This window comes from Cryptomeria japonica, chromosome 5 (genome assembly GCF_030272615.1).
Source record: "Cryptomeria japonica chromosome 5, Sugi_1.0, whole genome shotgun sequence".
Lineage (NCBI taxonomy): Eukaryota > Viridiplantae > Streptophyta > Pinopsida > Cupressales > Cupressaceae > Cryptomeria > Cryptomeria japonica.
In genome coordinates this window covers 88,599,111-88,671,199 of record NC_081409.1, presented here as the reverse complement: position 1 = coordinate 88,671,199, position 72,089 = coordinate 88,599,111, and the positions used below count along the sequence as shown (strand labels likewise).

At 36.2% G+C, this 72,089-nt stretch overlaps 1 protein-coding gene across 1 annotated transcript; it reads left to right on the top strand.

Moving 5' to 3' along the window:
* The first annotated feature begins 41,555 nt into the window (after positions 1 to 41,555).
* LOC131054690 (uncharacterized) lies at positions 41,556 to 44,947 on the top strand. Its single transcript, XM_059220175.1, has 7 exons — positions 41,556 to 42,067; positions 42,208 to 42,255; positions 42,503 to 42,565; positions 42,764 to 42,829; positions 42,929 to 43,493; positions 44,253 to 44,299; positions 44,406 to 44,947. The coding sequence occupies exons 1-5, from the start codon at positions 41,807 to 41,809 to the stop codon at positions 43,226 to 43,228; spliced, it is 738 nt and encodes a 245-aa protein (XP_059076158.1). The 5' UTR covers positions 41,556 to 41,806; the 3' UTR covers positions 43,229 to 43,493; positions 44,253 to 44,299; positions 44,406 to 44,947.
* The last annotated feature ends 27,142 nt before the right edge of the window (positions 44,948 to 72,089 follow it).

Below are 72,089 nucleotides of genomic sequence, written 5' to 3'. Positions count from 1 at the left end.
ATTTGAGCAGCTACCCCATTCATATTTGTTGGAATCAGTCTCAGAGTTATTATCCCAAATCTTTTCAGTGCTGTAAACAAGTATGTTGTATGGTGAAAATAGATCTTTGATAATTGATACCAGTTTGATACTTTTCGCTGATTCCGTGTCAAATCCTTCTTCTACCTTTTGTTTTTGCTCATATACTGTTCCTCCTTGGGGAGAAATAATGATATCAGGAGGTAGTTCTTCTTTTTTAGATATTGGTGCTTGAATATGAGCTACTACTGTAGATATGGCCTTCTTGTGATTGAGGAGTTTCTCTTGATGTTGCTTCTGTTCTTCACATTCACGGTCCTTGCAGATTGTTTCGGCTAACTCAAATAGTGCTTCCTACCAGGATTCTTCTTTGTACTTCTTCTTTTCTTTCCATTGAGGTTTTGGAGTTAAGCGTGGTATCTTTCTTAGTAGGAAAATGAGTTTACAGCCCAATCCTGTTTTGTCTCTACTGAGCTGTGAAGGAAGGTCTATTGGTTCAGTGACTCCTTCTTTGCATTTTCCAATAGGTCCTTTACCATTATATCCCATTTGTTGCATGATTAAGTAGCCCTTTCCATATAGGTACATTGGTAGAACTATGTCCAGAGTAGCTTCTCTATTATCTTCTTCCTCATCTTTGTATAACCAACTAAGGATGTCCTTTTCCTTTGATTCATGTGCTAGAGTGCCGATTTGGATGAAGGTACCATCAAATTTGGTGATGGGTTGAGTTACTTGATGTGTTGATGTTGTAGGTAATCCATGAGATCTAAGTTATGTTGGTAAGTTGGCCAAACACATGGGTTCCAAAGAGTATTCCCCCATTCCTTGTTCTCTGATATGCATTTTCTGCTTGAAATCTCCAGGTCTTGATTCAGACTTTGCCTTCTGTAGATCTAATGTTGAGGATTTCTTTTTTTCCTTATTATGGGGAACCAAACTGTCCTTGGCTGCCCCCATTGCGTTGCAATGTTGAAATGGATTATGATCAGCTGATATAGAAATTTCTTGTCCGTTGTAAGGAAATTTTACACACTGGTGATACGTAGAAGGCACTACTTGCATTTCATGTATCCAGGGTCAACCTAATAAAATATTGTACATGAGGTCTATGTCTAAGACCTGACACATAGTATCCTTTTGTACTAGTCCAACTTGAATGGGTAACATCACGGTTCCTTTAGATGACCTTTCTTCATCATCATATGCTTTTATGGTAATCTTTTTACATGGATCAATAGACTCCTCAAAGAAGCCTAATGCATGGATAAGTTTTAAGGTACATATATTAAGTCCAGCTCCTCCATCTATCAAGACTCATTTTACTCGGTGTTTATAGACTATGACTTCAATATGGAGAGGAGTGTTATGTGGATGACTTAAAGAAGTATTATCATGCTTTGAGAAGGTGAGATTATGAGGCCCTGTCATATGAGTGACCATGGCTTGGAATTTGTCAGCATCCAGATCTTGAGGTACATTGGTTTCCAACAGCGCTTGTTCCAATATGTCTTTGTGTTTTGGCAAAAGTTTTAGCAACTCCATAATAGATATTTGAGTAGGAGTTTTGTGTAGTTGGCTAACTAGATCATATTGAACCTTGGGTACTATGTTTGTTGTTGACATATGTCCTTTCAAGACATATTTTGAGCTCTGGTGGTTACGTTGACGGATTTGTGTTCATGTTGGTCCTGGATAGTGATAACATTTACTTGATTGTCTGTAGCTGATATGTGATTGATAGTGTTATTGTAGATGTGGTTAATACGAGCCCCACGTGTATCGTTTGAGGTTGAAGCTCCATCTTTGTTGTAGTTTAGAAGAGGATTTTTAAAGGCTCCATGGTCACTGTTTGTCTTGAGACCATCTACTGTTAAATCACCTCTATCAATCATGTCTTGAACAATGTTCTTCAATCTCATGCAATCATTTGTTTGATGGCCCTTGTTGTGATGAAAATCACAAAAGTGTGAGTCATTCCACCAAGGTGGTTTGATTTGTGGTTCATAGTTGCCGATTGCTGGTAATGAGATAACTTTGTTCACCAGGAGTTCTCTAAATGCTGACTCTATGATTGCCCCAATGGTGTGTAGACACGCTTTTGAAATTTGTTGGTGTTACCTCATGAATTGTTATTAGGTCCTTGATTTGTGTTAGTGTTTTGAGCATTGATGGTGTTATTGGTGTTGTTGGTATTAGGTTGACCTTGATTGGTACTTGGTGCATAAGTATTAGTGTCTGGGTTAGCACCTTTAGGATTCCTGGTAGCTTGAGGATTCCCTGATAATGCAAGCACTGGCTGTTTAGATTTTGGATCATTTGGTTCGTTGCCTCCTTCGTTTCCATTGTTTTTGTTTCTTGTCCAGAATCGAGATTTGTCTAAGTTGTTGTCATTTTGGTTATTGTAGTTTGATGAACTTGTTCCTTCTTTGAAGAATTTGAGCGTTCCTTTCTTGACACATGCTTCTTCTACTTGAATGTCCTTTTCAATCAGTTTAGCGAAAGACGATATGCATTGGAGTTTGAGCCTATAACTCATCTCACTATTCAAGTTATCAATGAAAATTTCCATTTTCTCCTTTTCAGGAATATCTCGAGGATATCGTGAAACCATACGTCACCAACGTTGAAGGAATACCATGAATGTTTCATTGTTTTTCTATTTGGTGTTACAGACGTCTAGCATGGTGATAGCATGTTGAATATTATAGGAATATTATGTTATGAATTTGTTGACCAATTTGTCAAATGATCTGACAAGAGGTGTGATCTTGGATAACCATTCCATTGTTTGTCCTCCCAAGCTTCTTGGGAACAACCTCATTGGATAGGTGTCATCATTAGCAAATTCAATACTCATGGTACAGAATTCTCTGACATGATCACAGGGATTGCTTTTTCCATCGTACTTGTCAAATTTAAGAACATCTAAGTTTGGAGGAAAAGGGATCATGTGCAATCTTCTGTCAAAAAGATAAGGACAAATTTCATTTAATGAGTACCGTACTGTTGTCCCTTGTTGCATGTCTTGCATTTGTCTTTGTAACATTTGCATTTGTTGAGTAAGGGCAACCAAAGGTGCATTGTTTTGCTAAGGGAAGAGTTCTTCCCTTGCATTAATTCTGGGTTGAAATGGTGTATGGAATGGTATGTTTTGCTCGGGGATGTGTTGCTTAGGGATGTTTTGCCCTAGTGTATGTTGTTCTGGTATGTTTTATTCAAGAATATCTTGTTCAGGGTCATGTGCTTCCCCTTCTCATTATCGTTCTTGATATTCGTAATGTTGATATCTCGTTCTAAACATGTTTGTGTCAAAGTCTTCAGGGAGTTTAACCCCTTTGCTTGTGAGCATGAGCAAGTATTTTTCCTTGTCATTTTCCATGAGTCTTTCCACAAGTTTTTGGAATGAAGAACTTTCTTGGCATTCTTGAAGAAGTTCTTCAAAAATTTTAGTATCCTCTAGATGTGGACCTTCAAAAGGATTTGATAACCTCTGATTCATACTGGATTCTACTTGTACCTCACTTCATTTGTTTTGTTGAGAGTGGGTAACAGGCATTTTAATAGAAACTTTATGTGACAAAGGGGACAAAATCCTCTTTGATATGTTGCTCCGGGGTTGGTGGTTCAAATCGGGGTGTGTTGTAAGTGATGCACTCGTCAGGAAAGAAGGCTGGATTGATCTTTCCTCCACGATTAATTTGTTGATTAAATGCAGATTTTTGGCAGAATGCTCTAGTCTTCAAAGGCTCCTTGTCAAATTCATTGGATTTGTTCTGGATATAAAGTTTGACGTGATGAAGGAATGTTCGATGAGATTTGAAGAGTTGACGATTGATGTATAAAAATTTATTTCTTTTGACAAATTTGGAAAAACTTGGTTGTTGTTTCTTCAACATGGTGTTACGATAAATATTCTTTCTTCTCAGAATATGGGGATTAGTCATGCATAAGTGATTCAATGGTTTCCTTTGAATTGTTTTGGATTTATTTGATCTTGTTTTGAAAACTCAAGTTTTACTTTATCAAAGTGAAGGTTTAGATGCCCCCTCATGACAAAGCATGTCAAAAGATATGGATAAAGTCTCCCGATATGGAAACTTGATTTGACAACTTGAGATTTTGAACAAGTGTTTTTGAGATATAATCCGTGAGATAATAAAGGACCTATTCGTCACTTGCGATGATGTTTCTCAATTTTGATAGGATAGATATGTTTATCGTGCGATCAGTTTTAGATTCTAGACAACTTTTGTTTTGACACGAAATTTTCTCAAGGAATAGTTTTTAAAGCTTTGTTTTTGATACTCTTGTTTGACGAAAAATGAAGCTGACGAAAGGATGCTCTCAAAAATGCTTTCTAAATTTTTAAAATTTTCCACTGTTTTGCCCCCTGTTTTTCTGGGTTTGATCATGCAGTAAAACAAAGACCGAATGCGCTACAGAAATTTCTTGATGCGCTAGGGAAAAGACCCCACACGCTAGGCTACCCCCGGTTACGCGCTAATTGGTTGAGACTGTTAAAATTTGTTTTCTATTTTTGCTTAAAAGATCATGCGCTAGTATGGGCCTTCCATGCGCTAACTGATAAACCTGATGCGCTAGAGATTGACTCCCACACGCTAAGCTAATGCTTTGATGCGCTAGACTATTTTTCGGATGCGCTAACTGTTTCTGACTGTTTCTAAATTTTGATGAAGCGCTACTGTGAATACTTTACGCGCTAAAGATAGGATTTGATGCACTAAAGGATGGTTCCGAAGCGCTAAGAAGTTTCTCTTACGCGCTAAACTACCCTATTTTGCCTTAAGTTTTCAATGTTGATGGATGATTTTCTGAAGTAACAAATGCAAACACAGCACAAAAACATAACCATTTTTGCCTAATCTAAACAATAAGTGTATATTATGTGAGGATGTGTTCAAATCCCCAATGTTTTAACAAGTTTAGTTAGAATGAATACACTTCCAAAAAGACTCTTTATTCAAAGTTCATAAGTAATACCATAGCCCACTAGTCTTGATACTCCGTCAGCTCAAACAGTCGTGTCACCCCCTAGAGGGCACCCATTTTTTTGCCTTTTGCCAGAAATTAACTCCAAGTGAATTGCTTCACAATTGAGTAGTTATCTTGGGAGATATATGGTGAGCGATTTTGGGGGCGGATTCTTCCCCACCCTTGCACTATGATATTACAAATGTCTAGTTACTGACTCAGCTCAAGGTTTCTATTTCTAAGGTTTGTAATCAGGCTTCCTGTTCGATCGTCAATGATAAACTCTCTCAGGAGGCTTCCCAACCTTTAGAACAAAGGCTTTACGTATCTCGAGGATACTTGGGGAAGGCTAATCGTTGTGCGCAACCATGGAAAAGGACTTTTGTCACTTTCCACTTTTGATTACAGTGGGTTGGAACACTTGGCATCAAAGTCGTTTCCCACTTAGGTCGTTCCCTTCACACCAGCCATAAATGGCTTTAAGAGTTGTTTTCAACCCCTCGGGAAGGCAGGCCTACTAAAGGATGTAAATGTTTTAAATGACTGAAAGCGTAAGAGTAGTCTGACTTTTTGATCACCCAGTTAAGGGGAGAGCATATACCTGCTACTTTCGAGACAAGGCAATCAAGTTGTTCTTTTTATCCTATCAATTCAGTGATTTTCTAAGATCTATATGGAGATGTTGCTCCACAAAAACATGGCGTTTATTTTATTTCCTCAAATCAGTGATTATCTAATCTAGGAAAAGAACCTGGTCAACAAAGCAAAACTTTGATTTGGTCAACAAAAGAAAATCGGCAAAAGGGGAATAACTTCCCTCTTTGATTGTAACTGACTTTTGTGACTTGGTGTGATTCTTTACTTTGCCCAAATTTAAAGATGGATCATTTTATGCACCAAAGGATGGTGAAATTCTTTTTAAGCCCTTTGCAAAAATGAAAATTTGTATTGTTCTTTTTAGAGCCCAAATTGAGAAATTTTCTCCTAGAAAAGCAAGAAATTTTTTTATTGTTGTTCGTTTTACTTGCCCAAAATAAAAGTGAGTTCAGTTTTATTTAAACAAGAAAAGAAAGAAATTTGAATTTTGCCTAACTTAGAAAAGTTAGTAAAAATTTAAACTACTTTAATTCTAGCCTAAATAAATTCAAAACCTACAATCAAATGTTAGTAACCTGCAGAAAACCAGTCAATTAGTTAGCAAAAAGGTGAATTTCGTGGACTTCTACAAGTCTAAATTTGAATTTCTATTACAAATTAGCTCTCTATTTTCTATCTATGATGTGCTACAGAATAAATTGTATGCGCTACAAGATGACTGTGATGTGCTACTCTGTTTCTCTAATGCGTTGCTCTATATTTTTGATGCGCTACTCTGTTTTCCTCCCGCGTCGAGACCTACAGGAAAATGTTAATGAGGACAATGCACTAAGCTAAGGATGTCATGCACTAGATGATGAACCCCACGCACTAAACAGAAATCGGGATGTGCTAGACTGTTAACCGGATGTGCTAGGGAATGTTTCCCACGCGCTGATTCTTGTTTCCCGCAGACCTGCAAAAGTGGTTAAATTCAAAAATCGATTTGATATATGGGGTCGGGCCCCACAGTGGGTGCCAAAAATGTATGCGAGAAAAGCAGGTCGATAGAATTTAAAATGTGAAAAATGAAGCCTAAGGAGCCTTACTCACACACCCACAGGACTTCTTAGTGAAAGCTATGGAGTCATGAAGTATGACTCAGCTTCCCAAGGTTGGTTCCATGGTTCTCTATCTCACAAGGTCCCTCAAACCAATGTCTTTCCTCTCAGATCACTGAGCAAACTGGTTTAGGGATGACAAATGCAAGAACGAGGGATGTTTTGGTTGATTTTAAGATTAAATGCATCCTAAGTTATACATGATCCTATAAATGCAATAAACTAGTTTATAAGATGACAAGATTAGTAACGAGACTATCCTAGCATGCTATATTAGTCTACGATTAAGCTAAATGATAAGGAAAATACTCTAAACATGCATATTTAGATTAATTCCTATTTAAAAAAGAGGCTAAATGATGAGCATAAAATGAGATATTTAAGCTTGCATAGATTTGAGTATAAGTGTGATGCTAAAGACTTGGATGATGAAAATGGAGGAATGAGAGCTCTATTTAGAGCAAAAATAGGGCAATGGATGGCCAGGATTAAAAGATTTAATCAAGGGTTGAGTTTGAAAGTTGGGAATCCATGTTTGCAATTGGCACCAATGAAATGGTGACAAATGTTAACATAAGACTGGTTGAGAAAAGGGGTTGGAGACATTAAATTCCTGAGAAGACCTCATGGTTACCTTAGGCCGTAAGGGTTAAGGTTAGGTTAAGGTTAGGTTAGGGTTATCCAATGGATAAAGGCTTTATCTAAAGGATAAACTCTTGTGCAAAAGATTAAGGATAACCATGGTCAAAGCAATAAATGCTTGATGAGACCCTTGGGTTACATGGAGGTTGAGTTTAGGGAAATTATTTAATCATGCTAGAGGGTTGAGTTAACCATTAATGGTTTGGGAGACTTTCAAAGTTAAGTGGTTGAAGCCTTTAAGGGTTTTCAAAGACTTTGAGGGTTTGAGAAGTGACTTCCCCTTGCTTAGGGATGTGACAAAGTTTAGGAGATGGGTTAGCCTAATTGGAAGCGATTAGAAGAGTCTAGAAGGGGGGTTAGGAATAGGGTTTAGGAAGCAAGTGGGAGATGTAGGATTTTGCAAGTGGATGGAGGGATAATAGGATTTAATTGAATAAAATGAATTTAATTCAATTTGGTTGTAATTTGGGGAAATCAAATAAATTAGATTTATTCAATTTAGGATAAACTATTTAATTAAATTTGAATTTAATTAAAAGTGGATAGAAGGGATTTAATTGAATAAAATGATTTACTCATTAAATGTCAAAAGAGGCCTAATGAATTTAATTTAAATAAATTGAGTAATTTACTTAATTTAAATAGAGGAATGTGGGTGATTTAATTAAATTGAGAAATGAACATAAAATATTCATTTAGGAATATGGTCATTTTTATACGTCTACATTTTGCCCCTCTTTGAAGTGACATGTGTGCACATGTTAATTCAAAGAAAATGACGTGTCGTCGTGATTTATGATCAAATAAATTTTTTATGTTGTTTTGAAATGTGTCATACCCCAGTTTTGATAATCGATGTTGATAATGCCCCCTTGGGAGATGAATCAAAATTTTGGAAAATTTGATTTGATTTGATTTGATAATTGTGTTTGCTTTGCAAAATTTTGGCTATGTGGAATGCTTAAATTGATTCATCTCCCGATAATTGATGTGTGTGAAGGTACGAGGAAGACCATGAGCGAATTACATGCTCAATCCCCCAACCCTAATTTTATTTTACCCTATAAAAGGGGAAAAGTGCATGATTTTGTCTCATTTGTGCTTGTTGACTTTAGAGAGAGAGACTTTTGGAGAGAAAACAAAATGCCTATTCCATATTCTACGCATCGATTCGAGCGTGTTCGGAGGTATCGGAGGTATCGGAGGCTTGTCGCGTATGGACTACCGCTAAGTCAACCTTTTTGACCCCTTTTTTATTTTTGATTTTGTTGTTTTTGGTACTGTTTTGGAATTTTTCATGCGGGTTTCACGTTTTAACGCATCTAGGTCGTCGGTCAGCACATACAAAAAATTCAATAGCGCATAAGGTTTTAGATTTTAGGTTGCGTCCGAAAACTTAGGGTAGCGCATAGGTGTGCTAGGTTAGCGCTTAGGTTTGTTAGGTTAGCGCATAGCTATAGATTAGCGCATCAGGGGCAGAGGGTAGCGCATCGGGTAAACCTAGCGCATAGGGTGTACAGGGGGTCGCATGGGCAGGGGTAAGTAGCACATAGGTTTGACCTAGCACATAGGGTTAGATAGGTAGCGTAGACACAGGATAGGTTAGTGCATGGGGTGGGTTTAGCGCATAGAGTAGATTAGTTGGCGCATGGAGAAAAAAGGGGAGCGCGTAGAGTTAGTCTAGCGCATAGGGTAGATAGGATAGTGCGTGGGAAAAATAGGCTAGTGTGTGGGTAAGATTTCGGTGCGTAGACAAGTCTAATTAGCGCATCGGGGAAAATTTGTGAGATAGGATGATTCGTGAATGAGGAAAATTTATAGGATAAGGTCAGTCTTGCTAGGATAGGTGTAATTTGTTCATTTTTGTGTCTGCTGTCATTGTGTTGCTAGTTTGTCCAATATGATTTCTGAGATAACTTGGTTTGATTTGCGATTTTTCAAGTTATGTATAGATATTGATGTGGAATTGATATAAACTTTATTTGATTTGCATTATTTCAAGTTAATATATGTGGAGCTTGATTTGTGTTACAAGCTGATATGATTGTGGAACTTAAGTTGTTTTACAAGGTGATATGGGTTGGAAACTTGAGTTATTTTACAAGAAGGGGTTAGGAATGGGGTTTAGGAAGCAAGTGGGAGATGTAGGATTTTGCAAGTGGATGAAGGGATAATAGGATTTAATTGAATAAAATGAATTTAATTCAATTTGGTTGTAATTTGGGGAAATCAAATAAATTAGATTTATTCAATTTAGGATAAACTATTTAATTAAATTTGAATTTAATTAAAAGTGGATAGAAGGGATTTAATTGAATAAAATGATTTATTCAGTAAATGTCAAAAGAGACCTAGTGAATTTAATTTAAATAAATTGAGTAATTTACTTAATTTAAATAGAGGGATGTGGGTGATTTAATTAAATTGGATTTAATTAAATAGAGAAATGAACATAAAATATTCATTTAGGAATATGGTCATTTTTATACATCTACACTTCCAATTTAGCCTAATCCATCTCTTAAATATTGTCACATCCCTAAGCAAAGGGAAGTCACTTCTCAAACCCTCAAAGTCTTCAATAACCATTAAAGGCTTTATGTCCTCAACAAGTTAACCCTCAAAGTCTTCATAACCATTAATGGTTAACTCAACCTTCTTGCATGATTAGAGACTTTCTCGCTAACTCAACCCTCATCTAACCCAAGGGTCTTATCAAGCATTCATGACTTTAACCTTGATTATCCATGTAACCCTTGCACAAGAGTTTATCATTTAGGTAAAAGATTTATCCAATATATTAACCCTAACCTAACCTTAACCCTTACCTCCTAAGGTAACCTTCATGTCTTCTCAAGCATTTAATGCTTCTTTCATCTCCTCTCAAGCAACCTCTTGTTGACAATTATCACCATTTCATTGGTGAGAATTGTGAACATGGATTGATAACTTTCAATCCCAACCCTTGTTAAGATTATCCAATCTTGACCATCCATTGCCCTATTTTTCCTATAAATAGAGCTCTCATTCTCTCATTTTTATATATCCAAGTTTCATGCATCTAATCTATAGTCATTTTACTAGCATCTCTTTGATAAAAATCATCTTAATAGCGTTTTAGAAGTAATTTTAAATATCATAGCATATCCATGTTAGACTAGTATATCATGCTAGGATAGGATTACTAATCTTTATCATAACATCATATTCATACTAGTTTAAATCATCATAGATTCAATATCATACATATCTAGGAATGCATTCATGCTAAATTAATCAGACATCACTCATTCTTGGAGTTGTCATTCCTAAGTCACTTTGTTCAGTGATCTAAGAGCAAAGGCATTGACTTGAGGGATCCTGTGAGATACAAAAAAATGAAACACCCCTTGGGAAATTGAGCTATTAAATATAGCTCCCATAACTTGCACCAAGAGTCCCATTGGTGTGTGGACACTTTAGAATTGGACTTTTATGTTTCTGTACCCCACATTTCCCACACACAAAAGCTTTAATAGAAACATATATAATTCTTAATATATCACATTTGAATTAAATAAAATTATTAAATATTTATTTTGATTAAAATAAATTCTATAATTATTAAAATTACAAGGCATGCAATCAACTTTCATAATTAGTATGGCATTTGAAAAAAATAGCTATGACTTAATTTTGAATTAATAGTTTATTACCCATATGAAATTAATTAATGTGTGTTAATACTAAAGAATTTTTAATCTCTTGATATTTTCTACATGAATTTTATTTATAAAATATAGGTATGCTAGTTCTTAAATAATTCTTAGATTTTAATTAGCTTATTTTTCTCTTAATTCTATATTAAAAAAAATATGATATTCCTTTTAAAGTATCAAACTATGAAAGTCTTGAAATTTCAGTTTTTAATTTACTTTAATTTTAGTTATATAATTGAATTTATGTTATTTACATTACTTTAATATAAGCTATTTAATTTAATTTTTTAATTCTTAAATAATTCTTAAATTTTAATTAGTTTATCTTTTTCCTTTATTCTATATTAAAAATTTAATTATGATATCCCTTTTAATGTATCAAATCATAAAATCAACAAATTTAGAGTCTCGATATTTCAACTCAAGTTTAAATAAACAATATTTTAATTATTTACTTTAGTTCATTTAAATTATTTAATTTAAATTAAGTTGTTTAATTTAATTTAATTTAGGTTATTTAATTTAATTTAATTTAAGTTAATTTATTATATTTATTTTTTTAATTCTTAAATTTTATTAATAATTAAATGGTGAGATCGGCTCTACAAATACTATTGATTGTTAGTGGTGGAATAGGAGGAAACGCAGGAAAACCGAAAGGGAGGCAATTCGAGGATGAAGATGAGACGGTGGTGGACCTTAGGGATGAGTTAGAAGAAGACAACCAACTCTGGGAGAAACACTTAGTGATCGCAAGGATCATTGACCTTAACTAGTTAAGGAAAAACATCAAACATTGGGTTGAAGAGAGATGGGGAGATCGCATTGTAATTAAATTCATCCTGAAAGGGTTTTTCATGGTGCTCTTCGAAAATCACTCAAACAGAGACCGCATCCTTAACCAAGAGAACTGGTTCGTAGAGAAGCACGCGGTGTACCTTCAACCCTAGACACCTAATTTTAACCCCATCCCTTTGGTAGTTTATTCAAGTCTGAAATGGGTCAGCCTGTATAATCTGCCTATTGAATATTGGGGCGAGGCCTATCTGGAGAAGATCGGCAGGATGCTTGGGACGGTACTAGAGATCGACTTCGATGATTAGAATGACTTGTGTAAACTTGTTAGAATTAGAATAGTGATGGTCAAGAGAATCCCAAAGTACATCACACTTCAATCTGCTAATGGTTGGTGGAGACAGCAGTTAGAAATTGATAAAGAATTTTGTCTTTGTTCCAGATGCGGTAGCAAGTCACATGGAGCAGGGGACTATAAATTGTTTGTTAGAAAAGCTAGGAATCCCTTCAGAAAACTTGCGCAACTCTGGAGGACGAAGTTGGATAAAATGGTTATGGATTTAGTTGTTGAGAACCATGAAGTTCATTCTCCTATGGCGAGTGTGGGAGCAGTTCCACAATCGGAGAATAGGATGCCAGATGCTTCTCCTGGATTGGTAGAGGGAGAGGAGTCCTCCAGATAGGTAGCGGTGGGAGCCAAGGTAGGAGAAGAAGATCTGTCATCCCCTAGAACAATTAATTTCAACAAAGGTTTATCAGATATAGAGTTTGAACTGGACAAGGATTTAGAGGAGGAATTTTATCAAGAGGATGCTTTGGAAAGTGTTGACCTGAGGTGTATTAGTCAATCGACGAACATCCTATTGGGCAAGGCAAAAGGTCTCAGAGGTAGGAGAAGCAACTGCCAAAAGAGGGAAGAAAGCACCAAGGAGAAGGGCATTGTCAGCGTTTTAGATTTCATGAGGAAAGCTAAGGGAGAAGGGCTCTCCCTTGGCAAAAGATGAAGATTACTACATGGAATGTTAGGGGTCTATCGGCCCCTGACAACAGATGCTTGGTTAAACGAGTGTTGGTTAGAAGCAACAATGATATAATAGCCTTCCAGGAAACAAAGATTGAAAAAGAGAAGGCGATTAGTTTTATCAAGTCTTGTAAGGTCTGGGAAGGTATCTTTCAAGAAGCCATAGGGGCTGCTGGAGGGCTGGGTGTTATTTGGAATCCTTCTCTTGTCAAAGTAACGCTCTTAGAGAAAGTTGAACATTGGATGCTATGCACAGTTTACAATTTCAAGGAAAATTTGAACTTCCCTTTAATAAACGTCTACGGACCAACAAAAAATTTAGAAAAGACACAGGTTTGGTAGGTCCTTACGAATAAAATTTCAGTCCTGGGCAATGACAAGATAGTGGTGGTAGGTGATTTTAATGCCTTGCTAGATTTGGATGAGAAAAAGGGCGGCCTGAGAATGTCAAATAAGGTTATGGAAGATTTTAGAGAATTTGTTGAAATGTGGTGACTGATCAGCAAAGTATTGTACACTGAGCACGTATCCTCGTCGGGGTCCGGGGCCGGGCTAGGGTTCAGGGGCGGCAGCCCCCGAGAAAAAAAAAAAATTGCCATTTTTCGTTGATGAAAACCGACATTGTAATAAAACCCTAAAAAGGCCAACTTTGTTTGTTGCCCTAAAAACGCATGTTATAAGCGGCTGAGATGCTTAAGGCATTGTAAGGTTGATGTACTGTTTTTGTTGGATAATAAGAAAGATTGGACGGTTGTGTATGGTGGACGTAACCCATTCTGGGTGAATCACATTAAATCTCTGTGTTATCTGTGTCCTGTTTTATTTCTTTATCTTTTGGATTTAAACCTCTGTGTTATCTGTGTCCTATTTTATTTCTTTATCTTTTGTATTTAAATCTGCATATAATTGTTAGTTCATATTTGCTTCGGATATGCTTGAAACCCTAACAATTGGTATCAGAGTGAGGTTTTCTGTAAATTGGCAGGACTTTCATATTTGAGTGGGAGCAATGGAGGATTCCAAATTCAAGGTCAAAAAATTTAACAGCCAGAATTATCAGTTATGGAAAATGCAGATGGAGGATTACCTGTATCAAAAGGATTTGTGGCGGCCATTGGAAGGAAAGGCAAAGAAACCGACCACAATATCAGATGAAGAGTTGGACATTTTAGATAGAAAGGCACTAGGATCCATTCGATTGTGCCTTGCATTGTCTGTAGCATTCAATATAACAGAAGCAAAAACGACTATAGATTTGATGACAACATTGGCTAAGTTGTATGAGAAACCCTCAGCTTTGAATAAGGTATTTCTTATGAAGCGTTTGTTTAATTTGAAAATGAGTGAGGGAGGATCTATAGCAAAGCACTTAAATGAATTTAATACAATTACCAGTCAATTGTCTTCGGTAAAAATTACCTTTGCAGAAGAGGTTAGCGCTCTCTTGATTTTATGTTCTTTGCCAGAAAGTTGGAATAGCTTGGTTATGGCTATAAGTAACTCTGTCTCTGGTAAAAATACTTTGGTATTTGATGATATTGTTGGTGTTATCCTAAGCGAGGAAATGTGAAGGAAAAGCACAGGTGAGACTTCAACATCATCAGGTAGTGTTTTGAATGTGGAGAACAAAGGAAGATCAAAGGAAAGAGGAAAAGGCCCTGGGAATGAGAAGTCACGAGGGAAGTCAAAAAAAGAACGCTCTCAATCTAGAGGAAAGAAAGATTGCTGGTACTGCAGAAAGCCTAGTCATCTAAAGAAAGACTGTTGGTCTCGAAAAAACAAAGAAGGAGACAAAAATGAAAATGACAGTAAGGAAGCTAATATTGCAAGTAATACTTTACAAGATGCTTTAATCTTATGTTTGGATAATGTTAATGATTCCTGGGTAATAGATTATGGGGCTTCATTTCATGCTACACCCCATAGAAAATATTTTCTACATTATGTTCAAGGTGATTTTGGACAGGTATATTTGGGTGATGATGAGCCCTGTCAAATTGTTGGAAAATGAAAGATAAAGATCAAGTTGCAGAATGGTAATGACTGGTTTCTACAGGAGGTAAGACATGTTCCTAATTTAAGAAGAAATTTAATTTCTGCAGGGCAACTAGGTAGTGAAGGTTGCATAGTTACCTTCTCAGACAATATGTGGAAGGTCACTAAAGGATCATTAGTAGTAGCTAAAGGTGCGAAGGTAGGCACATTATATCTGTGTACTGGTAACACTTACTCTACCTTAGTTGCTACAGATAAAGTTACTGTAGGGACAACAACAATAAATGTTGCAAGAACAGATTCGATAATGTGGCACCATAGGCTTGGGCACATGAGTGAGAAAGGGATGAAAATCCTTCACTCCAAAAATCTATTGCCAGGACTAAAGAAGATTGATTTAGAGTTCTGTGAAAACTGTGTTTATGGTAAACAAAAAAGAGTCAGATTTCTCAAGGTTGGGAAAGAGAAGAAGAGTGAGAAGTTAGAGCTTGTACATTCAGATGTATGGGGACCGGCTCAGGTATCATCTCTTGGTGGCTCTTGTTATTATGTTATTTTTATTGATGACTCAACCAGAAAAACATGGGTATATTTCCTAAAATAAAAAATCAAATGTTTTTGAAACTTTTAAGAAATGGAAAGCTTCGGTTGAGAATGAGACAGGAAAAAAGTTGAAGTGTCTCAGATCGGATAATGGAGGTGAGTATTGCAAAAAAGAATTTGAAGATTATTGTTCCTTAAATGGGATTCGAAAGTAGAAGACAATTCCGGGAACTCCACAGGAAAATGGTGTGTTAGAGAGAATGAATAGGACTATCATGGAATGCGCGAGGAGCATGAGATTGCATGCTGGATTGCCCTTACATTTTTGGATAGATGTTGTACATACTGTTGTCTATTTGATAAATAGAGGACCTTCAACCCCTTTGGATGGTGGTATTCCAGAGGAGGCATGGACTGGTAAAAAGGTAAATTATTCTTTTCTAAAAACTTTTGGTTGCGAAGCTTTTGTCCATGTTGATAAAGAAAACAGAACCAAGCTTGATGTTAAATCTCAGAAATGTACCTTCATTGGATATGGGATAGATGAATATGGCTATCAGTTATGGAATTTTGAAAATAAGAAAATAATTAGAAGTAGAGATGTTATATTCAATGAGAAGGTTATGTATAAAGAACAGATGCAGGAAAAGAAGCATGAACAGGACAAACAAGAATATGTGCTGTTGGATGAGATTCCTGAAAATGAAATGCCACATGTACCTGATGCTCAGCAACAACAGATTGTCTCACAAACTCCTGCAAGTGTTAGACATTCTACGAGGACAAGTAGACCCCCTAAAAGATTTTCTCCTTCTTTGTATTCTATTTTATTAACGGATTCTGGTGAACCAGAAGAATATGAAGAAGCAATGTAGGTAGATGTCAAACAATAGTGGGAGCTAGGCATGAAAGAGGAGATGGACTCCTTGATGAAAAATAAGACTTGGGACTTAGTCCCTTTACCTGCAGAAAAATGAGCCGTGCCTAACAAATGGGTTTATTGGCTAAAGGAGGAGGAAGGAGGTTAGAAAAGATATAAGGCTAGACTTGTGGTAAAAGGTTTTGCACAGAAAAAGGGTATAGATTATGATGAAATATTTTCTCCAGTTGTAAAAATGACTTCAATTAGAACTGTACTTAGTCTTGCGGCTGCAAATGATTTACATCTTGAACAATTAGATGTCAAAACAGCTTTTCTCCATGGAGATTTGGAGGAGGAAATTTATATGTTGCAACCACAGGGATATGAGGTCAAAGGTAAGGAGAACTTGGTGTGCAGGTTGAAGAAAAGTCTGTATGGCCTAAAGCAAGCACCCCGACAATGGTATTTAAAATTTGATAGTTTCATGGTTGAACATGGTTATCATAGATGTCATTCTGATCATTGTGTATATTTTAAGAGATTTGATAATGGCAGTTATATTATCCTGTTGCTTTATGTTGATGACATGCTTGTTGCTGGGTCTAACATGAAACATATAAATGATCTTAAATAGAAATTAGCCAGGTCATTTGCTATGAAGGATTTGGGTGCAGCTAAGAAAATTCTCAGTATGAGGATTACACGGGACAGGAAAAATAGAACCTTGAATTTGTCCCAAAGTGAGTATATAAAGAAGGTGTTGAAAAGATTTAACATGCAGGATGCAAAAACAGTTAGGACACCTTTGGCTAGTCATTTCAAATTGACTAAGGAGATGTGCCCAAAGGCACGGGAAGAGGTTAATAAAATGTCTAACATCCTGTATTCATCAGTTGTTGGCAGTCTGATGTATGCAATGGTATGCACAAGGCCAGATATTGCACATGCAGTGGGAGTTGTGAGCAGGTTTATGAGTAATCCAGGTATGAAACATTGGAATGCTGTGAAATGGATTCTTCGGTATTTGAAAGGATCTACTACGAAGGCACTATGTTTCAAAGGATCTAATGCTGCTCTAAGTGGATTTGTTGACTTTGATCTGGCGGGTGATATTGATTCACGGAGGAGTACTACAGGGTATGTTTTTACTATAGGGGGAACTGCAGTCAGTTGGATTTCTAGGCTGCAAAAGGTTGTTGCACTTTCAACCACTGAAGCTAAGTATGTTGTTGCTATAGAAGCCAACAAGGAGATGATTTGGTTGCAATGTTTTCTAGAGGAATTGGGTCAGACACAAGAGGATATCCCATTGTATACTGATAGCCAAAGTGCCATTCATCTTGTGAAGAACTCTTCTTTTCATTAAAGGACAAAGCACATTCAGCTCAGGTACCACTTCATTCGGACTGTTTTGGAGGAGGGTCAGTTGCGGCTTGAGAAGATTCACACAAGTGAGAATCTTGTTGATATGTTCACAAAGGCAGTTCCACAGGAGATGCTGATTTCTTCATCAATTTCTATTGATCTTCTTGATTGATAATTGTGGAATTTATACCAGTCAAGTCCTAGTTTTTTATCCAGCGGATGTTGCATGTACACTGGTGTCGTGTAGTATCAGTCTCCAAGTGGGAGATTGTTCGGTGTGGAGCTTGATCAGTCTCCAAGTGGGAGATTGTTGAAATGTGGTGACTGATCAACAAAGTACTGTACACTCGGCACGTATCCTCGTCAGGTTCCGGGGTCGGGCTGGGCTGGGCCCCAAGCAGGAGTTCAGGGACGGCAGCCCCCGAGAAAAGTGAGGGTTCGAAGGTGGCAGCCCCCAAGAAAAAAAAAATTGCCATTTTTTGTTGATGAAAACCAACATTGTAATAAAACCCTAAAAAGGCCGACTTTGTTTATTGCCCTAAAAATGCATGTTATAAGCGGCTGGGATGCTTAAGGCGTTGTAAGGTTGATGTACTGTTTTTGCTGGATAATAAGAAAGATTGGACGGCTATGTATGGTGGACGTAACCCATTCTGGGTGAACCACGTTAAATCTCTGTGTAATCCGTGTCCTGTTTTATTTCTTTATCTTTTGGATTTAAATCTCTGTTTTATCTGTGTCTTGTTTTATTTGTTTATCTTTTGTATTTAAATCTGCATATAATTGTTAGTTCATATTTGCTTCGGATCTGCTTGAAACCCTAATAAATTTGAACTTCCCTTTAATAAACGTCTACAGACCAACAAAAAATTTAGAAAAGACACAAGTTTGGTAGGTCCTTACGAATAAAATTTCAATCCTAGGGAATGACAAGATGGTGGTGGTAGGTGATTTTATTGCCTTGCTAGATTTGGATGAGAAAAAGGGTGGCCTGAGAATGTCAAATAAGGTTATGGAAGATTTTAGAGAATTTGTCATGCAGAATCAATTGGTGGATGTTGTTCCAAAGAAAGGGATCTTCACATGGACCAACCTTAGAGAAAATTTTGCTCACATCTCAAAAAAATTGGATAGATGCCTCATAGGAGAAGCTTGGATGGAGTCACCCTATCAGGCAGAAGCATTTATTCTTCCAATCTCTCTCTCAGATCACTTCCTTGTAGAACTCAAATTGAGCGAGGTTCCAAATAAAGGGAGTAGCAGCTTCAAACTCTTGTGTATGTGGTGGAGAGATTCAGAATTCATCTCGCACCTTCAGCATTGGTGGATAGAAAGCAACATATTTAGGGGAACACCGAGTTATACTTTCGTGAAAAGGCTAAAATTTCTAAAAGAGAAAATTAAGAAATGGAATATAGATTCATTCAAAAATATATTTGCAGAAAGAAATAGAATAGAGGAGGAACTAAATCAAATAAATTTGATCACTATTATTTCCGAGATGTCTAATGAAGCATATCATAAAGAGGCTGCCCTCATGCAGGAATTGGCAAAAATTCTTTTGAGAGAAGAAATATTTTGGCATGATAAATCCAGGGAGATTTGGATCAAAGAAGGAGATGTGAACATAAAATTCTTTCATGCCTCAGTAAAATCTAATAGGAACAAGAACAAAATTGTAGAGATCACTAATTAGGTCGGCAATAGGCACCCATCCCCTGAAGCCATCAAGGAAGTATAGTGGAGAATTTCTTCAAAAGTCTACTTGGTGAAGTGGTGGAGCACAACTCTCAGTCCTTTTTAACAGCGAACATTATCCCAAATGAGATCTCAGAGGAAGATAACAAAATGTTATGCAGTCCATTCACACTCGAAGAAGTTAAGAAGGCAGTCTTTGATCAACCTATGAACAAAGCCCCGGGCCCAGATGGTTTTTCAATGGAATTTTACCAGAAATGTTGGGGTTTTATGGGGACTGACATTCTTCGAATTGTGGAAGATTTCAGAAAATAGAGGAAGTTTGTAAAGGAGATTAATCACACCAATATAGCTTTGATCCCTAAAAAGCAAGACTGCTCTTCTATCTCGGACTTTAGGCTGATATCTTTATGCAACTCTCTGTACAAAATCATTTCCAAGGCATTGGTAAATAGGCTCAAACCGATTTTGCAGAAAATAATCTCGTCAGAGCAGCACAGATTTACCCCGAGGCGAGAAATTATGGACAACATTATTATGGCAGCAGAGACCATCCATTCAATGCATTCATCCAAATTCCAAGGTATGATCATAAAAATAGATGTGTCAAAGGCTTAAGATTGAGTTACGTGGAGTTTTTTAATGAAGGTTCTTAGCAAGTTCGGATTTGATAAAAAATGGCTGAGATGTATAGTTCATTGTATTTCATCTATAAATTTCTCAATAATTGTCAATGGTTCTGCGTGTGGATTCTTCCAAGCTACTAATGGGCTTCGACAAGGAGATCCTTTGTTGCCCTTCCTCTTTGTTCTTATGGTAGAAGTTCTTGGTAGACAGATTAAAAGCAAGGTCAGGCTAGGTCTTTGGAAAGGTTTCTCCATTCATGAAAGATTGAATCTGATCTCCCATTCGCAATTTGCGAACGACATTATTCTCTTCGGTGCAGCATCAGAAAGAGAAGATCTTGTCATCAGGAGTGTGCTAGAAGACTATGAAAAAGATTCAGGACAGAGTATGAATAAGCAAAAGTTGAGGATATACTTCCTTAACACAAACAAGAGAACTCAGAAAAAGATAGAAAGATCGATGCAATTCGGCCAAGGTAGCTTTCCAATTCAATACCTTGGGGTCCCTCTATTTGTAGGTAAATTGGACAACAGATTGTGGGAGGAAGTTGTCAACAAATGCAAATTCAAAACAGCCTTATGGAAGAACAAATGGCTTTAGTAGGTGGGGCGAATTCAAATGATTAAATCGGTCTTATCTGTTGTTCCTATCTACTACATGTCATGTTATAGGGCTCCAAATAAGGCTTTGTCGACACTGGATGGTCTGCTAAAAATATTCATTTGGGAAGGATCGAAGGAGGAAAGGAAGATCACATTGATCAACTGGGATACTGCTTGCATGCTTAAGGCAGAAGGCGGGGCTAGCCTAAGGAAGATGAATTTGCAAAACTTGGCATTAGGTGCGAAACTCACGTGGAAGATATACAATAATCCACAAAAAGGCTGGTGCAAGTTAATGTCATATAAATACTTAGATTCAAATGAGCCGAAAAGAATCTTCACCATGGCTAATTCGATTGGAGGATCACCAATCTGGAAATTCATCTGGGAGAGAAGATGGATCATAATAGATCATCTGACTTGGAATATAGGAGATAGTCGTAAGGCTAAGTTCTGGAGGGACTCATGGAACAGAGATAAAGCATTGGTTGATGAGACTATAGATCAATATTAGATAAATGAAATGGAAGAAACTATGGGCTCTTTGGTGGCAGATTATGTTCAAGAGGATTGTTTCCCAAACGCTCCAATTAGGTGGAAAAGGATTGGTGATATGCAAAATGCAAACAACGCGAAGGTGGCCGAAATCCTCAAAAGCAAAATTATACACATGTCAGCTGAAAAAGACACCCTTGTATGGAATGCTGCTAAATCAGGTACTTACAAGGTTAGTTTGGGAGATGAATTACAAAGAAAGAGACAAAAATAAGGATATTGGCATGCTGCCTTATGTTGGGACAAATGGGTGTTACCTAAAGCGGGGGCATTTCTTTGGATCGCTTTGCATGGAAGAATCTTGATGAGTGACAAACTAAAATTAATAGGTATAGCAGGGCCCAATAGATGTTGTCTCTGCAAAAAAGAGGAAGAAGCAACAGATCACTTATTGTACAATTGTTCTTTTTCTAGGAAGTTTTGGGATTGGCTGCAGCTGCAACTCCAGAACTATATGGCTTATAACTGTTTGTTTATGGTGAAAATGGATAACAATAATAATGATATTGAAAGGCTAAATGAATTCAACCACAAAACCCTAGCCTAACAACAACAAAGATCCACCATAACATATGAAGATTACCTAAGACAATGCAAATCAAACGAAATCACAAAGATTATACCATCACATGTCCAATAGGGTTTGAATCTCCATTCTTCCTATCTCCATTGATCTTGCTTGATATATTTGCTCTCAGATTTTATGTGCACAAGAGCTCAACAAAGAACGGAATGTGGTTGCAAGTAGGATCGTAGTGTAGTCAAGTCCTTAAGATGATTCATTAGGGTGAATGATTAGAATAATTGATTAGCCAGGGTTTGATAATGAAGGAAGCATCTCCTTATATAGAAGACACTATATGAAATGGAGGGATAAGATTGAGAGGTGTAAAAGGAGGTCGGCTATGATTAGAGGGTAGGTAAATGAAATAATAAAATAATGAAAGGGGTAGGTAGTGTATGAATTAAGAGATGAATGACATGTGTCATGGGTAGAAAAGGTTAATGAATTAATTAAATAAATAAAGATGTATTTAATTAATAGAAGAAGTGGGATCAATTAAATAAATAAGATATTTATTTAATTTAGGAAAAAGATAACTTAAATAAATAAATGTATTTATTTAAATGAGAAATAAGGCTAGAAGAGGATAAATGAATTAATTAAATAAATAAAGATTTATTTAATTAATAGAAGAATTAAGCTTAGATAATTAAATAAATAAAATATTTATTTAATTAGACTGGACAATTTTGGGTGTCTACACTGTTCATTCAAATATTTCATCTTTCCTTGGCCGATGGAGGGAAAGTATTCAAAATGGGCAAGCTTGTGGATCACTAGCCCATCATTGGTGGTCTGGCACATGTGGAAGGAGAGAAATAGAAGGATTTTCAAGGAGGAAGAGTTGGAGGCATATATTCTAATCAATAAAATTCAGGTGGCTATAAAAGAAATAATTAATAGCAAGATCTTTGGTAGCAAATTTAAATTCTATTCTAAGTGGGATATGGAGATGGAGCAAGTATGGGAGCTTAAACAAAGTGGTAGGCATATCCAAGGAGTCAAATCATTAGAGTGAAGAAAGGTTAAGTGGAAGCCCCCCCTATCAGATGGAAAAAAATGAATTTTGATGGAGCTAGCAAGGGGAACCCAGGAATATATGGCTTTGGAGCAGTTGTTAGAGATGAGGAGGGCAACTTAGTGGGGGTTGTATGTGGTCAAGCATGGCTTGTTTCAAATAATATTGTAGAAATCACAGCTTTAGAGGAAGGGCTTAAATGGGCATCAACAAATGATATTTCGAAGGTAGTGATAGAAGGGGACTCAAAAGTCATCCTTGGCGGGGTTATAAAAAAATGTTTCACGAATTGGCATTGAAATGCTTGGATTCCAATAGTATATGGCCACTTACAAAAATTCATGGATTACCAAATTCAACATACCTTCCGTGAGGGTAATCAAGTGGTGGACCTCCTTGCTAATCATGGGATAGATGGATCCTTGCCAGTAGTCTTATCGCTTGCAAATGCAAGGAACAAAGATCTCCAACATAGATTGCTTGAGGACAGAGCTCATATTCCAAGGTCGGGAGTTGGACGATATCCATGGCTTTTCTTTGTTCTTGGGATAAGAGGGGTACGCTTTTATCTGCTTTCTCACACGGGTTGTCAGAAGAATCTATGGAAATATAGGAAGGCTATGGAAAGGGATCAGAGGGTTCTAGAAGCACAAGGTCTTTTAATAGCAAAGAGAAGCTAAAGCGGAGAGTATTTCCTAGCAAAGAGAAGCTAAAGCGGAGAGTATTTCCTAGCAAAGAGAAGCTAAAGAGAAGCAAAGCGGAGTGTGTATAACCAATATGGTGCACAGATTTGGTCTTAGTTGCCCCTGCCGCAATGAGACCCTGGAGGCCCAATGTAAACGTCTATTTGCTATAGACATCGAAGCATAAAATGCTATCCAGGGCTTGCTCGATGATGCATTCAGTGAGGAGAGGCACTGGTGTGACGGCTCTATTTACGAGATTATCTTGTGCCTTTTGGTGGATGTTCTGTCGTCGAAGGAAGCTTATGTGGAGAAACTGGAAGGTTTTGTTAGGGAAGAAGATGTGGAAGCTATGGGGGGAGTAGTGTTGGAGGTAGAGGAGGAATGGGTCGGCGTTCTTGGTCCCTATTTCAACCCCATGGTCATTCTCTCTGATGCAGAGTGTTCGGACCCAGAAAATGAAGCTCAACTGGCAGCCGAAGCTCTCAGACTGAGGAAAGTCGAATTTTTGGCGGAAGCGTGGGAGGTCTTCTAGGTTGGAGTTAAGAACACAGATATGGGGCCGTTTAGAAGGATGATGATGAAAGAAGATGGGTGGTTGTCAAAAGGGAGTATTGACAAGGTGGCGGTCACAGGCATTCGAGTGGCCACTATTTTAAGGCTCATGTAATCTGTTACTTATAGTTTGTTTTGGATTGTTTAGTACACGAATATATGTAAGCTTTCATTTTTGATAAATATTGGGCGAGATCCCCACCTTGATAGCACTTTATGAAAAAAGAAAATCTTAAATTTTAATTAGTTTATTTTTTCTCTTAATTCTATATTAAAAATAAAACTATGATATTTGTTTTAATGTATCAAACCATGAAATCAACAAACTTAGACTCTTAATATTTTAACTTGAATTTAAATGACCAATATTTTAGTTATTTAATCTAATTTCATTTTACTTATTTAATATAATTCATTTAAGTTATTTAATTTAATTTAAGCTATTTAATTTAATTTTTTAATTCTTAAATTTTAATTAGCTTATTTTTTTCTTAATTCTATATTAAAAATAAAATTACGATTTTCCTTTTAATTATAGAACCATGACAACAAACATAAAGCCTTTATATTTTAACTCAAGTTTAAATGACATGACTGCACTTAATTTACGTTATTTAATTTAATTTAATTTTAGTTATTTGTTTTAAATTCTTTTAATTTTCATTATATACTTTAATTTCATTAACACTCACAAGGGTGTCAAACCAAATGCCTTTAATTTTTATTAACACACATTTTAACATCTGTATGTGAGTTTAATTTCATTGACACACACAAGGATGTCAAATTAAATGCCTTTTGGTTTTTATTAACAAATATTTTAAGCAACGTATAAAGCACATACAACATAAATTTTTTGAGTATTATTATTGCTAGTTTGTGAGTAGACTTGTGCCTTACATTGGGATACATCATATAGCCTTTTAGTAGCAAAAGCAAGTCAAAAAGGAGGGTTTTAATAATCTGTAAAAATCATCCCAATAGTTACAAGAAGACCTCTACATTTTTTTTAGCACTTGGGAGGCACTTTGGAGGCGTATCAAGGTTGTGTACAAGGGTGGACTATCTACAACAAAGCTTATCACCCTTCAGTCACTGTCCCAAGAAAGTATTTCATACATATGTTTCATTTTAGGCTTGTGTGAATTGATAGATGTATATTTCTATGGATGCAAGTTTAGATATATGTATATGTTTCATATATTCTCTATTTTTCATAACCAAATGGTCTTATTCATGCACATATATGGATGTGTATGTAAATATATGCAAATGTGTGTATGTGTGGGTGGGTGCACATATATATGCATATAATCCATAATTTTGAGAGATCTTTTAATCTGGGAAATTATTTGTATTCATGCTTAATGTTGATTTTGTATTGTATAATTTTAAATTTATGATTTGAATATAGTTAGAGCTATCAAATCATTTATCATCCTGACAATCTTAATCGGGATGAGGGGTTGGACCTTAGCCTCTCTTGGCATCCTTTACTTTCCACCCTCAAGAGCCTTCATCATCCCCCTTCTTGACCCCTCCTCTTTGTGTTTCCTTGCCTTTATTCACTCTTCTCCCTCCTCTCAGTCTCCTTGTTTTCCCCTTTATTCTCCTTTATTCTCCTATGTGATTGATGGTTTCTAGAGGTCAAGGTCATAGTCTTTGGAAGAAATGGTTAAAGATGCTCCATTTTCGAGCATTTTTAACCCATAATCATAACCTTTGAGAAGAAAATGGTTAGGAATGCTCCGTTTTCAAGCATTCTTAACCCATATTTATAACCTCTCATAAAAAGGTTAGGAATGCTTCAAAATGGAGCAACTCTAACCTTATTTCCTAACCTTGCAGGCCTGCCTTGTTAAGAAGGTTAGAAATGCTTCGTTTTGGAGCATCCTTAACCTTTCCAAAAGAGTTTTTGTGTGTACAAATAAAATGCAATCTTATGTCTTTTTGTAAGCAAAGACAATATGCTTAATAATGCAAATCTAATCCTGCAAGTTCTTTTGTCATCCTTCCCACCCATGCAAAAGTCGAGAACTTTGAACAGGTTATGGACATTCATCAATGTGTAAAAGATAAAGTGATTTCGCCAGATGTTATCGTTGCAATTGCTCTGGAAGACATGGTGCAAGCTATACACATATGTTTAAGTTGTTGATTGCTTTATGATGATGGAAACCATGGTATCCTAGCCCAAGCCGTGTCATATGCCTAAGTAGCTGCTGATCATGGAGGCTAGATGTTGTAGTTGTAGCTACTCTGGAGAATTTTGGTTTCATAGCCAATGTTGTAAATGGCTTAACAGATTAACATGTTTGCAGTAATACAAATTGTGGGAACAAAGATAATACTGTTGCAATTGCTCTGATCAACACGAATGCACGTCATGGAAGTAGAGACACTACACATGAAGTGTTCGAAGAGAACACAACAGATGCAGAATGTGGTAAGTATAAATAATGCAAGTCCAGACAATATTGTAGAATATGGAAGCATAGATAAAACACGTTGAATTGCTTGACAGAATGCCATGTCAAAATGCATGTAAAAGTGGAAAGCTTAGACACAGCATGTGAATTATGTGACTGAATGCCTTAAAGAAATGTGGTCTCATTTAATGCAATGATTGCAGGATATGCACCAAATTTTCGTAGGCATTCATCAAACCGCAGAGAATAGAGGAATTTAGTCAGATGTTGTAGTTGCAACTGCTCTGGTAGATATGACTGCAAAATCGTGGGATCATAGCCAATATCGTGAGATATTTGATAGAATAACATGATGCAGATCGTGGGAAGCATAGAAAAGCATGCTAATAGTTTGACATAATGCATCCAAGAGATGTCATCTCAACGAATCAAATACAATGATTATGGGAGCACAAAATGAATTTTTGAAGTGGTTTTAGATGCTTTCAAATCAATGCAAGGAGAAGTTTAAACTACCATCTCCCTAGGAAGCCAAAATAAACGCTTTGTAATGGTGTATGAATATTCAACAAAGCACAAAGAATAGAAGAAATTTGTTGACTTTCATAGTTGCAATAGCCATAAGAGACATGTACGCGAAATATGAGAGCATAACTAAGGCACGTGACCTACTTACATGCTAGGTCAAAGAGATGTCATCTCAGCCAATGCAATATTTGTAGAGAATATGCACAAAATAGATTTAATGTCATCACTGCCATTGTCACTGCACACGCAAAACATGGAAGTACTAATAAGGCTTCAGAAAAATTGACAAAAATGTCTCAAAGAAGTGTCCTCTCAAAAAATGAAACGAAAGGATTGAAGTATGTGCGCAAAATGGATCGCACAAGGAAACTCTCAAAATTTATTGGTGAATGAATATCTCTTTGTCAAGATGGTGGGAATGCATAAGAGATAGTTAAGCATGTAAATCTTCTGAGTAATTAAAGTTTGGCTTCATCTAGTTGAATTGAAAACAATATGTATGTGTATATGTATATATATGTATGTGTATGTATATACATATATATATATAAATATATATATATATATGCATATACATATACATATACATCTACATATGTATATGTATGGAAGTACTAATAAGGCTTCAGAAAAATTGACAAAAATGTCTCAAAGAAGTGTCCTCTCAAAAAATGAAACGAAAGGATTGAAGAATGTGCGCAGAATGGATCACACAAGGAAACTCTCAAAATTTATTGGTGAATGAATATCTCTTTGTCAAGATGGTGGGAATGCATAAGAGATAGTTAAGCATGTAAATCTTCCGAGTAATTAAAGTTTGACTTCATCTAGTTGAATTGAAAACAATATGTATGTGTATATGTATATATATGTATGTGTATGTATATACATACATACATACATACATATATATATATATATATATATATATATGTATATGTATATGTATATGTATATGTATATTTATATGTATACATATATGTATATATATACATATACATATGTATATGTATATGTATATGTATATGCATATGTATATGTATATGTATATGTACATGTATAAGTATATGCATATGCATATGAATATGTATATCTATGTGTGTGTGTGTATAAGATTTTGTTTTTGTTTTGCTTTATGTTTGCAGTTTCAGCTTTTCTTTCTATGTGTCATGGTTTTGGCTCATCGGATCCTGTGGAGTTGGATTCTACTTGAAGACTTGATCATCTTTCTTGTTTCCAGACCGCATCACATTTGGATCATTTTCTGATGAGATATCGCTATCGATTTCCTTGATAGTTACTGGTTGGCAATTCTTGTTACCGGTTGCCTAGACCTATTTTGGTGATCTACTGGAACCCCTTCCGAAGCTTGCGGAGCCTTGGGCATTGATTCTGATGTTCCTTGGTGTGTGGCCGACCTTTTCCCACGATCTTCGTTTCATCCTTTGGATTTTTCGGAGGAATCTCTTGGTGGAGGCTGACCTAGTTTATTTTGTACGTTAGGTCTTGTTCTTCGGGTTTTGATCCCTTTTGAGTCGACTGGATCCTTTGGATCGATATATATAATTGTAATTACACATTAGAATCAATCGATCAGAGAATCAAGTAGCTAGACTATGCGTAGAAGATAGATCTCATGATTCAAGGTCCTGATTGTGACCTATCATGTATGTTCTACCAAGTCTGTGAGCCCGTATGTTGTAACCCAGTTTTACCGGTTGGTTGTAATCAATTTTGATGAAATAAAACAATTTGTTATGCATTGCCTCCATCATATCTTTGTGTTTATGTTGTGCTTACTCTTCTTGACTAGTCCAGATTGATCTCTTTGAGGTCCCTCCTCACCGGTGACTGCTTCAAGTGGTATCGAAGTGAAGTTTCGTTCTGGAGGTTGCGTGTCCTAAAATTTTATTGTAGGGTGGCTAATTGCAGATCCGACCTGCAGCTGCAGAGGACTAGCATGAGCGATGATACATAGAGGAGCTAGGAATGGTGGAGTGCATGGGAATGCAGACCCTGCTGTGATGGACATGTTGTGAGGTATAGCAAGGCAGTTGGAAGTCGTGGAGACAGCCCAAAGAAGAGGCTGACATATCAAAGATGTGAGTGAAGATGAAGGAGAAGAAGCCCCGACAAAACAAGCAAACCCATCGATGGTTGATCCAGATGAGGAAAGGTTTTTGAGAGTTTTGAGTAGGGCGAATACTAAACCTCATTTTACCCCATAGGAATATGATGAAAAGTTAGATTCACATGAATTGATGGATTGGATCTTGGAGATGGAGAAGTACATTGATTTTGAAGACACTACATAAGAGAGGAAGGTGAAATATGCCTGCACCCAGTTGAAATGTCATGCATCTCTTTGGTAGGAGCATTTACAAGTTGATAGACAGAGAAGAGGTAAAGAGAAGATCAAGACATGAGATCGGATGATTGCTAGGTTGAAGTCAAAGTTTATGCCAGCTGATTATCCAGTGAATCTATTCTGAAAGTTGTAGAATTTGAGACAGAAGGAATCTAGTGTGAAAGATTACACTGAAGCATTTTACAAGTTGAATATCAAATCCAGACATGTTGATGATGAAGTTGAACAAGTTACAAGATATTTGAATGGATTGCGAATTTCTATTCAAGATGAACTCATTTTGATTAAATTGGAGAGTGTTGAAGAGGCTTACCAGTATGCCCTAAAGGCATAAGAGAAGTTAAACAAAAGACATGAGCAGAGGTAGAGAGGCAGAGGTGGAAGGTTTACTAGAGAAAGATTTCAAGGAGGAAGAGGATATACCAAAGGTAGAGGAACCAATACAGATCAGAACAAGGACAAGAAAGTGAACAAAGAAGGTAATTCATACCGGAAGGATGATATAAATTTCTACCAGAGGAGAGAACCGGATGGTTACCAAAATGAGAATTTTGGAAGACAAGACAAGAGAACATTTAGAGGAACCTTATTTAAGTGTGGAGGAGAAGTACATCATGCATTCAAGTGTAAGAAGACATAAAAAACCTGAAGAGAAGTAGTGGTCAAAGAAAAACCCTCTAGATCAAACAATAAATGAGAAGATGAAGAACTGTTGGTGATGAGGAGAGCTTTGTGTCATACCGGAGGAGATGAAGAGCCCTTGCAGAGGAATAATTTGTTCAAGACCAGGTGTAAGGTATCTGGTAAGTGTTGTAAAGTTGTTATTCATAGTGGTAGTTCAGATAAACTTGTTTCAAAAGAAATGGTGAATACGTTCAAATTGGAGAGACTGAAACACCCTAAGCCTTATCAGATAGCATGGATTCAGGATGAACATAAGTTGTTAGGAAATGAGCACTGTTTGATGAAAATGAAAATTGGGAATTATCATGATGAAGTCTTGTGTGATATTATGCCTATGGATATTTGTCACCTTTTGTTGGGTAGACCTTAGCAATTTGATAGACAGGTAGTACATGATGGGAGGAAGAATACATAAACTATTGTGGCCAATGGGATGAAGCAAACCTTGTTACCCTTGGAGGAGCCTCTGAAGAATGAAGTCTATATGAATGCTAGAATCTGTTTGGTAGATGGAAGGAAATTACTGGATGGATTGAGACATGAGAATGTGTGTTTTTCCTTAATTCCTAAGAAGACTAAGAAACCTAAACCAAAAGGAAAACAACCTGAAGAGATAAAAGATTTGCTGACAGAATATGAAGACATCATTTCAGATAATGTACCTAATGGATTGCCACCTATGAGAAGTATTAGTAATTGCATGGACTTGGTTCCTGGAGTTAGTTTGCCTAACAAATCTACACACTAGTTGACACCAGTAGAGAATGAGGAACTGAATAGACAAGTGCAGGAGTTGTTGAAGAAATGTTTGATCAGGGAAAGCTTGAGCCCTTGTGCAATACCAACAGTGTTAGCACCTAAGAAGAATGGAGAGTGGAGAATGTGTACTGATTCTAGAGCAATAAACAAGATCACAATGAAATACCGGGTTCCTTTGCGTAAGATGCATGACATAATGGACTGTTTGAGTGGAGCAAAATACTTTAGAAAGATAGATTTGAAGAGTGGATATCATCAGATCAAGATCAAAGAAGGTGATGAGTGGAAGACAATATTTAAGATAAATGGAGGACTGTGTGAATGGTTGGTGATGCCTTTTGGATTGACTAATTCACCAAGTACTTTCATGAGGCTGGTGAATGAGGTATTGAAGAAATTCTTGGGTAAGTTTGTTATTGTGTATTTGGATGACATTCTGATTTTAAGTAAGACAAAAGAGGAGCATTTGTTGCAGTTAAGACAAGTTTTGCAGAAGTTGAGAGAAGAGAAGTTGTTGATCAATATTAAGAAGTGCACTTTCATGAAGGATGAGTTAGTCTATTTAGGATTTGTGATATTTGAGGAAGGTTTGAAGATGGACCTTGAGAAAGTGAAAGCAATTATTGAATGGCCTACACCGAAAAGCATTGGAGAGGTAAGATAATTTCATGGATTGGCTAGTTTTTATCGGAAGTTTATCAGAAATTTTAGTTCAGTTTGTAACCCTGTGACTGAGACCATGAGAGGAGATCGAAAGGAATTCAAGTGGACCACTGGAGCAAACAAAAGTTTTGAATTGTTGAAGTAGAAAGTGACTGAGCAACCTGTGTTAGCTTTATCAGCTTTCGATAAAGTATTTCAAGTGGATTGTGATGCAAGCAGAACAACAATAGGAGCAGTCTTGAGTCAAGAAGGGAGAGCAGTAGCTTATTTCAGTGAGAAATTGAATGATGCTCAGAGGAGATGTTCAGTGTATGATCAGGAGTTTTATGCCATAGTTCAAGCCTTGAAGAAGTGCAAACATTACTTCTTGCCTAAGGAGTTTGTGTTGTACAAAGATCATCAAGCTTTGCAGTATTTGAACAGTCAGAGTAAGTTGAATAAGAGACATATGAGATGGGTAGAATTCATGTAGAGTTACACCTTTGTGTTGAAGCATAGAAGTGGGAAATCTAACAAAGTTGTTGATGCATTGAGTAGGAGAAGGAATTTGCTGACAGAGATGAGAGTGACAGTATTAGGATTTGAAGACTTTGTATGATTATGACCCTGATTTTGCAAAACCTTGGAAAGCAAGTAGAGAACTGGTTATGGTAGATAGAAGAAAGTGGTTGGATTACATCATTCAGGATGGGATGTTATTTAGAGGAGTTCATTTGTGCATACCTAAGAGTTCTATGAGAGAGGATCTGATAAAGAAGAAACACAATGGAGGACTAGCTGGACATTTTGGTATTGACAAAACAATCGCATTGGTGAGTGAGAAGTACTTTTGGCCCCAGATTCATAAGGATGTTAAGAGATATGTGCAGAGTTGTAGAGTTTGTCAAGTTGCAAATGGTAGTAGTCAGAATGTGGGATTGTATAAACCTTTGATGATACCAGTAAGACCTTGGGAGGACATAATCATGGATTTTGTACTTGGATTGCCTAAGATACTAAGAGGGATTGATTCTATATTTGTGGTAGTGGGTAGATTCTTGAAGATGGCTCATTTCATACCTTGTAATAAGACATTAGATACATTGCATGTAGCAGACCTATTTTTCAGGGAAGTGAGATTGCATGGATTGCCTAAGAGCATAGTTTCAGACAGAGATACTAAGTTTGTTGGCTATTTTTGGAGAACACTTTGGAAGAAGATGAAGATAGATTTGAAGTTCAGTTCTACTTTTCATCCACAGACTGATGGACAGATAGAAGTTGTTAACTGGAGATTGGGAAATTTGTCAAGATGTTTAGTGGGAGATAAAACCAAAAGTTGGGATTTGATCCTTGCATAAGAAGAGTTTGCCTATAACAATTCAGTGAGTAGAAGTTTTAGAAGAACACCTTTTAAGATTGTTACCAGAGTGCATCCTAGAGGTATATCAGAATTGAGAGACATTAGCAATGAAGACTAGAGAAGTTTAGAAGAAAAAGATTTCGCAGATCACATGGAACTCTTGCATATTCAAGTTAAGCAACATTTGGATGACATGAACAACAAGTATAAGGAGCATACATATGAGAAGAGGAGACATAAGGAATTTGAAATTGGTGATTAAGTGATGGTATATCTGAGAAAAGAGAGATTCCTAGTTGGAACTTATAACAAGTTACAGATGAAGAAGTTTGGACCTTGTGGGATTTTGAGGAAGTCCATTTCTGGAAATGCATATGAAGTAGAGTTACCAGATAATCTGAGTATTTCACCCATGTTTAACATTGCATATCTTCATGAGTATCATGAACCAAAATTCAATGAGGACAATATTGCAAATTTGGAGAAATAGTTGCCTTGGAAGGAACTGGATCAGATTGAAGAGATTTTGGACAGTAGGATTGGGCATAGTACCTGGAGCAGCCAGTATAAGGAATATCTTGTGAAGTGGAAGGACAGACCAATTGAAGATTCATCTTGGATTTCTCAAGCAGAGGTAGACCATCTTGGTTTTCCTCTGACCCCAACAAAGTGAGAGGTTCACTTTTTCAATAACCTCAGATGTCTGATGCAGGAGCATCCCTAGTTCATAGCAATCTTGCATCAACCAAAAAAAAATTCTTTTTTATTTTGCTTTCTATTTGCAGATTCAAATTTTATTTCTCTGTGTCTCAGTTTTGGCTCATCGGATCCTATGGAGTTGGATTCTACTTGAAGACTTGATCAAATTTCTTGTTTCCAAACTACATTGCATTTGGAAAAAATTTCGGCAAGATATCGCTATCGGTTTCCTTGACAGTTACTGGTTGGCAATTCTTGTTACCAGTTGCCTAGACCTATTTTGGTGATCCACTGAAACCCCTTTTGAAGCTTGTGGAGCCTTGGGCATTGATTCCGATGTTCCTTGGCATGTGGCTGACCTTTTCCCATGATCTACATTTCATCCTTTGGATTTTCTGGAGGAATCTCTTAGCAGAGGCCGACCTGGTTTATTTTACACGTTAGGTCTTGATCTTCAGGTTTTGATCCCTTTTGGGTCGATTAGATCCTTTAGATCGATATATATATATATAATTATAATTGCATGTTAGAATCAATCAATCAGAGAATCAAGTAGCTAGACTGTGCGTAGAAGATAGATCTCACGATTTAAGGTCCCAGTTGTGACCTATTATGTATGTTCTACCAGGCCTATGAGACGGTATGTTGTAACCTAGTTGTTACCGGTTGGTTGTAATCAATTTTCATGAAATAAAACAATCTGTTCTACATTGCCTCTATCATATATTTGTGTTTCTGTTGTGTTTACTCTTGCTGACTGATATGGATTGATCTCTTTGAAGTCCCTCCTCACCGGTGACTACTTCAATATATATACACACACACACACGTATGTATGTATACATATACATATGTATGTACACACACACACACATGTATGTATGTATGTATGTATGTATGTATGTATGTATATGTATGTACACACACACACACACACACACATATATATATATATGCATATACATATATATACATATACATATACATATATGTGTATACACACACACACATGTGTGTGTGTGTATACACATATATGTATATGTATATGTATATATATGTATATGCATATATATATATATGTGTGTGTGTGTGTGTGTGTATACATACATACATATACATATACATATACACACACATACATACATACATACATAGATATATATATATATATATATATATATATATGCATATAGATATGTATATATATATGTATATATGTATATGTATATGTATATATATACAGATATATATGTATGTATGTATGTATGTATGTATGTATATGTATACACACACACACACATATATATAAAGTATATATATGTATATAAAAGTGTATGTATATGTATATGTATATGTATATGTATATATACATATGTACACACACACACACACATGCTCTCTCTCTCTCTCTCTCTCTCTCTCTCTCTCTCTCTCTCTCTATATATATATATATATATATATATAATTTATTTTGTTGTTTTTCTTTTATCTTATTCTTATTGTTTTTTTATCTTTTCTTCCTTTTTTACTCTTGTTAGCCTTTTTTTGCATTTAGGTGTTGTTTTCATTTTTGACTTCTTGCTTTGGGTTTTATTTTCATTTTTATTTTTTTTCCTTGTTCTTTGTGCCTTTTCATTCCCCACCTCTTTTTATTCTCTGTCAAGTTTGCATCGTACTATCTTTCATCTCCTTGGTATTCTTGTTCATCCTGATGATGAATCACAGAGTGTGATTCCAAACATTAATGATAAAAATTGGCTTACACAATCGAATCCAGAAACAATTATCGAATGTTAATTATAGTTGTTTATTCAAAATGGCACATTCATGTGCTTATACGTATGCTGGTACCTATTCATATCTATGTACTTATACATATATGTATGTACATATAAACATGTACATGTATGAAGTATGCTAATCCACCATGAGTATTGATTATTTTTGTTGAATTACATGCAAACACATTCAAATAAATGATTAGAAAGGTACTTTACACAAAAAATATTTCATTCACATGATATATTGCATGGGAGTTCATATTAGGAAATGAAATGCATTGAAGTCATTTATTGCATAAAAGAAAGTAGAATATGCATGCTAAGTATTTATACATTGAAAAGTAGATATATTTATATGCACGTGTTTGGAAAAGTTAAACTTTATGATTTCCTAACTCTTGTTGAATTGTATGTGTTGCATTCAAGAATCGTTAAATGGTCCAATGTCGTTGTTTTATGAAAGACATGCTAAATTATCTAAATTTAGATTGCATACTTGAATTCTAGTATTGATGGGTGATTTGGCTTACTTATTCATGCTAGTTATGAGTGATTGTTTGGATTTAAAAAGAGTATATTTTTTAGTGTTGTAGAAAGTTTACTTTTCAGGACAGTGTCCAATATGGGTTTACAGGAGCGTAAAATTTTCTTTTTGCAGTTCTACTTTATTTAACCATACACAATATATGTTTGGCCAAGCAAATTAGACCATTGAATTAGATGGATTATTTATTTATATGTTCACTACCATATCTTGATATTCAATCATAGCATGTTCTTGTATGATAGGGTTATCAATGTAGATAATATTAGGCACATACCAAATTCCCTCATGTTCACGAATTCATTTTTGCTAAGTATCTCGTGTAGGGTTGGTGGTTCTTCATGTTAGGAAGAACTCTTCAGGGAAGTGCAAGCTTTGTAGTTGGGTAGAAAAAACACCTTCACCATGTTTTCATCTTTGATTGTGAAATATTATTAGATTGGAATATTGGAGATTCTAGTGTTTGCACACATAACTTGTACTCTTAATTGCATTATTTGACTTATTGGCGATGGACTGCCTAACTCTTGTACCCTGTTTAAATCACGTACTTTTGATTCTTTAGTTGGATATTGCTTGTTAATTGATGCAGCTAAAACTAATCTTTGTCAATATGGTATTTATAATGTTTATTTGGAATTATACATGATTTTAGTTTTGGTACTTTACATAAAAAAGTCCAAGGATGGTGGATATTACACATTTATATTATAATTGTAGATTGAATCATATGAATCGAACATTGATTTTGCTTATTTTTAGGTTGTTTAAATTATTTTATTTTCTCCTTTCTTTTACATTGGTTATATTGTGGTTTGCAAGGTTTACAATTTTGTATATTGTTTAGGGTTTATGGTTTACAATTTTTGTGTTGTTTAGGGTATTTTGTGTTGTTTAATTATCAATTTCATTTACAAATTTAAAAAAAAAGCCCTAAAAATTGAAATAAAAAACTTTAAAAACCCTATTTTACCTAAATGTAAGCTCAAATCAATAAAAAATGTATTAATAGTAATAACAAAACCTACTAGAGTTGTAGCTAGTTGATGAGGCTAGTGGGAGGAGGTGGTAGGTGGATGACAATAACACGATAGTGGGTGCCAATTTGTTTGGTCGTTGTCTTTGTCGTCGATGGGAAAAACTGAATTCATAGTCATATTTTTTTTAAAATAAGTAGTTTTTGGAAACATGTACCTATTTCGGCAAAGATCTTGAATGCAAATGAGTACCCATTTTTATTTTTACCTTAGGATCCCACCTATTATTTTACAGAATGTGTACTTGTTTCTGTTAGCACTTTTCCTAAGTTTGAAACTTGCCCTTAACATGGAATTGACTTCTGTTAGAGTTATCTTTTATTAGCTAATAATTATTTATTTAATTATTAGTCTATTGTAGTCTATGCTTAAGCTAAACTTAGGAATCTTATCATTCTTTAGGGTTTTGTCCTTTAGGGTTTCGAGTATCCTTTTATAAGGATTCTCTCTTTGTATTTTCATAACAATTGTAATTATTGAATTGTATTCTTGTTGCACAATCAATATGACTCCTCTTTTCTAGATCTCTAAATTTTGGCCTCCATAGCTATCTTGCTTCTCTCTTTCTATGATAGGTTTGCATGCAGGTGATCTTTGGGAGCTGTAGAGTTGATTTTTCCTCAACTCCAATATGGTATCAGAGTTCCAGATATGCATGCCCTTGTTCTCTTCATGAGAAATTTTGGGTCTTGTTCTTCAAATCTGTGTATTCAAGGGTTTGTGAAGTTGTTTTTTTTTTCCATTTATGGGGGTAGCTGATTTTTTGATACATTTTGGTGCCAAAAGAACCTTATAGTTGGATTCATGAGGCTGATTGGATGAATTTTGATATATAATTCGACTATTTTTAGTGATAGGGGCATCTGGGGTATGATTTTTTATTGGCACATTTTTCAAGTCACAAAAAATTCGTACGGCTGTACCTACAAATGCATCAGAAAATTTTCATCAAAAATAAAATAATTTTTTTTCCCCTCTTTATGCCCTACAAGAGGGGTTTTTTTCTTTTCGCCATAACTTGGTCATACGGAGATGTTTTTTGACAAATCTTATATCGCAAAGCTCTTTCCAAGCTCTATCAAGATCTAGAGGTTTGAACTTTTGATTTTTCTTTTTTGATGGTGTTTTTTTCTGTCAAAGCCAGAGGTTCTTTTTTGCACTCCGAGAGAAATAACTTGAGCATTCAAACTCCCTTTTTCAAAAACTTTATATCGTTGGAAAGCTTGTTCTATTTTATTTCCATTCATATGAGTTTTCTTTTCAGATTCTTCTCCAGGTATATTTTATTCAGTTTTTTGCTTTTCAGCACTCTGGTGAATATCTTGGATGTTTCAGGTCCTGGGATCTCTTTCTTTGAGTAGGATGTCTCGTCTTTGGCTATTCTTTCTATATTTCTAGTCTTATGTCTCTTTTGATCATTGTAGCATTTTATTTATGCAAATACACTAAGATAAAGTGCCACCATGCATTGTATACTTGGGATCTTGTACATCTTGTGTCTTATTGTACATGCACTACTTATAAAGTGTCGTGGGGGGTTGATGTTTGCCTTTTTTATCATCTACCTTTGTCATGTGAATGTTTCTTCCACGACATTAGCCTCATGATGTGTTTCAAGTGAGTGTTCCTTCCACGACACTATGTACTTTCTCTACACCTTCGATGTTCTTGGTTCTTCGTCATGCAGCTCTTGTTGACTGTTCTTTTCAGTCTACCTGTCCCTGTCCCTTTTCATCATTATGGGGAGGTTTGTCCTGTTGGTTCTAATGCTTCCTTGGTTCGATTGATTAGCTCTTTAGGCTTTGGTGTTTCATGCCATCTGTATCTTCGAGTTCCATTGTTTGCCTTTGTTTTCCATCTAATTGGAGTAGTGTCATTTGAGGGCACTCATGCAGATTATAGTCTTCTCTACCTGATCATGTTCTATTTCAAAGGAGGTTCTTCAGATCAGCAGTTACGCTTAGACAGTGTTTGTAGCTATTTCATGCTTCAGTGGTGTTCTTCATTCTCTTCTTTTTGTTCCTATCTTCTAGAACACTCTTGTTTAGAGGATTATTAGTCCTTCACTTGAGCTTTCATCTCTTCTTGGAGAGGATTTTTGTTCCCATGGGGTTTTCTCCTTCTTCTCCACTTTATAGAGATTTTATTGTACTTGGGTACCTCATTAGGCCTAGTTGTCGGGACCCATTGTTTTTTTCCTACATTTTTTACATGTTTTTTTAGTCCTTAGTTGTTTTTTAGCTACTCCGTAAGTTCATCTTAAGAGGGGTGTTAGAGTTATCTTTTATTAGCTAACAATTATTTATTTAATTATTAGTCTATTGTACTTTATGCTTAATCTAAACTTAGGAATCTTATAATTCTTTAGGGTTTTCTCCTTTAGGGTTTTGTGTATCCTTTTATAAGGATTCTCTCTTTGTATTTTCATAACAACTGTAATTATTGAATTGTATTCTTGTTGCACAATTAATATGACTCCTCTTTTCTGGATCTCTGAATTCTGGCCTCCATGGCTATTTTGCTTCTCTCTTTCTATGACAGGTTTGCATGCAAGTGATCTTTGGGAGCTGTATAGAGTCTTTTTGTCGTCGATGGGAAAAAATGAATTCATAGTCATATTTTTAAAAAAATAATTAGTTTTTGGAAACATGTACCTATTTCGGCAAGAATCTTGAATGCAAATGAGTACCCATTTTTATTTTTACCTTAGGATCCCACCTATTATTTTACAGAATGTGTACTTGTTTCTGTTAGCACTTTTCCTAAGTTTGAAACTTGCCCTTAACATGGACTTGACTTCTTGTGTAAACCCCATGTGCAAATCTCTCTACAGGTGTAAAATATTATGCATTCATTTAGACAAAATTGATGTTTTGAACACATCGATAAATCAATTCCTAATAGCTTTGGCAACATATTCCTCCATCCAAATTTTAAATTAAACATCACATTTAGTTTATTTAAATTATCTTATTTTAATTCTTAAATTATTCCAACCCAAACTATAAACTTGAATGTTTATTGTAAATGATTATTGCTTGTTGCACCAAGAAGTGTTTTCAAACACATAATGGGTCTCAAAGACCCGTGTAAATAAAAAAAGCACAGATAAAGAAAAGTGTATTTAGTGGCTTGATGCACAAGTGGAAATATTTGTGCTCTATATTTCCTTCGGCAACAAATTTTTTATCTAAGTGTATAGATCAAGGAGTGCACCCTTGGCTTGGAAGTGAGAGGGGCGAAGTTTGTGTGGATGTTGCACACATCCTCTGACACCTAGGTGCTTTACACTAATCAACATTTCAACTTCAAGTTTCTAGTGGATGAGATCCATATAGCTATGAAAAGACAAGAGTAATCATCATTGGTATTGATTTGTGTTGTATATCTCCATGCAATGATGGGTAAGTAAAATGCATGTAGGGGTTTTGTGTGTTAATTGTTGCTACCTTTTTTGGTCAAAAAATTCAATAAGACAACAATGATCTTTAAAATGTTTGAGTTGTTATATACAATTTTTTATTGAAACATGTGATTTTTGTCTTGATAAGAATTTGACTTTGTGTCCATTGTGATTTGGCCAAGTTTAAGATGCTTTCAATTGAAAAAATGGAAGTTATATATGATTGAAAAAAATAATAAAATATAATGTTTAATTAAAATCTTGACAGAATGTCAAATTACTATTGAATTATTATGAATAGTTGTATGGTGTAGTTGTCAAACAATCATAAATGCAAGGTATAAAAAGTCGTGTTAAAAAATTGAGATATAGGAATTGCAAGAGATACATAGCATTTAAAATTGAAAAATTTAAAGATATAACATTCCATTGGAATTCTAAAAGAATTTCTAGATATTATTGACTTATTCCAAATAGTTTTATGGTGTAATGGTTAAATGGTTGTGCATGGAAGGTAACAATAGTCATATTACAAGATTGACATATAGGAGTTGAAAGCTACATACAACAATTCAAGATTGAAAGTTTTAATGATTATTCAATTTAAATTTTGAAAGAATGTTTGGTTGTATTGTGTGTAGTGGTCTTATGGCCATAAATGTAAGGTAGAAATAGTCATAATAGAAAATTAAGATATAAGACTTATTTAGCCATAAACTCAATAGTCATATTATAAAATTGAGATATAAGACTAATTTAAAAATGTTCGAATTTGGTGTTTACACACAAGAGAATGCCTATATTACTTTGCCACTAATTCTTGCATGAATTTGGCTCATAAAATCTTTTATTTCTTGCTCCCATCATCATTTATATGTGAAAATGTGGTTCAAATCTACAGTCTAAAATCATTTTCTTTTATGATTTGGGTCTAAATGTAAAAGTAAAATTATTCTTACATGTATTTGTTTCTTAATTGCCTGGTATCCTCAATCCCATTACTACTTATTTCTTTAAAAAATGACTTAAATCCTTAAATCTTCATTTCATAATCTGAGATCCATAACTACATATGTAAAATAAAATTCTAAAAAGTTGATTTACAAATAAGTGTCTTAAAAGATTATCTCTCCACATATTTTGCATAATTTTTTAAAAAATAAATATTACCAATAAGACCATTTATTTCATTTGTCTGAAATCATAAGACAAATAAATGATTATATAGAAGATTAAAGTAGTTTTCCCATTTATATGGTTTTAAGGGTGTTCTGAAACTTTGCAGTAGCTTGTTCAATCCAAGGTGTCATGCAAAACAAATATAATCCAGCTCACATGATTACCTACTCCACATTCCTTCTATTTCCTAGCTAGAGTTCCTTCGCAGGCGGAAATGAGCCGACAGCGTGACACGTGGCATTAAGTTGCCACAGCCCATTCTATGGATTTGATTTCTTCCCTAATTCAGCCCACCACCTTCCTCTCCTTTCTTCGCATGCAGCGCAAGGAAAAAGCACCCTAAACACCCAACATGCCGGTGGCAATCTTCAGGTCCACCCACAAAAAAAATAGCAGGAAACAATTCCTATTCCTATTTAAGCCTTGTTTGCAGAAGAAGCATTTGTAGCAGCAGCTATGGAGAAGTCAAGGAAGCGTAGCAGGGATTTTCGGATTGACAATGACTTTACAGCAGAAGAAATGGAAGCAGTAGATGCTCTGCTAAGGCTTTGCCATTTGGGTTGCTTTTATGTTCATTGGGCAGTCAAAAGGAGGCGATCTGCTATTGCTAGAGATGTCTTTAATGATACCCAAATTAAACACCAATTCACATTGCCCAACAAAAATCCCTTGACGGCGCTTGGCTTATGGGCAGGTGGGCTGCGGCCGTCTTCAAAGGTATGTGAGTCTTTATGATTTACTGGTTTTTGCATTGGGGTTATAGGAAATTTTTTAGTGTATGTTTTGTAGTCTTATTCAAAAGTTTTTGAATTAGTCATTGTAATTTTTAAAATATTGGGTCTCTTGAAATTCTTCAGGATATGGCTGTAAAACATGTATCGCGGAGAAGGCTGCCTAAGAAAAAGGTAGGTATCCATATATGAACTTTGAGTGAGAAAATATACATTTTTGCAGTGCTTAATTTCTTTTGCATGCACTTGCAGATTTTTGTGTTCGAGTGTGCATGAAAAGAGAACTTTTTTTTTAGTACTTGATTTTTGTTTTTTGCATGCGCTTGCTTTTATACAGACTTTTGTGTTGATGTGTGCATGAAATATCTCTCTCTTTTCATGCACCTCTTACATGACTAACATATAGGTTTGATGAATGCAGACCCATAAGGAATTGAAAGAAATGGTGAACACTCTCTTATCAGAAAAGAGTAGATTGAAAAAGGTTGATTTTTTCTCAGTTGTTTCCACTTTATTTTAATTTTTAAATAATGCCATCTCTTGATGCATTCAAACAAGCGTTTTTCATTAGTTTTGATCAAATGATGTGTTATTCATGGTTATGTTTTGGATTAGGAGGAAGAGCCGTTTTTCATTAGTTTTGATCAAATGAAGTGTTATTCATGGTTATGTTTTGGATTAGGAGGAAGAGCAACTGATGAAAACTTATCAGGAGCTAAAAAAGTGGCACTATCATTTAAAATCAAAGGTATTTGACTCTTATTTTTGTTTGTTTTTCTTTTGCAAAGAGTTGAGGAAAGAAGGAATTAAGCTTTTACTGATAGATGGCTGCATGTGGTCTTTGCAGTTGGCAGCACGCCTTGATCAAAGACAAGAGCAAAAGCTGCTCTCCACTCCCCAGCCAACATCATCTGATAGGGGTTCAAGCCATGGTACAAAAAACTTTGTTTCTCTTGATGATTCATTTGACCAAAGACAAGAGCAGAAGCTGCTCTCCACTCCCCAGGCAACATCATCTGATAGGGGTTCAAGCCATGGTACAAAAAATTTTGTTTCTCTTGATGATTCATTTGACCATTTTGTTGGCACAGTTGGTTTAGAACTGAATGATGAACCTCTGCATGTTGGAGTGTTTGTATTCACATGAACATGAACTTTGAGGTCTGAAAATGGGGACTTGACCTACCAAGGATCCCTCCTATGTTTTAGGCCTACCAGATTTGAATGCTCATAGCAACACTATTATTTAGTTCCAAATGTTTTCCATGAAGAAATGCTTCGAAAAAGTTGTCGTTCCTGCTGAAGCAAGGAGGCGGCGAATAGAGCTTACAAGAGTCAAATTTGATGTGTGCAAAAAACTTCAGAGCTCTGTGATTGGAATCTATGAATACAAGTGGGTTAGTCAATCACAGGTTGGTTTATTGATAGAGTTTTCACATTATTCCGTTTAATAGAAATTATTTTAAGTTTATACCTGTACTTTAAATAATTTAGAATAAAAAGTGTTTATGAACTGTATCTTGTAGCCCAACGATGTCACTCAGAAAACCCTGATCCTTAGACATCTTGTTGATGGATAGGTTAATCACTACAATTTTTTTGTACTTTTAATTGAGAGTGATCACTCCATTGCTTGTGTGTTTGCAAGTCTATTGTATTAATCTATGTGCAAGTTTTCAATACTTTCAAAGGGCAGATTTTAAATCTAATTGCTACCTCTTAATTTTGCACTCCGATAAATTACTAAATGATTAATTAGTTGGTAATAGTTTTAGGATTACAGAAATCATAAAAACTTGTGTGTGTGTGTGTCCGCGTGTGTGCATATGCTTTTGAGTGAGAAAATACACAATTTTGCAGAACTTGCCCTTTTTGGATGGACTTGCATATATACACACATTTTTTTATGTAGAGACTTTTGTGTTCATGTGTGCACAAAATGTTTCTCTCCTGTTGGAAAGGTAAGAGATCTTGTACATGGCTAACATATAGGTTGTGAACACACTCTCCTTAGAAAACGAATAGACTGAAAAAAATTGGCTTGTTTATCACTTGTTTCCACTTTATTTAATTTTTAAATAGTGTACCATCTCTTGATGCATTCAAACAAGTGTTTTTCAGTAGTTTTGATCAAAGGAAATGTCTCTCATGGGTATTATGTATTGGATTAGGTAGAAGAGCAGGAGCTACAAGATGGAACCATCGTTTGAAATTACAGGTATTTGACTGTCATTTTTGTTAGTTTTGCTTTTGCAAAGAGTTGTGGAAAGAAGGAATTACACTTTTACTAAGAGATGACTGCATGTGGTCTTTTCAATTGGCAGCATGCCTTGATCAAAGCGAAGAGAAAAAGCTGCTCTCCTCTTCTGAGTCAACATCATCTGATAGGTGCCCAAGCCATGCTACAACAACTTTTGTTTTTGTTGATGATTCATCAAGGCATAACAAACACAACTCATGACCATTTTGTTGGCACACAGTTTTAACTCTGTGTTTGATGAACCTCTATATGTTGGAGTGTTTGTTTACCCACATGAACTTGAGTCTTCATTTGGGTCTGAGGATGGGGACTCTTCAAGACCTACCAAGGATCACACTGTCAGATTTGAATGCTCATACCAAAGTTGTGTGATATAATTCCAAATGGTTTCAATGAAGAAATGTTTCTTTCAAGGAACAAAGTTGCTATTGTTGCTGAACCAAGGAGGCAGCCAACAGAGCTTACAAGAGTCAAATATACACAAATGTGTAAAGTTCGGTCAAGGTGAATAATGCAAGGGCTACTCTGTACAACATTTAAATTTTAGATGTCAAATTTGATGCATGCAAAAAATTTAAGAGCTCTATGAGTGGAATCATAAATACAAGTGGAAGGTTAGCCAATCACAGGTTGGTTTATTGATAGAGTTTTCATATCATTCAGTTTAATAGAGATTCTTTTGAGTTTCTGCCTTTCCTTTTGAATACATTAGAATAAAAAGTGTTGATGAACTGTATCCTGAGGAAATCCTGATGCTTAGACATCTTGTTGATGGAGAGGTTAAGCCCTAAAATTATTGTGTACTTTAATAGATAGTGATACAGTCCTTGAAGATTTTCAAAAATAGGCAACGGATTGCTTTATGTTTCCAAGTCTATTGTATCAATCTTTGTACAAGTTTTCAATACTTTCAATGTTTAATCCAATTGTTGCTCCTTAATTCTACACTGATAAATTACTAAATGAGTAATTACTTTTTAATAATTTTAGGATTATACAAATTTCCTAGGTGGCTGCCCATGCTGCTATAACTACAAACTAATATAGCAGTGGAAGAACAATGAATGAAAGATTTGCAGCAAAGCTACATTTTAAGTTTGTATATATTGCCAAGCAGCTTGATTTTATGTGAACCGTTATCTCTAGGATTTCTTTCTGTAAAATGTCTACAAAAAAACATTGGGTTTTTATCTGGTTTGAGGTCCTTATAGATGTTAAAGAATGCTATGTATGGCTACACTGCAATTGTGTTGCTTGATTTTCACTGCAATTTATTACTTAAGAGTTTTACTGCCAGGTATAATCAGTTAAAGAATTTCTGTGGGTCCATGTATCTTAATGTCTTATGTGTGGATTTTTATTGTTGTTTGGAATTATTGCTTATAGGCTAATGAGGAGGGTCAGCTAGAGCTACTTACTCAGTCCCCCCGAAGCACTTTAGCTACCATACAGCAGCTGAAGAAGGAGATATCAGCTGATAGAATGTAAATGTATGCTGAGATTAGTATGGGAATTACTTTAAGTATAATCATTGCTTTATTCAATTAACAATGAATGGCTGCACATAAAAATAGCTTGGACAATCCATTTTTTCCCAAGAAAAAGAGTTCTCAACTGCATTCTTGTTGTTTTCTGCAGGACAGATTTGAGTTAAATAAAAGGAAAATTAGAGCTGTACACTGCAAATCTTCTCTCCTATCAAATTCAAAGAAAGTAACAAGTTCCACAGGGAAGGAAGAAACCAAAGACATTCTAACCTGTAGAATAGAGAAGGCAACTTGTAAGTTTAGCTTTGATTTAACAGCAGGTGAGAAAGAAAATGCAATTTTTCAAGGAGGCTCAAATGCATCATCACTAATGGTGGATGTAAAAAGGACCTAAAACAATGCATCAAAGCAAAAAAGTAGGGCTAGGGCAGCAAGCAGAAACAAATAAAAATAATAAAAAACAGTGCTGTATAAAGATTTCAGATGAAGATTGAAGGAATTCTAAACCTACACACCATGAGTGCTGTACAAGTACTGTAGGACCAATGGAAAGCAAATTGAGTGTTTTAAATTGACTAGCTAAATAAATTATAAAGCAAATTTCATGTATTGTAACATCTCTACTGGAAGGAAATAGGGACAGGGCAAGTTAGATGCAGGTTAATGAGAGGGATGCTGTTAAATTTTAGTGGCATGGATATGATTCAGCCATTAGTTGGTATTCAGCAAATTTTATGTACGGTCATTTTTTTAGGTTCAACATTATTATAAATATTTTGTTATGTAGGACACTTTGATTTAATGATAAAGATTATGTTATAGGCACCTAAATGATGCCGAGTTCAATCATCTACAATACATAAAAATAAATATTCTGTTAAAATATTCAAATTTTATTTTCTTAAATAAACTTAAAATAAATGCATTATAAGAATATTTAATAAAAAATAAATTAATGAAAAATTACTTTGTAACTAACTTTTATTCTTTATTTTAAATATATGATAACTAACCTTTATTCTTTATTTTAAATATATGATAACTAACCTTTATTCTTTATTTTAAATATATGATAACTAACCTTTATTCTTTATTTTAAATATATGGTGAAAATTAAATTTATGTGAAGTCAGTCAATATAATTATAAAGTAAAAGTAAGTTAAAACAAATACAATCAATTTTTAAAAAAAAATCTACAACTATTTATTAATTTAAATATTTCTTAAAGAATTTAGCTCAAAGATTTCAATTGCCCTTGATCATAATTTCAAAACTTATTGGTATTAGTATTAACTAAGACAAGATACATTAATAGCATTAATATTTTGATATTTATTTGTAATTATGATTATAAATATATATATAACTTAAAATTAAAAACACCATTAAAAATCACATGTAATGGAATTAATACCACCAGTCTCATTTAAAATTGTTCTATAATCTTGTGTGTCTTATGCATTTATGGATGAATTACAGTAATCCTTCATGTTGATGGACATCCATATCCTATCCTAAAGTTCTCATTTTCACACAAGTGTGGAATCTTGCCCTTGTCATATGCATTAACTCAAAAGCTTCCACGATTTAAAAATATAATTGACTAAAAATAGTTTGAAACCCTCCAAGGAAGGACACGAAAAACCAAAAAATAAGTTTGAGGGCATCTATATATTTATGTACTTAAAATTGGATTGAATTTACAGTGGTGCTTCATGTCTTCAATATTGATAAAATTCACATATTTAATAGAAATGATTACTCTATTCAGATAATCAATTTGAAAATCAAATTTATGACAACAAAATTTATGGACTATCATAGATGTATATGGGAAATAACCATGAGTATACATGAAAATATAAAATTTATAAATGATTTTCATTGTAGAACCCATGAATCAATATTGACCAATTGATCTAAGAAGTGTTAATGGTGAATTCCTCCTTTAGGGTACAAGACTCTTTACAATCATTAAATTAATTATTGAAATTTTCACTAGTTCTATAAAATAGGTAAAAAATTAGTAAACTATCTTGTTAAGGTAAAACATGTTAAGTCACAATTAAATGGTTGCAAGTACAACCTTATCCAGTACAAAGACTTTTACATTATCATTTAAATGAGTATTCACAAAAACTATGTAAATCTTATTTCAACTACAAGTTCTAAATATCAAAACAAATAAATACTCTTCTCATCTAAAAATAAGGTTACTAATAAGAATAAATGAAAATCAATATCAATTTCAATATGAAACAATTATTCCTTATACTCTATGTCTATTGCTAGCAAATTTTTTTAAAGGAGACAGACCAGAATTTTGTTCTAAAAGGAATTCTGCTAGTTGTAGTTTATAACCCTTGACTCAATCCTATTGGGATAGAAATTAGATGTATTTTGGATCTATACTAAGTACCTAATCAGAAATAAAACATCATATACAATATTAGGATGGTAAAACAAATCTCTTTATATTGATATCTTAAAATGCAATGTGCATTCCTTATATATCCTTTTACTTTATCTCTTCTATTTCTATTTTATCGTTCTCTTATGTCACTACTTCGATCACTTAGTGACTAGATATCCTATCTATACTTATATCTCTTATTGGGGACACAACCCTTAGATAGTCTCTTCATAAACTATCCTATCTCCTAAGTTATCTATTCCAAAACTCTATTGTCAAATTATATCCTTATATCTTCGGATTGGTGTTTATAACTTGTTTTTCTATCAACATCATCCCCTCAACAAAACCTTGACTTGTCCTCAAGTCAACTACTCTTCTTTTGTGGTAAAATATCTTGGTAAATAACCTATACCTGGTCTAAAATTGATCATCCCATTGTTTTTCACCGTTTACAATTGATTAATGTGGATGTTGAGTTGTAGTAATTGTGTTTCTACTTCTGACAAGGGTGTCAAAATTTGTATGTTATGGCGAAAGGTGTGTGCCTCATGTATCAATCTAGTAATGTGGGCCAATCTTGGGCTAACAAAGTCCCTAAGTTGTCAGAATTTCCTTCTAACCTTATCCATCCGACCTTGCTACTGATGTTGATCATGTAAACCCACAATATTCACCCAGATTGTTCCATCCAAATCTTGCATCACATAATACTGCTTGTAAATTTGTGATATTTTTTCCTCCAGGTATTCGAGTTTATCCCTTATGGGTTTGATCATACCAGGCCATTGTAAGTAGTAGAAATAGAGCTCGTTAATGTCTATTGTAGTCAGTTTAGTAGTAGCCAATTAAGTATCCAAAGTTGTTTGTGTTTAAGTGCACCATTTCCTGGCCTCATCTTCCTTATCCTTTTCAAACTCTTGATGCACTTCCTTCTAGAGGCTATCATTCTAAACTCTGGGATCTTGTAAAAGATAATTAATAAGTAAACAAAGATGATCTAGAGTGGGCTAAGATGGGTCTCCTTTGATCCAGATGGGAATCGGTTTTGTATCTTTGATAATCTCACCTACCTTGTTTGTTATCTCCACATGCTCCTTTAAAACCTCTTCCCCTATTGTCTATTGTAACATGTCACCCAATTGAAATTTTTGCAGTGGTGTGATCCCTCTTATATCCACTTGGTCTCCATTCATAAGAATCTTGAAAAGTTGAGTTGTGGTGTCTAATTGTTGTTGTGTATATGTCATAACCTATTGAATTTGTGCCATTGTAGATGTATCAACAAAGGATGTTGTGGATGCTCCATTGTGAGATGGTGGAGGAGGAGGGGCTATAAGTGGCTCCTTCAAACAATGCCTTGTAGGCCTTAGTGGTTCTTTTGTGATTTGCATCTATACCTTTTGAGTTTCCTTTGATTTATCTTGCATCAACTTATCCAGTCTCTACTTGCTCCAAAGTCTAGTGTTTAGCTTCTACTTTAAATGTTTTGCTTGTGGCAAAGTCAAGTCTAGAGCTATTGTACAATAGCTATCTGTTTCAAGTTCTCCTCCTCTTGTTGGGTTCCTGATCTTTGATTTTGATTGCTACAACTAAGGGGCCTAGGATATTTTGAGTGAAATCTTTGACAATATAGTTTTAGGCTATCATATACCAAATGAGGGTTCATTCTATAGTATGCTTGTTAAGGATGGGCATGTGTTGATAGTCACCAATGGTTTTGGAAAAGGTTTGTGAAATGAAAAGAGCCTAGTATAATTGGTCTTCATCAAGAAGATTAGAGGTGATTGGGATGGCCAAAAACATGGGCCCTTATAGACTTGGGCTTCTTCCTCTTCATTGGATGTGGACAGGGATAGTGGAGGTTTGACTATCGGTTGCTTCTTCCCACTTCTTCTCTCCAATCTCATACTTAGCAGGGCTTCAGATGCCTCCTTCTCCAATGGTGTTGTATTTATCGATGTGGTCTCCAACTTTATTCTCACCAACTAGGTTCCCTTTGCCTTAGTATCTGTCAGTTATGTTCCCAAAATTTGCAATCTTTTGGACCTCCTTTAATCTACTGGCTTAGTTTCCTTTACCTCTGCTATTGGTTCTTCCTTTTTCTTTTCCTTCTCTTCTTTTGTTGTCGCTTTCTCACTTTAGTGAATCCATTAGTATATAATCTTTATCCACATAAAAATACAATGCTATTAGTATATTTTTGAACAATTCGGTGGGAGAGTCTATGTCTATCTTGCATCTTCTTTTGAAAGCTCTTAAAATATCCCCCGAATACTTGTATGTGTGTGTGAGGTCCAAGAATACCCTAACACAATCCAATATCTAAGCAGTGATCGATTTGTCTTGACTACACTTTTTGTCCCCAATTTGAGTCAATTGTCTAAGAAAATAAAATGTAGATCAACATGGTACTGTACCAAAATGGGTAGTTTATTTTCTTTGTTTGGTCTGCATTCTCCAAAATTTCTTGTCGCGTGACTTCACATGGATTGAAATATTTACCCTCCATTATCATCTGATAAGCTATATACACCACAACTGCTATGGCAAAGCCTTCCTAGTTTGTTGTTAGTGAACAAATTTGTCCTTTCTTAAAATGATCAATTTTAAACTTTGTCGCCTTCTTTTAAAGAAAAGTGTTCCACTAAATAGTTGGGTAAGTGTTGTATAAACCACTTCCCTCTGAATTTTCCATAGGTACAGCTCCTTATTTCAGTTATTCAAGGAATAATTTAATTAATTTTATTTGAGCAGTAGCTTTTAACCTGAAAACATGTAAGGCTGCCTACTTCATTCTTGGATGAGAGGCCAATATTTCACACATATTTCTGAGAAAAACAATCTTTCCAATCTTTTCAATACAAGAGATGAAAGTAACTGAATCAAAGTTCAAAACACTATTTCCACAATTTCAATAAGGAATGAACAGATAAGAGAAACCGAATCTATTCTAAAACACGAATCTTTTCTAAATGAAAACAAACACTCAAAGGAAGGAGTACCAGAAAAATAATAATTTTATGCAATAGAAAGGTCATTACTGTTATTTGATTAGATAAGCATATGCAAAGATATGTGTCTACACAGATTCAAAACCCACAGATTTTCCTTCTCCCAAAAACAGTATGATCTTTGTATATATATATTCTTATGTGACAAAGGCACGATAATACCTCTATAAATCCTTTTCCATTCTAGATTTAAAAGTCTGATTCTTCCTTCTACAAAGCAAAAACCTTACAAAAATAGAGGAAAAACAAAAACTAACCCAAAATTTGTCACCAAATCTAACCCCTATTCCATCTATCTTTCCTTAATTTATAGTTTTTAGAATAGGGGAGGTCTCCCTGAAAACTTGACCTCCCCCAAAACAGTTATGAAACCAACGAGATGTATTTTTGGGACAAATGTCCTGAAGTCTTTACATAAACATGAGAAATTACAAAAATAAAGGAAATCGGGCCTGGATCAATGCATTATGTTGCTTTCCCATCATCATCATCCTCTCCGCTTTCGCCGGCGTTGTGGGCGGTTGTGAGTTCCTAAATAATAGATTGGTTCAGAACCTTCATCGCATTGAGCTTTGCCTTCACCACCTCCTTATTCCACTGGTGCTTCACCATCTTTTCAACATGCTTCGGCAACTGATCATTTCCAATGAAGGTCATGGACTCAATCCTAGCCACCCTTGTTATATCTTCCGGAGTGAAATTACCCTTGGCTTTGATTTTCTCCATGTTTATCCAGAAAGCCCTGATTGCATCATGTGTGTTCAACCTGCAAATTCCCAATTGCCAATCATGGTCAGGGTTAACCACCTTGTTATCATTAACTATACTGCACTGGAGATCCTGGAGCTCATAAAAAGAGGTCTTAGCATCGGAGATCACAGACTTGAAGGTAAGCACCCGCTACATTATGGTTTTCTTCAACAAAAAGAGCTAACATTCATCCGCTACCAGTTTGATTGAGTGTTCCATCAAAAACCCGGTAACTCCATATTCTTCTATTTTGGCGAACAAAGGCAAGATATTCTGCCACTTGTGTTCCTCTTTCTCCTACGGCATAAGCTAATTTTGAACTTCGGCGATAAGACTCTGTATCTCATCACATAACTTCTGGGAGTCAGTGATATACTTCTCCCCGTCCTTGATTATTCCCTCAATCCATTTCTCCATGGCTTCTGCAATACTCTTGGCCCGTTGAACTTGACCCATTAACTTTTTATTTTCTGGCGAAGTTGGGTCGAAGTTCTCTATAGCATGAGATATTGGGAGTGCCCCAAAGCAACCAATACTGTCGATGAACTGGGCAAGAACATTTATGTGTCACTTTAGCTCTCTCTTTTCCCACCCATCTTTCTCCAATCTGGTGAGCATTTTCTTTGCCAATACCTAGAAGAAATGATTGTCTGAGTCTCTACCCATATTTCCCAATTCCACCTTCGTGATCTCAAAATCATCGAGGCTAGCTTCCTTGTTTTCATCCTTGGGTTTGTATGAGGCTATTTCAGCGACCCATTTTCCAGTTCCTTCATCATTGTCCAGGCGAGCGGCAGCTTTGAACCTTTTCAGCTTGGGGCTCTTCTCTATGTACTTAACGACCATTTCTTGAATTGGAATAGTCACGAGAAGAAAATTTTGCTTTATGTTCATCAAAGTGGTCAACCACTTAGGAGTTGCACTGGAACTGGTTGTTCCTTCGATCTCTTTGGAAGGTGGTGTCATAGCCATGGTCATCGTATGAGAATCTATGGCATTAGCGACATCACTATCCAAGTCTTCAACTTCAAATATTTGGGCATCAAGAATCATATCTTTCACCCATGTATCCTTTGCTTGATCCATCTTTCTTTGAGCGGCACTTCGAGACCAGGTATGCCGAGGAGTACAGAAATCCAAAGCTGAATTAGACCTATGTCTAAGCTGGGGCGGCTTGTTATCTTTACCTACATGAACAGGCATAGAAGCATTGTTAGAAAGACGCTTTGGTGAACATAGAGGGACCTCATTACTTCTCGCAGAATTAGACTTAACGCCTAATTTCGATGCTTTCTTCCTGGCAACCCATGTTGCGGTCCAATCCAAAACTCCTTTGGTCCTTAACTGTATATCATCTTTCTCTTCCTCATCCTAGTCAATTGGAGGCATTTTAATTTCTGCACGGGCTAAGTATCCTAGTTCGAATAGCTCTAGATAGTCCTCTTTGAGCCCCTTAGTGTCCAACTTTACTTGTAATGAAACAACTTGTTCTAACACCATCCTCATATTTTCCTTTTTGAAAACCTCGAGCTCATCACTACAGTCTTCCCAGAAGTCTTCCAATTGTGGCATTTAGAGGTATGGCATTAGACCAAGACTTCAGGAAAAACCTTTATTATCAAAACCTTTTCCTTTCAGGATACAAGGAAAAGTTGAAATTCCTAAGATCTGCTCCAATACTCAAAGCGTCGGACATCGAACTATAGAAGAACACGCCCAATTGGATGGGAAAATGACCCTCCCATTTATCCTTGGGTTGTGCCTTTTTGATTGCAGAAGTCAGCTGCCTACATATCTCCGCTAGAATAAAGCAATCTGAACAAAAATGAGCGAGCTTGAAAGGCTCCTCTTCAAAACCACCTATCCTTATGTAACAGAAGCGTGGAAACTGGATATAGAAACTGCCAAACCTCTTTATCAATGTCTATGCATCCTCGGAGATCCTTTTGGCTTTTATATTCTTCAATTCATGGCACAAGTCACCCAGAAAAGCATTGTGCACCCTTCTGAAATCCTAAAAGGCCTTATCCTTTTGTAGCATGGGATAGAACTCATACACAGGAACATCCTCCTCAGTGAGTTATTTTGGTATTCCAACTAACTCCTTAACACACGCCAAACAATACAAGAGATACAAAGACATAAAGAAGTTTTGTTTAAACTGTTTGGCCATACTCAATTGTTCTCTCATTAAATCAGCAATCAATTCAACCCAATCAAGATACAGCTTCCCTTCCAAAACCAGCTGCACGTAGCAATAAATCCAGTCGTCGAAGCTGTAAGCTTCAGTAGACCCTCTGGCCCGATGTAACAAAAGCATAACATCATGAATGTGAGGAAACATGTGATTCTTATTAAGATTATTGGGTAACCTAGAACCACCTCTTTGAGGAACCTTCAACCAAAATTTTGCTACGTTGTTACGATGTCCGGTTCTGTCCGCGTTGAACTCAGTGATTGACTGAGTAGGGGAAAAGTTGGTGAACTAGTAATCAAGTATCTTGAAGACGGAGGAAATTAATTCACAATTTATGGCAAGAAAGGTTTCACCATTGTCTCTCCTAATGGTCTCAGAGACTGGGTCGTATCTAGCAATACATTCCCAAATCAATTCTGGGCAAGGAATGGTTGGGGGAAAAGTTGTCACTTCTATGAGACCACTACTGAAAATCTCCACACCAAAAGATTTGTCAATTCCCTTGAACACCCTCTCTTTTAAAACCTCAAGATTTTCCCCTTTAAGGTCGGTATCGCTAACAATGGGTTCAATACATGCGAGGCTAAAAACATTCCCGAATAAATGCAGTGTGGACTTCATAATTCAAAGCAATATGCCTAAATTGGTTGCAGCAAACCTTTCTATGAGAGAGAAAATGCAAGTAAAAACTACTGGAGAGAACAAGAAAAGGACTCACCTTCACAGTTGAACAACCAGACGACGACTAGCAGCAAACAAGACTCCTATCCAGGAAAAACAAAACCGCAGCAGTGAGGAATGAATGCAGCGCACTAATAATTCTTCATACCTTATAGTGAGGGAAATGATGCGAAACCATTGAATGCAATAATTATAATTGTCAGTCTGAGTGTGTTAAGTTTGTGGATTGGACCTCGCACGCATGCATTGAATGCATGGCGGCATTTTTGAAGTAACCACCAATTCCCAAAATGATTACTTACTTCGAAAAGCCAAGGATTGACATCACTGAAGACATGGTTCACCTTCCTCGTATTTGGCAATAAATGCAACATCAAATCATTTAAGCTGCGGGACCCACCAACTTCGTACACATATGAACATCCTGAACAGACTTCATTAGCGTTCAAGTAGTTCAAGATGTACACCGCGCTCAAGGAAAATCTTTGCCGAGAAAATTAATTATGCCAAGCTGCTGACCATTTGTACTATATTGAACATGTTGAACACGTTTGAACCTCTTGAACTTGGTTCAATGAGTTTAACGCCCGGAGAGAAATGAAGTAACACATTACCGAACAAGAAACTTTAAAAGAGCCGTTGCAAGACACTTGAAGAAAATGTTAGTATGAAAACCTTCCCAAACACCTAGAAACCTATGGAACCTAAATGAACCTATTGAACCTGGTTCAAGATAGTTCAACGTGTTCACAGAGTTCAACCAATTACTAAAACTTGACCTTTTTGATTGAAAGACAATTTACAAACGTACTAAAGGCTTGAACCAAGGTGTTACAAGAAAGACAAGGACTCTGAATGGAATTTTTATTATTAGGATGACTCGCTCTTCTTATGAGGAATGAATAACGCAGTAACATCGGCTCTGACTAGGGATTGTATTTTATGAAGGGAAATGCAAAGTGTTACTACTTATCAAATTGCCATTAGTTTATATTCAAAGTCATACTATATATTCTAGTCGGTTAGTATTACCGAATCATGCTGTTAGTACACACAGAGAAGTTGGTATGAACAGTCTAGTTGGTTATAGAAGAAAGCAGTCACAGAATGCAGTATTCACCAAGCTGTTTATCGAGTATTGTCTCATGGCTACTGAGTAGTAAAGTTAACTCACCGAGTTGATATTCACCAAGTGAAACGTTTTACCAGATAAATTGAACCTGGACATGCACATGAAAACGTGTTACAAGATCGAGGCACATCTAACCATTATTACATTGGAAATCGCACTAGAAGATTGTGTATGATTGCAAGGTCAATCTAACCAATGAAATATCTTGTTTAGTTATTCATTCGAGGAATCTTTTTGTAAGATCGAAGCAATGAATTAGATCACCGCTGTAAGAGATCTATTTATATAGCATGGGAAGAAAGAAGTGTATGAATGAATGTGTTTGTATGTATGAAGGAAGACTATTATAGAGACATAGAGAGGTCACCGAGAAGGTTATCAGTGAATAGTCAAACAACAGAGTAAACACAAGGGTTTACCGAGTTACAATATGGGTTACCGAGGTATGCTACAAGCTAGGTAATCTTATTCTGAGCACATAGAATATGCTATAACATTTCAGATGTAAAGTTGCAGATATTTGTAAAGTCTTATTGTAATTATTTGAAGTTGGAAGAGAAACCTTTAACAGGGTAAAAGACTCTAACCAAGTCTATAAACTGTAAATCCTCTAACCAGGTGCAACATTCATATAGTGTTGTAAAATCCTTCAGTAAGGTAGATCTAATAGATCTTGTTACTCCTAACAGGGTAAGCTATCAAAAATAGCTAAATATAGCTCTAACCAAGCAATATTTATTATTGCAGTAGTGAAGTTGTGGGTGCCATCCCCACCACAGTTTTTCTCTCTAACCAAGAGTTTCTGCGTGACCAAAATAAATGTGTTATGGAGTGAATCATGTATGATTGTTATCTATTTGTTTTAACTTTATTTTATGTTACTGCACTATTTTGTTTATGCATAACAGTAAGGTTATTATTGAAGAAAAGTGTTGGAGTACTGATTCACCCCTCCCCTCTCAGTACATTAGCTTTCCATATTGGGCGTAACAATTGTTATTAGAGCTTGAATCTTGGAAAAGGGTTTAACTACCTAAAGAGAAAGATCTTATCAATGGAAGGCTACAACAATCTCAGAGGATTGTGTATCTACAAGAAGAGCTGGATAATGCAAATCAAGTGATTGCAGACATGCAAAGACAAATGCAAAAATATCTGAAAGTAAGGAGAAGATTCTCTGATGACTTGCAGGATTCTCAAGAGTTAGTGGAACAAATCGAGACATCATCTGAGAATAGTATATCTGAAGAGACTGAAGAAATGATTGGAATGTTGAAAGAAAAGAACAAAGCATTGGCTGATCAACTAAAAGCAATGAAAAGGGAACATGAACATTTTAGTACACAGATGACTGAAAATTCAGATGCATCAAGGATAGCTGAGGATAAAGAAAGAGATCTACAAAGAGAGAGGCAACAACTTGAAGCTCTAGTATCTGATAAGGATGATGAAATCATAAGGTTGACTAGGATTCAACAAAATATGGCAGATCAACTAGGTTATGCACATCATGAAGCAATTCTAAAGAATGATGAAAATCAATCATTGAAACTTGAAGTATCAAGGTTGACTGGTGAACTTGAAACAGAGAAGAAATCCAAAGAAACATTGGAGAAAAGTTATGAAGCATCAAAGATGTTGGATGAGCAACTGAATACAAGACGACCCTACAAAGAAGGAGGACTCGGTTACAAAGGAAAAGAATATACCGAGAAAGGAATTCACACTACCGAGAAAGGAGAATCATCAAAACAAGCTGGAAACAGGAATAACATCAAAAGAAAGAAGCCTATTTGCTACTACTATGGAAATCAAGGTCATACTACCAACATATGCCAGATCAAAAAAGGTAAGCAACCGAATATCACTAAGCCCAATGGATATTGTTACAATTGCAATAAATATGGTCACACATCTAATCAATGTAGGACAAAGACTATTAACAACTATCAGAAGGCAAAGTTCAAAGGGTTTTGTAGAAACTGCAATAGATATGGACATAGTACTGAGAAGTGCTGGTCTAAGCAAAAGAACTACATGTGGTATCCACACCGAGCAAACACTAGAGGTTACCGAAGTCACACAGATTCTTACCGACAATATGCAGCAATACCATGGGATTATAATACAAGAATATGGTGCGAATGTTGTGGAAGATATGGACATATTAGTGCCAACTGTTTTATAAGGTTTGGAATGAACAACCGAAGATCATGGAGAAATCCTGGTATGGCATGTTTTCATTGTCACGAAGTTGGACATTTAGCTGGAGATTGCAAAAATCAACCTAGAAGAGACACTGAAGAGATAAAGAAAAATTCAAGATGATTTGGAAAAAGAAGGAAATTATGTCAGATGAAGAAAGCACCTTACCTACCGAGTTAGGTGCACCTATTTCAAATTAGTTAGGAAAAGGTATGAAAGGACTGCATTCTCTAAAGGTTAAATCATAACAGTTCCTATTCTATTATGTACAAAATTCAAAATCTACATAGTTAAGATGCAATTAGTCAGTTTATAATACTATACAGGAAACCTGTCAAGTCGGTGTATACAGGAAACCTGTCAAGTCGGTTAATAAAGGAAATTTCGCTACTCGGTTAAAACAAAAAAAAGGAGTCAATCGGTAAAAGGTGAACCGAGTGCATTTAATGTCTTGACCTAACTTGCATGGAGCTCGATAAGGTATTTTTGAGTACTTCAAAGTGTTTTCGCGGTCATTTTCATTCACCAAGTTTTTGAGAAGTAGAGCAGAGCGAATCAAGGCGATCAAACTTCATTCAGAGCGAATTTTGAGGTATTTACATCAAATCTATTCACTGTTAAGCTGGTTTCTGATCTAGTCAAATTGCTATTGTCTACCGAGTGTGAAGCATTAGTCGTTTGTAAACCCTAAGGATAATTTGTCAAATATTACCCGAAACCTACAATGGCGCCCAAGATCGAAGATCCTGTAGTTGTCAAAAATGTGGAGAATCCCTCGCTGAAATATTCTTTAACTCCCAAAGTTGCCTCTGAACTGGATGACAAAACTACATTTTCACTCATCCCGGATCGAATCTTGTTAGTAAAAGATGTTAGATTCTTCACCAAATGTCGTGTTGAGGAACTTGGTCATGTTGAGATTAGTGACACATATGATGAACTTTGCACTGATGGCAAACTAGATAGCAAATTTGAGCATAGCAAAATCAAGGGATTAACTGAAGCCCTAGTCTATCCCCATGTGTTCAAACCCCAGTGGGTTAAGTTTGTATTGAGCAAAGTACATGATGATTTAATGTGGCTACAGGATCAACCATTAAGATCACTAAAGAAATCATTCACCTGATCATCGGGTATCCTATCTATGATCATGCACGAGCACAGAAAATGATATCACAAAAGGAGCTAATCAGTCTAACTGGAGTAGAATCTGATTACCGAGGACTAAAATGGAATAATGTCACTGATGCAGAATTCAAGTTTTCAATTAGAGTAATTGGTTACTGTTTCTTCCAATTTGCAAGGGAAAATAGTGTACCATGTGTTGCAGTTGACTTGGCCTACAAAATAGTGAAGAAGGGAATGAAAGTAGATTTATGTGAAGTACTATTGAAGAACTTGTTTGAGAACCTGAACACAATAAGGAAGCCAAAGAAGAACAACTCAGAAAATACACTAAAGTTTGGTTCACTTCTTGTATGTATGTTTTTCTACTTTGACAAGTTCTTTCCCTCAGTCAGTAAAGTAGTATGGGAGCAACACCGACCTATCACCCATCAGATCAATGACTTCATCAAGAAGTTAGGAGAAAACTTTAATGATATCATGGATGATTACTTCAGCAAGTTCCAAGAGAAAATGCACAACAAGTACAAGATTCCACCACAGCTGGTAGAAAAATACAAGGACAATATATGTTTTGAGGTAGACACTGATTATTGTTATGTAAATGTTGTTGAACCGAGGACTCAATCGTTGCAACCAATGGGTTATGAGATTGATTATGATATAACACAGCAGCAAATTGATGCCTATTTATCATTGCCAAGGCATGCAACCGAACTAAGGTATGGAACCTATGAAGAGGTGAAGGAGAAAGTAAAAATGAGCATTGTAGTACCTAAGGCTACAAGAAAAGCTACAAAAATGATAAAGGTTTTATCTAAGAAATTCGAAGAAGAATCCTCCTCTACACCTATCAAAGGAAACCTTGCCATTACCGAAGAGGAATCAGAAGCTCAAGAGGCAGCAATAACATTAAGTACAGATTTGCCTAAGGGTAAAGTTCTGAAAAGAAAGAAACAGGACATTTCAAAGGCCCTACCGACTCCACCAACAAAGAGACCCAACACTAGAGCATCAACTGCATCACCGAGTAAGAAACAAAAGAGTGTTATTGCACCCAAGGTAACCAAGACCTATAAGAAATCTACTCAGCGACTCATTTTGGCAAAAGAGTCGAGTGATATAGAATCTGATGATGCAAATAAATTTTAGATTGTGAAAAGCAAAAAGGTAAATGTTCATAGTGTTGAAAAATTTTGGGCAAATCTTAAAGAATACGGTGGATTTGCAGGATTTAGATATGTAAAGTATGAGACTAGGAATAATGATGAGAAGTGACAAATTGAAGAAGCTGTCATCTGTACACTTCTAAAGTTTTGGCTAGCTCCATTAGAACTAGCAAAGTCACTTCCGAGTGAATTATACTTACATATTGATAACATATCAAAATATGCAATGGACTCAGAGAAACAAATAAGAGAAAGAAGTCTAGTCCATCTATTTCCTAATATGTCTGTAGCAGAAATCAAGGAGCATTTGACCACATACAATTCTAAATTTCTTGTCAAACAAAGAGCCTTAAAATTGATGAATGGGTTATACATAGATGTGGAGAATGAGACAAAAGCCAAGTGGCGGGAGATCTTCAAACAAAAGGATGTCGGTGAACAATCTCAAATTGAAATTGTTGATGTCATCGAGCAAGATCCAGATGTCACCGAGCAAGGTCCAAACCTGGCTAACACTATTCAAATTGATGAAGATGTAATGGATGAAGCAGCACCGGAGTAGGAAATGATTGAAGGCACTACCTATGCAAAACTTGTATCTAGTGAATCTGTTTTAGAACAAGTTCAGCCTTATCCGCTGGTGAAGCCACCTATCTCAACCGAAGCTCCCAAGGACACAGAGCAAGGCACCAAAGGTAACAAATCTGAAGCAGCAGAAGATACAACCAAAGATCAGACGTCTCAAGCATCGTCGAGCACTGCAAATGTTACAGCTGAGACCCCTAGCACTAAGACACCCAAGGACACTACAATGGCTATGGGAACTGACCAAAGTGTTGCATCTACTGAGCAACCTACCGAGGGTTAGCAAGCCTCCCAAGCACTTGTCTTAGTGCAACCGACCAAAGGAAAAGAAAGGAAGGTGAGAAAGCATAGTTTCAAATTCGACTTGTCTAAACCGATAGTATTGCCCAATGTAGACATCTCCAAATTGAAAGGGCAAGCATTCACTGAATTCGGTGAACTATGCAAAGCAAAGGCCGAATAGGAGAAGCAATTGGCCATACAAAAGAAGAATAAAGTACTTCAGAAGGTTAAGACACTACTCACAAAAATGCTACCTTCAGCAACAGTGTCAACTGATGCAGCCATCCATATTCAATTGGATGAACTCCTAAATCAGATTGAAACATCTGGAGTTGATGCATTTGAGTACTTAAAGCAAGCTCAAAGACAAGGAGCTAACTGCTAAAATGATAGAGGAAGTACAGAAATCCATTGTTGTTGGCAAGGTAAAACTTGTCAAATTCATTGCTGAGTTGTCCCCTCAACTCAAGCATATTCTTTATTTATTCCAGAAACTGTGTACATTTTCCTTATTTGTTAAAGATATCAAGAATAAAACTGATGCAATTGAGAAAGAAATCACCGATCTCTCAACTAAGTTGACCACCGAGCCTAATTCAGTTCAGAATTTTTATACAAAGCTTCAATAGCTCATGGCTCAACAGTTAGAACTCAGGAATGAAGAGCATAAAATCAGGATGGACATAATGACCCTTCAGACATTATTCCTTCCTCATCTCTCATCAGTACAGGAATAGATCAACAGAGCTACACGCCTATCAACTACACAAGAGGGAAGCACTCTTGATGGCTTAATATCACTCTTAGCTGATATTCAAGCACAAAATTCATTAATGGAAAGTGTCAAGGATTCACTCTCAGTCGCCCTCACTGACACCCAGACCAAGTATAAGTCTATTTTTTATCAGTTACCACCTCCGAATGGAAATTAAGTTTTTGATGTTTGTCAAAAAGGGGGAGTAATATTATAATACTACATAGAGGAAAGTAATACCCGGCAAAGGGGGAGTAATACTATATTTGGAGAGTGATACAGTTTTGAGTATTGTACACAAGGGGAGTATACTGAGCAGAATATACAGAGCATTCAGAGCACACAAGCATTGAATAGAACCGAACATGCACAAATTCAGAGTTATGTAAAGAATAATGATAAGGGGAGTATATCTGCATACTATTTCATTGACTATTGTATATATTGTCAAGTGTAGTCATTTTGCAAGTATATAGTTTTTGAGTTATAACTTTGAAAGTAGTTTTTGTCAAACATCTCAACTAATGTCAAAAGGGGAGATTATTACTACTTATCAAATTGCCATTAGTTTATATTCAAAGTCATACTATATATTCTAGTCGGTTAGTATTACCGAATCATGCAGTCGGTACACACAGAGAAGTTGGTATGAACAGTCCAGTCGGTTACAGAAGAAAGCAGTCACAGAATGCAGTATTCACCGAGCTGTTTACCGAGTATTGTTTCATGGCTATCGAGCAATAAAGTTAACTCACCGAGTTGATATTCACCGAGTGAAACATTTTACCAGATACGTTGAACCTGGACATGCAAATGAAAACGTGTTACAAGATCGAGGCACATCTAACCGTTATTACATTGGAAATTGCACTAGAAGATTGTGTATGATTGCAAGGTCAATCTAACCAATGAAATATCTTGTTTAGTTATTCATTCGAAGAATCTTTTTGTAAGATCGAAGCAATGAATTAGATCACCACTATAAGAGATCTATTTCTACAGCATGGGAAGAAAGAAGTGTATGAGTGTATGAATGAATGTGTGTGTATGTATGAAGGAAGAATGTTACAGAGACACAGAGAGGTCACTAAGAAGGTTATCAATGAACAGTCGAAGAACAGAGTAAACACAAGGGTTTACCGAGTTACAATATGGGTTACTGAGGTATGCTACAAGCTAGGTAATCTTATTCTGAGCACATAGAATATGCTATAACATTTCAGATGTAAAGTTGCAGATATTTGTAAAGTCTTATTGTAATATTTTGAAGTTGGAAGAGAAACCTTTAACAGGGTAAAAGACTCTAACCAAGTCTATAAATTGTAAATCCTCTAACTAGGTGCAACATTCATATAGTGTTGTAAAATCCTTTAGTAAGGTAGATCTAATAGATCTTGTTACTCCTAACAGGGTAAGCTATCAGAAATAGCTAAATATAGCTCTAACCGAGCAATCTTTATTATTGCAGTAGTGAAGTTGTGGGTGCCATCGTCATCGCAGTTTTTCTCTCTAACCAATAGTTTCTGGATGACCAAAATATATGTGTTATGGAGTGAATCATGTATGACTGTTATCTGTTTGTTTTAACTTTATTTTATGTTACTAAACTATTATGTTTATGCATAATAGTAAGGTTATTATTGAAGAAAAGTTTTGGAGTACTAATTCACCCCTCCCCTCTCAGTACATTAGCTTTCCATATTGGGCCTAACACAAAGAACTCCTAATCTCTGGTTTCATGTGGCCAAAAACAAATAGGGGAAAGGAAAAGGAGACCCACAACTAACAAACACCTAAGCTACTATATACAAAAACTCTCGACCTCGGGACTTACAATTTGTAGAGTTTGAGATCTTGCCCATTGTAGGTATAGGGCATAACTGTTCCATCGGCGTAGCTGAGTCTAAAAGAATTTTGTCCCACCACTTTGCAAATTTTGAAAGGGCCTTTCCATAATGAATCAAACTTTCCATGAGCACCCTTTGGCTCTTTCCTTTTATCCCATAACAGCACTTCATCTCCTTTTAGGAAACCTCTTGGCCGAGCCCTAATGTCAAAAATCCTCTTCACTCTACTATGATGCTCAGTGATTCTATCCACTTGCACCTCCCTCTCTTCTTCCAACTTCATCAGATACATAACTCTTTTCTCCAAAGCATTCTGAAAGAAAGAATCTTCCACTACTGTTTGCAGCTTGGCTGCTGATAATTCCAAAGGTAAAGAAAGTTTTGCACCGACCCCATACACAAGCTCAAAAGGTGTCATTCCAATGGCCCTCTTGGGTATGGTTCTATCTACCCACAAAGCTTCATATACCTTCTTATGCCATTTTCGAGCATTTTCATCAATAAACTTTTTCATGATGGCTATCAGGTTCTTGTTGCTGGACCTTGCCAGTCCATTACCCTGTGGAAAGTAATTAGAGGAATGCGAGAGAGTAATTTGATGCTCATAACAAAACATAGTTAACTCCTCAAAAGAGAAATATGATGCGCTTTCTGCAACGATCTTTTGGGGAACCCCGAAATGAACTAGGATGTAATCTTTAAGAAAACTACACACAACCTCTGAGTTTGCCTTTTTAGTGGGAATGGCTTCCACCCACTTGGTAAAGTAGTCAGTTGTTGTCAAAATGTACATATGACTAGAACTGGAATGAGGATTTATCGGCCCTATGAAATCAATGCCTCACTATTTGAAAGGTTCATCTACTACCACAAGCCTTAAAGGCAGGGCCACTGAATGTGGCTTCCCGGAAAAGAGTTGGCATTTCTCACATTCCTTAACATAAATATATGCATCCATAAACATGTCTGGCCAATAAAAACAATTCTTCAAAATTTTGAAAGCAATGATGAACGATGAGAAGTGCCCCCCACAGGCTTCACCATGGTAAATCTCCAAAAGTTTTTGTTGTTGAGGTTTATCTACACACCTTAAGTATGTTCCATCCAAACCTTTCTTGTACAAAACATCCCACCAAATTACATACTTAGCAGCCTTTAATTTAAGATTCCTTTGTTCTTTTGCTGACAAATGACTTGGGCAACTGCCATAAGTCAAATAATAGGCCACATGCGAGAACGAGGTATCCTGCAATCCAACCAAAAGAGTTAATGGTAATTCTGCTTTTGTTTCCATCTCATTTTCTGCTATTAACCTACATAAGCCTTGTCCTTTGACTGTCTTCGTAGGGCGAATATCTAAATCATATTCTTGAATTTTTGTTACCTAAGTTGCTCTTTTATTTAGTCCAACCTCTTGTTGAGTTAAAATGCTTTTCACTGCAGAGTCTGGAACAAAAACCAAAGAGTGAGAGTGCAGAATATAATACCAAAACTGTTTCACAGCCTTGACTACAGCACAGGCGTGTTTCTCCAAGAGTGAGTACTTAAGCTCATGCTTCTTGAGCGGAATACTCATGAACGCTATGGGTGCTTTGGCCCCAGATTCATCCAACTGTAACAGTATTCCAGACATCATATGTTCTGAGGCATAGCAGTACAAAATGAAGTCCTTTGTGAAATCCGGGTTAATGAGAGTAGGCACATTTGCAACTGAACCCTTGATTCTTTCAAAAGCTTCTTTGGCCTCTTCAGTCCATTTGAAAGGATGTTGTTCACTCAACAAGCTGATGATGTGTTTTGTAGTTTCTGCAAACTCCGAAATGAATCTCCTTAAGAAATTTGCTTGACCAAAGAAAGACCTTACTCTAGTTCAGTTTGAAGGTAAACTGAGATGTTGAATTGCATTAACTCTCTCGGGATCAATCTTGACTCCTTCCTTTGAAACAATATGTCCTAGCAATTTGCCCTATGTGACACAGAAAACTAATTTCTTTGGGTTCAGGGAGATTCCATGCTCTCGACAACGCTGTAGAACTGCCCTCAGATCTCTGAGATGGTTCTTCCTCTCTTTAGAAAATACCGTCAGGTCATCTAGGTAGACAACAATAATTCTATCCCGAAAATCCTTAAAAGAGGAATCCATAGCTCTTTGAAAGGTGGCTCCGGCATTTATTAAACCGAAAGGCATATGGTTATATGCGAATGTTCCCCACAGAGTGATGAATGTTGTCTTGTGTTGTTCATGCTCTACAACACTAATTTGATTGTAACCAGAAAAACTGTCTAACACCGACATCATTTCTGACCCGAATACCGTCTGCAAAATGTGATCCATATTGGGTAAAGCGTAGTTGTCCTTCAGACTTGCCTGATTCAAATTACGGAAATTGACACAAATACGAATCTCCCCATTCTTCTTCCTTACGAGCACAATGTTGGCTACCCAGGTAGAGTGATAAATTGGATATATGATTTTGGCCTTAAGCATTTTATCAACCTCTTTAAAAATTGCATCCACCACTATAGGGTTGAAATTTCTCAATTTTTGTCTGAAGGGAGAGATGCCTGGCTTCAACAGAATCTGATGTTGAAAGTGTCCATCTCTAAACTCCTTTAGATCATTGTAGGACCAAGAGAATACATCAATGTATTGTTTCAGTAGTGTGCCAAGTATTCTTTTTTCCTCCGGAGAACAACACTTGCCAATTGTTACTTCTTTTCGGTTGGACTCAATGCCCAGATTCATTTTCACGCAACTTCCTTTCCCATCATCCTTGGGGACTTTCTTACCTATGAACGCATCACCTCTGGTGAAAAACCTCTCCAAAGTCACTAGCCCTTTCGGAATTTTGTTGCCTTTGAGCTGAATAAAACTATTTGTGGGATCAACATCCAGATCTGGACTAAACTCCTTGCAGTTATTTACAAAACCTTCAAAATATGATTGGGAGAATGACTAAACACATTCCAAAAAATCTTTGATTTGAGCATCTGCATCAAATACTTGCCAATGATTTACATTATCAAGGACACTAGGCCTATAAATCATTTCAATCCTATATGAATTGTCCTTAAAGTCTGGATGTGGTAACAAAAGCGAAGCCGAGATGACCAATGAATCTGCCCTATTATTTTGATCCCTCGATATGGCTTCAATCGAGAAAGCATCAAATAATTCTAACTCATCCCAAACCCTATTTCTATAATGTCTCAATTGGTCATTCTTAACTGTATAGACATTTCTCACCTATCTGACAATCAACTCTGCATCTCCTTTAACTTTGAGAAATTTGATACCTTTACATCTTACCTCATTTAATCCTAATAATAATGCCTCATACTCTGCAATATTATTAGTATTCTTAAAATCCAACTTGAAAGAAAAAGGGAAAATATTACCATTGGGTGACAGCAAAACTACACCTACTCCAGAGCCAGAGTTAGCGCAACTTCCATTGAATTCCATCTGCCACAATCCACCAAGTTCATCAACTGCTTCTTCAAGTTCCCTTTCGCCAGGTGCAAGGATGAGATAGTTTCCAAACTTGCATTCTTGAAACAAAATCTGGGCTTTAGGGTTATCCAAAGGAAAAACAGTGTACTTATTTTTTGACTCAGGTTCAAGCTTGATTTTCTGTTTTCCAAGAGGAATAATAGCTTCAGACCAGTCCATCTTGATTTCTCCTCCAAGGTCCTTACAAAAAGTTCTACTCAAGAGCATCTCGTAACTTGCAGGAATGTCAACAACCAGGATAGTCAATTTTACTCTTTTATCTGGGCATGCTGCTAGCACTGCCTGGACGTCTTTTACTTGTCCAATAAGAGGAACCTATTTCCCATCCATCAAAAAGCATCTCCCAAATGTTTTCGTGAGAGTTAAACCTAAAGACCTAGCAACAGGTGAAGGCATTATGTTGTCTGATGCCCCTGAATCTATTATGCAATTGCTAAGCTTTTGACCATTCAGGAGAAGGGATATGTAGAAAGGTTCAAGTTTTAGAACCTCAACCTCAAGCCCGTTTTTAGCATCATGAAAAGCACAGGGATCAGCCAAGTTAGCTAATGGGCATGGAACATATGAAGATTCTTTAGTAGCAATCAAATTACTATTCTCCACACATCTATGCACCAAGGACTCCGAAGAAGAATCTCCTTTAACATATTTGACTAGCTTATCTAGTTCTTTTGGGTTCAGTTTCAAATACTCAATAGTGGAAAGTTGAACAATAGAAGCTTTACAAAATTCAATGATGTCAAAGGAGGAGGAAGAGGAAGAGATATTGTTATCTTCCTGATTCCTTTGCAAAATCCTAACCCCAGGAGTCTTTGAATGAGATGAAAAGCTATTGTTTGGGAGATCCTTACCTTTGAAATTACCTCTAGAAGGGTTCACAAAAGGAGAAGACTGGGAAGTTCATTGATTCCTTGTTAGGATCTCACATGCAGGACCTTCAAGGGTCACCAAAATATTACTACCTCTTTCCGAACCTGACTCATATTCGAGGTAGAATGATCCAGAGTCGCCAAGTACCTCTTGAATTTTCTCTAATTTAGTGAACTCACCTAATTCATCCTTTGTGTTTTGCATTTGAACATGTCTTATCATATCGAGACAAGAACCCCCATCGTGATCTGTGGTAAGATGGAATGAACACATGACACCCTTATCAGGAGGTGCCTCTATTTGTAATCTTTGTGGAGCAGTAGGTAATTGCAACGGTCGTCCATAGTTATACTGATTTGGAGTTTTTCTGCTTTTATCCTTATAAGGCTGCGGATAGGAATTTCCAGGCTTTGGTATCTGCCTCTTCAAAGCAATCATATCATTGACAAGCCATTGAACAACTAGGTCAGTGGAAGAGGTAGATGCCTGAGGTTGACCCTAAGAAGTTTGTACATCTTTCCTCCATTTCCTGGCTATTATTAGATCATCTTCAAGTTGTATAGCTTCATTTTGTGTAGTCTCAAGATCAGTCGGCCTATTTCTTCTAAGGTGAAAACCTACATCAGGAGGCATGGAATTTATGAAGAAACATTGTTGATTATCAGCAGTTGCCCTTTTGGCCTGAGGAATTTTATGGATAATCTTATTATACCTGGCTACCTAATCCCTCATTGGCTCATGAATTTCTTTTTTCATTTGTGTGAGCTGAGCCAGTAACAAATGTTCATCGTCAGCATTTTTGAACCTTTTCTCAAAAGCGGTTTTCATTGTTTGCCAATCAGTTATGGATCCTGCTCGCAGATGACTGAACCAATCTGCTGCCCCCTCAGTAGAAGTTTAAGCAAAAATCCTAATGGCCACATCTTCATATTGGACTGCCAGAATCCCAATGGCTACATTAAAAGAATTCAAGTGCTCTTCAACTGAGACTTTTCCATCTCCATTATATTTAGGTAGGACATCCCTCGCCCCTTTCGGGAGCGGATTATGAGCTGCGAGAGAAAGAGGTCCAACAATGGCACCCCATGGTTGGGCCATAATGAACACAGGATAAATGGTTACTAGAGGAGGAGCTTGAACTACAGTAAGTGTTAGTGCTTTCCAAGGGTTTGAGGAAGAGGGTATATGAGTAATTCTAACAGGAGAGGAAGGCTTACTTTTAGCGTTTCTTTTGGGAGTAAAGTTTGTGGCAAAAGACAACCCTTGCAATTCTTCAAATCAATTATCAATTATTCCCTCCCTCCTATGTGATCTATTATAAGGACGAGAATCCAGTGTTGTTACCCCTAGGGTTCTCTGGTCCTCAACAACTCCTTTAAACCCAACAATATTCCTGTACCTTGGGAATCTATTTTAGGCAAGGCAGGCCTGTGAGTATTGTTTGTTATTTTTGAATACAACTCTTTCAAACTCAAAGCATGTTGGTCTTATGAAAGTTCTACTTGTCTTGTCGTTCTCTCCCCAACAGAGTCGCCAAAAATCTGTTAGTGAACAGATTTGTCCTTTCTTTAAATGATCAATTTTAAACTATGTCGCCTTCTTTTAAAGACAAGTGTTCCACTAAACAGTTGGGTAGGTATTGTATAAACCACTTCCCTATGAATTTTCCATAGGTACAGCTCCCTATTTCAGTTATTCAAGGAATAATTTAATTAATTTTATTTGAGCAGTAGCTTTTAACTTGAAAGCATGTAAGGCTGCTCACTTCATTCTTGGATGAGAGGCCAATATTTCACACATATTTCTAAGAAAAACAATCTTTCCAATATTTTCAATACAAGAGATGAAAGTAACTGAATCAAAGTTCAAAATACTATTTCCACAATTTCAATAAGGAACGAATAGATAAGAGAAACCGAATCTGTTCTCAAACACGAATCTTTTCTAAATGAAAACAAACACTCAAAGGAAGAAGTACCAGAAAAATAATAATTTTCTGCAATAGAAAGGTCATTAATGTTATTTGATTAGATAAGCATATGCAAAGATATGTGTCTACACAGATTCAAAACCCACAGATTTTTCTTCTCCCAAAAATAGTATGATCTTTGTATATATATATTCTTATGCGACAAAGGCATGATAATACCTCTATAAATCCTTTTACATTCCAGATTTAAAAGTCTGATTCTTCCTTCTACAAAACAAAAACCTTACAAAAACAGAGGAAAAACAAAAACTAACCCAAAATTTGTCACCAAATCTAACCCCTATTATATCTATCTTTCCTTAATTTATAGTTTTTAGAATAGGGGAGGTCTCCTTGAAAACTCAACCTCCCCCAAAATAGTTATGAAACCAACAAGATGTATTTTTGGGACAGATGTCCCGAAGTCTTTGCATAAACATGAGAAATTACAAAGTAAAGGAAACTGGGCCTGGATCAATGCATTATGTCGCTTTCCCATCATCATCATCCTCTCCACTTTCGTGGGCGTTGTGGGCGGTTGTGAGTTCCTGAATAATAGATTGGTTCAGAACCTTCATCGCATTGAGCTTTGCCTTTGCCACCTCCTTATTCCACTAGTGCTTCACCATCTTTTCAGCATGCTTCGGCAACTGATCATTTCCAATGAAGGTCATGGACTCAATCCTAGCCACCCTTGTTATATCTTCCAGAGCGAAATTACCCTTGGCTTTGATTTTCTCCATGTTTATCCAGAAAGCCCTGATTGCATCCTGTGTGTTCAACCCGCAAATTCTCAATTGCCAATCATGGTCAGGGTTAACCACCTTGTTATCATTAACTATACTGCACTGGAGATCCTGGAGCTCATAAACAGAGGTCTTAGCGTTGGAGATCACAGACTTGAAGGTAAGCACCCACCACATTATGGTTTTCTTCAACACAAAGAGCTGACATTCATCCGCTACCAGTTTGATTGAGTGTTCCGTCAGAAACCTGATAACTCCATATTCTTCTATTTTGGCTAACAAAGGAAAGATATTCTACCACTTGTGTTCCTCTTTCTTCCACAACATAAGCTGATTTTGAACTTCGGCGATAAGACTATGTATCCAGTCACATAACTTCTGGGAGTTGGTGATATACTTCTCCCTGTCCTTGATTATTCCCTCAATCCATTTCTCCATGGCTTCTGCAATACTCTTGGCCCGTTGAACTTGACTCATTAACTTTTTATTTTATGGCGAAGATGGGTAGAAGTTCTCTATAGCATGAGATATTGGGAGTGCCCCAAAGCAACCAATACTGTCGATGAACTGGACAAGAACATTTATGTGTCGCTTTAGCTCTCTCTTTTCCCACCCATCTTTCTCCGATCTGGTGAGCATTTTCTTTGCTGATACCTAGAAGAAATGATTGTCTGAGTCTCTACTCATATTTCCCAGTTCCACCTTCATGATCTCAAAATCATCGGGGCTAGCTTCCTTGTTTTCATCCTTGGCATTGTATGAGGCGATTTTAGCGACCCATTTGCCAGTTCCTTCATCATTGTCCAAGCGGGTGACGGTTTTGAACCTTTTTAGCTTGGGGCTCTTCTCTGTGTACTTAACGACCATTTCTTGAATTGGAATAGTCACGGGAAGAAAATTCCGCTTTCTCTTCACCAAAGTGGTCAACCACTTAGGAGTTGCAATGGAACTGGTTGTTCCTTCAATCGCTTTGGAAGATGGTGTCATAGCCACGGTCACCGTATGAG

Coding starts and splice junctions, on each gene's coding strand:
- LOC131054690 (XM_059220175.1), top strand. CDS start 41,807: ATGGAGAAGTCAAGGAAGCGTAGCAGGGATTTTCGGATTGACAATGAC. Junction 42,256..42,502: donor GAAGGCTGCCTAAGAAAAAG/GTAGGTATCCAT, acceptor TGATGAATGCAG/ACCCATAAGGAATTGAAAGA. Junction 42,830..42,928: donor ACTATCATTTAAAATCAAAG/GTATTTGACTCT, acceptor TGGTCTTTGCAG/TTGGCAGCACGCCTTGATCA.